General features: G+C 35.9%; 7 protein-coding genes and 1 long non-coding RNA gene across 58 annotated transcripts; 3 read left to right on the top strand and 5 right to left on the bottom strand.

The window, feature by feature from the left end:
• Window positions 1-6920: 6920 nt before the first annotated feature.
• LOC108037475 lies at window positions 6921-7854 on the bottom strand. The gene is made up of 2 exons (XR_001768888.2): window positions 7692-7854; window positions 6921-7640 (listed from the first exon to the last, which is right to left on the bottom strand). It is a non-coding gene; the product is annotated as an uncharacterized LOC108037475 (long non-coding RNA).
• A 4189-nt stretch (window positions 7855-12043) lies between these two features.
• Window positions 12044-14477, top strand: LOC108037471 (trypsin-1). The gene is made up of 2 exons (XM_017114044.2): window positions 12044-12916; window positions 13593-14477. Exons 1-2 carry the CDS (start codon window positions 12116-12118, stop codon window positions 13908-13910), a joined length of 1119 nt encoding a protein of 372 aa, XP_016969533.1. The 5' UTR covers window positions 12044-12115; the 3' UTR covers window positions 13911-14477.
• A 168-nt stretch (window positions 14478-14645) lies between these two features.
• On the top strand, window positions 14646-15740 carry LOC108037472 (trypsin-1). Its single transcript, XM_017114045.2, has one exon. The coding sequence runs from the start codon at window positions 14646-14648 to the stop codon at window positions 15738-15740; it is 1095 nt and encodes a 364-aa protein (XP_016969534.2).
• Window positions 15741-17299: 1559 nt separating this feature from the next.
• On the bottom strand, window positions 17300-18213 carry LOC108037476. Of its 2 annotated transcripts, XR_001768889.2 has the most exons (3): window positions 17955-18213; window positions 17702-17896; window positions 17300-17629 (listed from the first exon to the last, which is right to left on the bottom strand). XR_001768889.2 is itself a non-coding variant. In XM_017114047.2 (2 exons), the coding sequence occupies exons 1-2, from the start codon at window positions 18078-18080 to the stop codon at window positions 17771-17773; spliced, it is 252 nt and encodes an 83-aa protein (XP_016969536.1). In that variant the 5' UTR covers window positions 18081-18213; the 3' UTR covers window positions 17651-17770. The 2 variants fall into 2 exon arrangements, 1 of the variants encoding a protein (XP_016969536.1); XM_017114047.2 differs by lacking the exon at window positions 17300-17629 and having other exon boundaries at window positions 17651-17896.
• A 5965-nt stretch (window positions 18214-24178) lies between these two features.
• LOC108038177 (lysyl oxidase homolog 3B) lies at window positions 24179-31804 on the top strand. The gene is made up of 4 exons (XM_044460322.1): window positions 24179-24395; window positions 24771-25716; window positions 31211-31368; window positions 31424-31804. The coding sequence occupies exons 1-4, from the start codon at window positions 24215-24217 to the stop codon at window positions 31639-31641; spliced, it is 1503 nt and encodes a 500-aa protein (XP_044316257.1). The 5' UTR covers window positions 24179-24214; the 3' UTR covers window positions 31642-31804.
• Window positions 26948-28553, bottom strand: LOC108037470 (fibrinogen-like protein 1). Its single transcript, XM_044461852.1, has 3 exons — window positions 28205-28553; window positions 27132-27889; window positions 26948-27071 (listed from the first exon to the last, which is right to left on the bottom strand). The coding sequence occupies exons 1-3, from the start codon at window positions 28547-28549 to the stop codon at window positions 26948-26950; spliced, it is 1227 nt and encodes a 408-aa protein (XP_044317787.1). The 5' UTR covers window positions 28550-28553.
• A 22081-nt stretch (window positions 31805-53885) lies between the features above and the next one.
• On the bottom strand, window positions 53886-64921 carry LOC108038643. 50 transcript variants are annotated; one of them, XM_044461903.1, is made up of 61 exons: window positions 64742-64921; window positions 64562-64666; window positions 64428-64505; window positions 64226-64303; window positions 64024-64101; window positions 63825-63902; window positions 63626-63703; window positions 63425-63502; window positions 63274-63369; window positions 63085-63216; window positions 62946-63026; window positions 62782-62886; window positions 62694-62723; window positions 62528-62632; window positions 62440-62469; window positions 61366-61470; window positions 61278-61307; window positions 61114-61218; window positions 61026-61055; window positions 60862-60966; window positions 60774-60803; window positions 60610-60714; window positions 60522-60551; window positions 60358-60462; window positions 60270-60299; window positions 60104-60208; window positions 60016-60045; window positions 59850-59954; window positions 59762-59791; window positions 59596-59700; window positions 59508-59537; window positions 59344-59448; window positions 59256-59285; window positions 59092-59196; window positions 59004-59033; window positions 58840-58944; window positions 58752-58781; window positions 58588-58692; window positions 58500-58529; window positions 58336-58440; window positions 58248-58277; window positions 58082-58186; window positions 57994-58023; window positions 57830-57934; window positions 57742-57771; window positions 57578-57682; window positions 57490-57519; window positions 57326-57430; window positions 57238-57267; window positions 57074-57178; window positions 56942-57022; window positions 56778-56882; window positions 56639-56719; window positions 56476-56580; window positions 56336-56416; window positions 56172-56276; window positions 54806-54901; window positions 54676-54747; window positions 54512-54616; window positions 54374-54454; window positions 53886-54324 (listed from the first exon to the last, which is right to left on the bottom strand). In XM_044461903.1, exons 1-61 carry the CDS (start codon window positions 64883-64885, stop codon window positions 54091-54093), a joined length of 4842 nt encoding a protein of 1613 aa, XP_044317838.1. In that variant the 5' UTR covers window positions 64886-64921; the 3' UTR covers window positions 53886-54090. The 50 variants fall into 50 exon arrangements, with proteins under 50 accessions (XP_044317838.1, XP_044317839.1, XP_044317860.1 ...); XM_044461904.1 differs by having other exon boundaries at window positions 57083-57178; XM_044461925.1 differs by having other exon boundaries at window positions 63006-63026.
• A 1252-nt stretch (window positions 64922-66173) lies between these two features.
• Window positions 66174-67004, bottom strand: LOC123038138. Its single transcript, XM_044461864.1, is given in 3 exon segments — window positions 66174-66500; window positions 66502-66545; window positions 66547-67004. Coding segments are annotated over 3 exon segments (315 nt in total). The 5' UTR covers window positions 66691-67004; the 3' UTR covers window positions 66174-66373.
• Between the last annotated feature and the right edge of the window lie 306 nt (window positions 67005-67310).

Here is a 67310-nt window from a genome sequence, read left to right as displayed (position 1 = left end):
TCCCTAACAGCATTGGGCTTATATTTTATTTATTTTTTTTACGGAAACAATTGAACAATTGATTCGCGTGCATTCGAATTTGTTACAGGGATTTAAGCTGAATGATTTATGGTTACGTGGATCGTTACAGTTTTTGCAACGTTCTTTTCTAAAGGAGTTTATTTAAAAATGAAATTATTGTGTACAGGCTTATTTAAATCGTACGAAATGTAATATTATTTTAAAGTTATATTTTTAATGTTGTAATTACCATTAGCTTACTTGTTTCGCACGCTTCCATATTTTTCGGTCTCTTATCTTTTTCAACTAAAAAAAATCACGCATACGCAATGGTTTCCAACAAATTTACATTGCACTTGGCAAACGTTTAACAATTTCTGGCGCATCGCGTCTAGTTGGCACCATTTGGTCAGCGCCGAAAAGAAGCAAAGCTGAATAAAAACGAGAAGGACATGCAACAATTTATTAAACAAGGCTTTAAATACCCTTGAATATGAAATAAAATGCTCTTAAAGAAAATTAAACTGAAGAGTGTTTATGTTCCATATTTATTTGTATTTTCTTTAACTAACTTTTTATATTCCTTCACAACAATATGCTTCTTATAGACGTTTCTATCGAAAAGACCGTACCTAAAGACAAATGTAATGTACAAACCTAACTACTTTAGTAACAATTTTAATTATTAAGTCAAAAATTCGAAAGCCCAAAATAGCTTCTGCTACTCTGTAAAAGAATATAGAAAAATGTTTAAAATATATACAAATAAATTAAGCAATCACATGCAATAAAAACGGACTGAACGCAATGCGGAGTGGAATTTTGTGTGGCGCCGACCAGGGTTGCCAGGCGCCACAGCGACGGGGCCAACAACCCTGGCGCATCATCGTTTTCCATTAAATTCTTTTGCCTTTGCTCTTTTTTTTGGCGAGAGTTAGATAAATGTAAATAGGAAATGGAATGCATGACTTGCGCTAAAGAAAATGTCTACATTTTTTGGGACTTTATTTTTTTTTTCTGATGGTGACCCGGTCAGTGGTTCAGATTTATAAATAATTTTAGAAAGGAGGATTGGGAAGAGGTGCGAAAAATTGTGTTAGTTGGACAGGCAACTCCAGGGTGTCTATTTTTCGTCTTTTTAAAACGACTTTAAGGGTAATGCTGTAATGTAATGTAATTGTCACGTAAACTGTTCCAGCTTGAGTGAATGCATTTTCCTCCAGCCTTTCTTCCAGCAATAAATGCTGTTGCACCTGAGCCTTAGAACATGTAATGCATTTGGATTGCCGCTTAATTAGCCATCACGTACTTACTGACCCCAACTGGTGTCAGCTGTTGCAAATATTTGGCATGTGGCGCCAATTCCGCATTCCACTTAATTAGCATTTCCTACATAAATAGGTATTTATGCACGGAGAAAACCCAGAACGCTTTGTATTTATAAAAAAGTAGCATTCAACTGCTTATACATGATATTTTCACATTAAACAAATTCAAACCAATAATTTTTAATCCTTTTTACAGATTTGTTTTTTTAAATATTTATGAAAATTAAATTTAAAAAAAACTTCAGACATAATAAAAAATAACATTTAATTTGGTTTTAAAATCATTAATTAAAACATGTGAGACTTGCTACTATTTTGTGTTTAAACTACTATAATATTTCGGTAAACATGTATTTCTAAGCTTCCTGACTATTTAATGAAATGCAAAACAAACGCCTCTCGTATTTTTGTTCAAGCGTTTAGTTTCTAATTTATGTTGGCAAATGATAAAGTAAATGGCAAAACGATTACATGGGGTCGCATGTTCAGGATTTCATCCGGACGATAATGGCCAAATGGCGAATTCAAGTGACTGCAACTATCAACTAACTATCTATGTATTTTTTGTTAAGGCGACGATTTATTGAACCTGCCGACTTATCAACGACAACAGAACAGAGCCAAATGGAGCAACCCTCGCACTAAGTCAGTTGGTCAAGGCAACCACCCCCAAAAAGATCCAGCAGGAAGTTAAGCGTAAACGATGCTGACACTGACACAGATACAAATACCAATACAAATACAGAGACCAGGACTAAAACTAAGGGGGCGGAAGGATAAATTCTGGATGGGGTTCCGTTGACTGGTGCCAATTTTCCGTTGATTACAACACTCGACTGTCTGTGACCCCGCACCTTGGGCCAACCCCCTTTCGAGTTGCTTGACAAGGGTCAAGTGAAAGTTTCTCGGGCAACTAAAGCTAAACTTGTTGGCACCCTCGGCTCATCCTCTGTTCACCGCTCTACTTTATTTATTTTTAAGTTTAATTTGTTTAGCTGTCGTTAAAGGGAATGGAAGGCGCAAAAACAGTAGGAAGGAAATTGCTCTTAGTGGGTTAGACAAACAAACCTGATTTTTTCAGACCAATACACCGGATGGAAAACAGTGAATCGCAAGCCAAAGGAAATTGAATTACCTGTTAGTGACACTTCTGATATTAAATGTGGAGAACCAAACCCTGAATGTTAGTTGTGTTTTGTTTTTAAACCAAAAAGAATGGCTATTTAATTGTTACTGTAATGGTAAATTATTTTCAGAAATAAAATAATTCCTACTATTTTCTATTTTCCTCTGTCATTCAAATATTTTGAGCTTAATTTTTTTTTGATTATTTATTTTTGATTTCCTTTTGTTTACTTTTATTGATTGCATTCGTCTGAAACGAAAACCTTTATGCACAGCTACTACCAACTTCAATCGCTGCAACTACCATAAACTGCACTGCACAAGCAGCTTTAACACTAGTGAGAGATATATCATATCTTGCCAAAAATGTTCCACAAAACCCAAAGCTCTGCACTAAATCTTCCACACACAGCAGACTGAAATTGTGGAAATGGAGACAGACTACTGCCCCCATCAGGTTTTTGGCATCGCTGCCAAAATCATACATCAATTTGGGGACATTCGTCAGTGCCAGGCCACAAATGTGACATGGACCAGGGGCAGAGGTTTGAGTTTGCCACGCGGAATATTTCACCACATCCAAAGCCAGACGAGTAAGGGGAAAGGCAGGGAGGAGGGGCACATAGAGGTACTTAGCTGCAACATTGTCAAAACAATTAATCATTGATGAAGAAAATGCGCATGGAACCAGCAAATGGCCGCTTGACTGCCTTATTTGTACCGAAATGTCAGGGCCCAGACACCGGAGGACAGAATGTCAGGGCGGAGTCTGGCCTGCATCGTGAATTATGTAGGGGACAAGACCACAAATTAGACAAATTTTCGCATGATTATTTCAATTAGTTGTTGGACAACTAAATGAATTTCAATAGGGCCAACGCCTCGGGAGACTTGTAAACTGAATAATCAAAAACCCATAGCTGCTATGATAGAAATTCCATTTAACCCAAATAATTCAAGCAATGAAACCTTAAATATAATTGATAATTAACCAGGATTGGAATGTAAGCCATAACTTGACCTAAATGAGTAATTCGAATGAAAATGACATTGCTAATTGCAACATCATAAATTTTAACATTGGGAGCAAATTATATTTGCATAAGTTTATTTAACTGAATTATCAGAAATGAATAGCTGCTTAAAGAGAAATTCCATTTCATCCAAATAATTCGATCGATGGAGCCTGAAATATAATTGATATAATGAAGTCCATAAATTAACCCAAATGACTAATTCTAATGAAAATAACATTGCTAACTCTAACATCATAAATTTCAACATTGAGAGCAAATCCAATGTGTATAGATTTGTATAACTGAATAAACTAAGAGCAATAGCTGCTTACAGAGAAATTCTAGAAAGCACTGTAATAATTAATTGACCAGGATAATAATGTTTAATATTATTTTTTCTCAATGAATTAATATGAACGGCATTAAAATTGAAGCACAATTAAATTAAACATCATGATATTATTAAATTTGTATAGTAGGCTTTGCCAACACCATCATTGTCAAAATTCACAGGAGATAGAGACTGTTAACAATTTTTGCCAGAGCTAACAAAAAATGTATATTTATTTCAATTTCTTTAATCTTCACACTGTTGCCTTAATTATTTTAATATACAAGTTTGCAGATTTCATCTTCAATTTCGATAAACTTCTTTTGACTTAGATAGTGCTTCGGTGTTTTTATGTATGTTAATTGCTTGTTGATAATGAATTACTTCAGTTGACATGTGGTAAGGCCGCAATGAATTTGTAAATTATTAAACTCTCCGGTTAAGATAAATGCAGTCATATTTAATAACCACAAATTGGTTCGTTTGTCAGTGGTTATTATTTTTTTAAAGCTTGTTCTTTTTCCATGTAGATATAACAAATACTCTTTATAAAAAACTGAGAAAAAATATTCTTTTAAATTGCCGTAAGGAAGTGAAAACGGAGCTAAGCAATTTAATAAAGGTACTTTATCAATATAAACTTTTATTTTAAACCTTTTTATTTAATTTACTTGATTCTTATTAATTTTGTTTTTAACGTTTTTTTGGGTTTTGACCCGCTTTAACGTCGATCTCTTGGTCCCATGACTTTTCCTGCGGCAATAAAATGAACTGCAGATTTAATTAATTGCGGTTTACACTTTTGTTCTTGTTTGTTTTTTTATTTGTTTGCTTTCTTGTTTAAATATGTATGCAGATATACAGTTTTTATACGAATTATGTTGGTACCCTTTAACGCTACAAATAGTAAGTTTAAAAAGTTATTTTTATGAGTCGTAAATATACAATATTTTCGAACGGAAAATCACATTATTCTACTGAGCTAATTATAATACATATCGATACACAAGAACTCATAAACCGGTTGGAGTTCCCATTGATGTGGGGCATTTATAGATTACTGCCCATTTTGGGTCATTTTATTATTCAATTTATACGTCATTTAAATATGTCAACAAACCAGATTTTATGGTACCGATTTATTTATTTTCCTTTTTCCCCCGTCTCGTTTAATAACGGGTCAGTTTTGATGCCTTGTTTACGACTTCATTCCAATCGAATTAATGAGTCGTTATGGAAGCATAAAATATGCAATCGATTGAAATGAGGGCAAGTTCCCGATCCCGAGCCAAATATCTGAATCACCTGTCGCCAGCATACAAATTGAAATATTTTATTTTCTCAAGTTTTCTCAAGTTTTTGAATGGGAACGGTCGTTGTCTGAGGGTTACAAGAGCATTTAAAAATTCCATTTAATGTTCCCATACCTATTTCCATACTCAAGTGCTCGGACCTCCTTGAGTTTTTATGTTTGCTGTTCATGATGGTCAAACATGCTCTTAAAGTGCCTAAGCATGTAACGCCTTTGATGCCCATCTCTGCTCAAATGGAAGTCACCAAATAGATGTGGCTAATTGGTTTTATAGTGAGCAGGTGGAGCGATTTAAAAGCTCATAAAATGATTTTCGAACAAAAAATATAAGGTAAACAGATTTAAATATAAGTTAAGCCAAAAAAACGGTACCTAGTATATTTAGTTCCATATATTTGAAGTAGACCAATATTTATAGTTTATTACAAAACTTGTTCCTTAAATGGAGTTTTTAAAATATTAGTTTTAAATAGTTTTTTTTTGTAAAATATAGCTGTAAGGTCTACGTTTGGGATCGCATTACCCTGTAATTAATCCATTATAGAGCCTTGCGTGTGTAGTGCCCATTGCATGCCTCTCGAGAGTCGCATGCAAATTATTGCAACTATGTTGAGCATGCCCAAAAAATCATTACACATTTTTAAGCTGTTTTTTTCCCTTTCGGTTTTTGTATAGCTCTTTCAACAAGTACAAGTCATAATCGGCGTTTGAGCAAAAAATTCAATCGCGTGCTAAAGTTGCAATGTGAAACTTGAGACTCTGGCTGTTGCATGCCGTTAAAAGTTTTTCCTTGCGTGAGTTTTGATGCGATTCTGGTGATTTTCCAGCCAAGGTGTGGAAACTCTTGATCAGATATTCGTGTCTACTTCACCCATTCACAGTCCACTGGACAGCCAAAAAAACCCAGCGCGGTTTCGTTTTCCTTTCGCGAATCCTTTGGGTTAACCGGAAAATGAGAGGTAGCAGTCTGAATGGCCGCAATGAAAAGCGAGTGTGGCGCGCAAATGGAATAACTAATTAAATTTTCAACTGCAAATGAACAGGAGCGCCGTATTCCAGGATAGTTGAGTTCCAGCTTCCCAGCCGGCTAACTGCCGGCTTAATTAACTTGGCAGATAAAATTTTATGGCAACAGGGCAACGTGCATAGCAAAACATAATCTATTCGCTGTAATAGCCATTCATGGCCTGAATGGTTGAGTGGCTGAATGGTCGTCGTTGCCCTAATGGTTGTCTATGCAAATATGTTGCAATATCCTCTTCTATGCGCCCCCATCTCCCTTCAATTTTATTACTGCAATCAGGTTCTCAAAATTTTACAATTCTTACTTTTTTTATTTTACATTTTTTTTGTTCAGCAACACCTTACGCCACGAGTATAAATCAAAAGTGAAATTTTTTACACGCACCCAACTGTCTGTGAAAAATTTTCCATTTACATGTGCGCGCGATGTTCAGACGGAAAATCCGGGGTCAGGTTATGTCAGCCAGGCCAACAATTTTTTAATTGTTTTTTGTGGTAGGACAGTTGTAGAGCCTTAAAGCTACAAAAATTAAGAGATTCATCTCTCTCAAGTTAAATTATTTTTAAAAATCATTTTAGTAGAGAAATAGTTGATATTTAATGCGACCAACACAATATTCTATTACACATTCATTCATTATGAGCTATAATTATGCTTAAAATTCAATAAGTGAATAAATAGTTTAATCCAAAGAATAAAAATCACTTTTTTAAAAAATCATACTGCGCTAAATTATTGAGTTTTTCGTTTAATTCAACTTAATATTTCTTAAACACAATACCAATTAACTTATATTGTTTTTTATTTGGTGCCAATTCCATAATAGTGTTAATTGTAATTATGTTGTAATTGTTAATCATGTAATGTGTATTTGGGAATCCAAGTCTTCGGGAATCCAAATGTTTGGGAATCCGAGTGATTGGGAATCCAAGTGTTTCGGAATCCAAGTATTTCGGAATCCGAGTGTTTGGGATTCAGAGTCTTTGGGAATCCAAGTATTTGGAAATCAGTGTGTTTCTAAGGCCTAACAATTTGGAATCCGAGTAAGGAATACAAATATAAATATAATATTATATTGAATCCTAAAGTCCGAATGAAGGAAAATTCCAAAAATTGCGACGGTTGGGACTTCTTTCACGCGCTCAAGGAACCATGGCGATGGAAAGCCACGAGAAGTAGAGACTTCCACTCGATTCGCAAGTCCCGGTTAGCAAGGATTCCTTGAGGGACGTTTTCTTCCCTGACCATCTTTTAAATAGAAATGTGTACTTGGAAAGTTTTATGTTTTCCTCTCATTTCGCTGCCGGTTCCTCTGGCAGTTGGAGCAACCGCAATTTCTAGAACATCCATTGTAGCAGCCGCAACCCGAACAATTTCCACGCGGACAAGTGCACCTTATTCCGTCCGCAGCTCTTTCTTCAGAGGACATTTTCTTAGAGGAACTCTTTGTACCCTTCATGAATGGCAAACGACTTGTCTCGTTCGGATACATGGTAAAAGTGATCTGCAAACCAGATTTCTTAGGTACATTCTTCATTCACATATTTATACTCACCTGTCCGATTAGACCAAAATTGAAAAAACATACAATTGGAACTCTCACAATCACCTACACCAAAATCCGAAAACGGAAATGCAAGAAAAACATAAAACTATCCCATTTAGGTCTGATTTCTTGGAGGAGTGAAGGCTAACTGAGGATTTTGGGGTTCAGTAGATTATATGAGGCATTTGACAGTTGTTGAAAGGAGGTTCCCAGCCTGCTTGAAAAAACACAAAAACACATTTTCACTTTTGGAAAGATCGTCCCAATCATTCGATATAATAATGTGTAGCATATTTATTAATTAATAGCTTTACGCAGAAAAAAAAAACAAATATATATTTTGTAAAGCCTTTAATATCAATAAATTTAATATATTAATTTTTTGATAAGAAGAATTTCAATATATATGTGGGAAAAGAAAGGAAAGCAAGGAGTGATCATGTCTACAACAGTTCTGCATAAACATATTAGATTTATTTTAGTTTATTAAGGCTAAAATTATCTTTAAATTATTTTAAATCTGTTAAATGAACTTATCACTTGCAAATCTGTCGATATTAGAATATCGATACTGCACGAAAGGAATCGTGGCATGAAGTACTCGCTTTTGCTCTCTGTGTTTCCGGGTGAGAAAATGTAAAACCACAAAACCTTATGATTTCCGTTTCAAATAAAAGTCACTAAATTATATTTGGAGTCGTAATTGAACCAGTCACTGGCGATCCTAAATACATATATTTTGGAATTCGAAGACCTTTGCCATGCATTGGACCGAAAAACGCATAATTTATTGTACATTTTGAGACTTATAGTTTTTAATATTTTCTAAAATTTTTGCTTTAAAATTCAGTTGGTATATTTTGCTGCGTAAATTTGTTAAGTTTTTTTTTTATCATAATAATCTTTTTCTGATTAATTGGCTCGCCCTAATCACCTTTTATACAGCAAACATGGGGCTGGCCATCTGGTTTCATAATCGATTCATATTCCCTCAATTTATCACTTGTATCCCCCCTCCTTGGTAACTTTTTGCCATGTACCGAGCGGCAGTAATTGGCCGAGCATGAGCTTTTGCTTGTTTAATGAGCGCTTAGTAGTTGGCAACATCTAATGTGCATATTACAATGCCAATTAACATATTTTGCCATCGTGTTTAACAGAGCCAATCTGCCAGGGCCAGGTCCTCAGGTCTTCAGTACGGCAATCAGTCGCAGAGTCACTCTGTTGGTGGTCACGTTTCCCGGAGTGGGCCTTGCATAATTGCGTCGCCAACTGCAGGTCCCTTCCTCAGGCTCGTAAATAACCCCACTCCCATTTAACATAGATGTGCTCACACATGCAACTTGTTCGGGCTTTTTTCCGTATTTTTCATTCGGTTTTGTCTAGCCGGGCATTATGCAAATGGCACTTTGTTTTAACTGCGTGCACTGCGGTTGGGCGATGGATCTGACTCTGCCTTTGATGGCTGCCCACCAGTGATGCTAACGATCTATTAAAATAAAAGTGAAAAATCAACATACCAAACACGCGAGGAATTCAATTAAAAGTATGTGGGAAATCGAAATATTTTTACATTATTTTTGTTTCCATAGAAGAATGCGAGTTCAGTATTTCTGCGTTTCAAACTAAGGATCCCATATTGGCAGGAAAAATGAATAAATTATGAATAATTATCTTTTTATCTATATATGTAACAGATTATACAGTACTTATTCAGGAAATGAATTTTTTGTATTCTGTTCCTTTTTTCCCTTGAAAGTGAGTGATATCTTATAATATATCATATTTAAAGCAAATGCATAAAAACATCGTGGTTTGAGAATACAATGTTTTACAGAAAACACAAATAAGTTCCAAGAAAAACAGATGTAAATATTGAAATTTAAGGACAAAAATATACCACATTTATTTAGTTAATAAAACAATGTAAATTATGTCTTCTTAATAACTCAAACTTTTCTATGCTAAAATACATAAGATCGTGATGAATTATATGGGTATTTTACTATTAATACAAAAATGTAAGTTATATTTTCGTAATAACACGAGTTTTCCCTTTTTAGGCAAAAATACACAAGATCATGAGGAATTATATATGTGGAAAAAAAACCTTTGCATCTCTAGTGTCCAGAGACGAGCTGACATTAGTTCGTCATCATCATCATCTGCAAGCCCCATGCAAACTCGACTGCAACTCCATGCAACTCCACTCGGACTGCATCTGCCTCCAACATTACGCGGACAATTAATATGCCAAGTGTTATGTGTGCGCATACTAATGACTCTTCCAACTCCCGACTCCCCAGTGCCCTCCTCCCTCCTCCCCCCTCCCCTTTCCCTTTCCCTTTTCAGGGCAGACCCTCGACTATCCATCAATTGCCGGTCATCCGAAGGGGCGCAGGCGCAACGGCGCCGCCTCCTCAACCTTACAAGTTGTTTTTAATGATCCAGTGGGATGTGGCTACTTAAGCCCATGACCAATATGACTCACGACTGGAATGGACACGTGCGGATGCCACAAGTCCCCTGCATCGTTAATCTCTGCTCTGTGGAAAGTCCAGCCTGACAGTTTCACGTCTTTGGGGAGGCCATTTTCGCTTTTATGACGATTGCAGTTTGCTGGCTTTGTTTTCTTCGTTGAGCTAAAAGTGTGATTACGGCTGAAATTGAGTTCGTTGGGGTCTTCTACATGCTCTAAAAATACATTTCGTCTGGGAAAGCAAGTCTAAATTAGGAGCAGAAAAGTCAAAAGCGTTTGCTCTGTAAAAGAAGCCATTTTATTCATTTTGTGGCTAAACAACCGAAAAGAACAAAACCCAAATTAAAATTTTAGAAGCAAATTTAAAAATAATTTGATAAACTATTCTATCATTTATAATAAATTAAATAAATAAAAATATTGAAAAATTGTAGGCCGTAAAAATCTTACTTTTGCTGATGATTACCGATTTCAAAAGTATTTCTGTTTTATGTATCATATATGTACATATGTTTTCGTCTATAAGAAATGAAAATGCAATATTTGTTCTTGTATAAAAATGTGTTTGTTACTTTCAATAATATACATTATTATCTGTAATTAACAAGCAAGGTGTAATCCTATTATTTTAAGACAAGATTTTCGACTACTGGAGCACGACACTTAAGTGTAGTCGTTTGGAAAAAAAAAATTTCCATATTCAATAAATGCAAGATAATTAAAGCTTATTCGTATTTGAAGAACATTTTTCAAACTTTTATTGTGAACTCACCCTGTATTTCAATACCGTCCCAAAGCCTATGACTCGACCGAATTGGCAAAGCCAACCACGTAAACGGTGTAAATGTAAACAGTGCCACAGATTTATTGTTGTCGCCGGCATTGTTGCTGTTGTTATTGCCAGCTGTTATAGCTGTCGACACACAAACGACACCAATCGGCCCACAAACCGCCGAAAAAAGAGACCCAATAATATAAATCAAAAGAAAGTAAAATTACGATGCGTCGCCGAGCGATCGATTGGATAGAAACGAAGCAAAAAATTCATTTCAATAAGTATTGAAGCGAGAAAAAAACTTTCGCTACTTCAGTGGCGCAAAAAAAAGAGGCAACAAACACTCTACTTTTGTGGATGAGTGGCTCCGATTTTGTTTTGTTTTGCTTGCCAGCCAACCGAGTGAAGTATCATGGTCAAGCGGTGGATAGTGTGGATGCCCTGAGGCGCCCACGCATGCGCAGAATACAAATGCAAATTTAAGGGGAGTGCGATGGTGCACAGGGAGAAAAATCTGTTAGAAATTGTTGAGCATTCAATAAATCGTTGTTCTAAAAAAGATTTATTATAAGCATCTAACAAGCATAGAATTTACCAAACAGATATTCAAATTTTGTATTTAATTTATAACAGAAATATTTTTTTAACGTCTTTTTAGTTTTCGATTGTAAGGTTAGTCAATCAAAATTAGATTCATCATATTTTTCCAAAAATTATATAAAAAGATACTAATAGTTGCTACTTAACTAAATAAGTTATTTATGTCGAAATAAACTAATAAATATTTCCGATTTAAGGTATTCTATTGAGTCACCAAAACCAACTAGAATTTATTCAATATTTTTCCCTGCAAATTGAATAGGTTTAACAATAGACTTTCGTTTTAAAGCTAATTTTCTTTATCAAGAGATTTCAACAGACTTTTTCAATCTTATTTTTGTTAACACGAGATAGGTCAATATTCATTTGGGACCAAATATGCATAGTTGAAATAAATAAATCACTGTTTCTTTCTGTGTGGATTGGATTGGCGAAGTGGACGTGCCACCGGCCAGAACCACTTTTTTTTGGGTGAAATGCCGCTTTCAAATGCTGGCCAAGCGGCTGGCCGATCAGTTCGCCGAGAGCCACGCGAGTTGGTGGTGTCGCCGTGGAGAAAGCCGGAAAAAGTCTAGAGAAATGAGTCGAGCCTGGTTGTGTCTGCTGATCTGCCTGGCCTTAAGCTGCCTCCTTAATCAGGCTGTAGCCCAGGATCAGGCAGCCTCGCAACCGGCAGCGAATCCCCTGCTGAAACAATCCCAGAACACCTTCATCCAGTGGGTTCTGTCACTTCTGCCCCAACGTCCCGGAAGCTCTGATTCGGAAAATGCCACTCTGGCCACCTTGAGCAGTAGTTCGATGATGCCGGAGGCCTCGTCCACCACCTCGACCACCACACCTGCTCCATCGTCCAGCACCACCACAACGAGAAGGGCCACCACCCCGGCACCACCCACTCTGAATCCACCGAGGAATTGCAGTGACTGTGTCTGTGGAATTGCCAATATCCAGAAGAGAATCGTGGGTGGCCAGGAAACGGAGGTTCATCAGTATCCCTGGGTGGCCATGTTGCTCTATGGTGGAAGGTTCTACTGTGCCGCCTCCTTGCTGAACGATCAATTCCTGCTGACTGCCTCGCATTGCGTCTATGGATTCCGGAAGGAGAGAATTTCGGTGAGGCTACTCGAACACGACCGCAAGATGTCGCACATGCAAAAGATCGACCGCAAGGTGGCCGAGGTGATCACGCATCCCAAGTACAATGCCAGGAACTACGACAACGACATAGCCATCATCAAGTTGGATGAACCGGTGGAGTTCAATGAGATCCTTCATCCCGTCTGTATGCCAACGCCGGGGAGGAGTTTCAAGGGCGAGAACGGCATAGTCACTGGTTGGGGAGCACTCAAAGTTGGAGGACCAACATCTGATACACTACAGGTAAGTCCGTTCAGGTGTTACACTAGTAACCCTCGTAATTAGAAAACTTTTTATTTACCACAAAAAAAAAATACTTTTAATAATTATACATCGATGCAGATACATTTCTAATATGTAGATATTACGTTAGCCGTTTTAAATTTATTGGTTAAAGAAATTAATTACATGTGTATTTGTTAATATTATGGTTACGTAATATTTGGATAGCCCCATAGAAAAATTTATTTTATAATCAATAAATGTTTTGATATACAACTTACCCATAAGTGGTATCACTATTAATAATCAGCCTCAAGTCGATACAAGCTTAGGTATTAACTTTGAAGTCAATTTATGGGAATACGCTTTCTTTAAGTTAAATTAAAATTTAAATCATATTAGTTAGGGTTGTAGTCAGATCTGATATATAAGTTTCCATCAGGACTACTTAAAACATTCTGTTCTCTTTATTGAAATTTTTATATTTAGATCAGGTCTGATTGTCAAACAATTTAAATGCCAACCTAATTGCTTGCAAAATCAGAAATGTGTTTACAAATATTAAATGAGAAATTAAAATGTGTAAAGAGGCCTTAAAATAAAATTTAGGTTTAAGTCAGCTTAACATGGAATTTTACAGTTTCAAGCCGAAGAAATTCTTATTAAAATCGTTTCTCCAAATATTATTCTTTTGCAGGAGGTTCAAGTGCCCATTTTATCGCAAGATGAATGCCGGAAGAGTCGCTATGGTAACAAGATCACGGATAACATGTTGTGTGGAGGATACGACGAGGGTGGCAAGGACTCGTGTCAAGGCGACAGCGGAGGTCCTTTGCACATCGTGGCAAGTGGAACGCGAGAGCATCAGATCGCCGGCGTGGTTTCGTGGGGCGAGGGCTGCGCCAAGGCCGGTTATCCTGGTGTCTATGCCAGAGTCAATCGCTATGGAACCTGGATCAAGAACCTCACCAAACAGGCTTGCCTTTGCCAGCAGGAAACCAAGAAGATCAAGTAGCGACCATCTAGCTATTTCTGTATCTTTTAATAGTTAAATACTCTTGCTGCGTTGGTAACGAATATGGGAGAATAAGTGCAAATTTTAGGGGAACTATAGAAACGCTCTTTAATTAATAATGAAAAATTTGTTATATCAGGATTTCATATCTTGCATACAATGTGATATTTCTCAAGATATTGGTGTAGGAAAAAATATTACAAAAATGAATTTGGCTTGGGCATTTATGACATTTTTAAATATAGCTAACACAATGAGTTCCCATAAGATTTTCTCTTTAATCTCCTCAATTTAACAATATACAAATTCTTAAAATGCAATAGTATCCATTGAAAGATAAGTTTTCATTACAAAAAGCTTATTATTTCCTGAATTATTAAAACATTGTCCCAAGAATCAATCTATTTTCGCCGAAAATAGTTTTGTACTTTCTAGGGATATATGATTCAGAACTTTTTTAAAATATCAGATCAGTGTATACCCAACCTTTGCAAGAGTATTCCAGCTTCGGCCACGTCGAAGATCCTATTCTCAAGCTGTTTTGTATTTATTGATTAAAAGAAAAGTTTCCACAAAGTGCGCTAACCTTTCTCGGGAGCCGGTTTCCTCTGGGGATTCTGGTCTAGCCAGTTCTTCGGCTGGCCGGGAGTTCTGGTTAACATCAGTCTTCTTGCTCGTTGTGGCCAGGATTCGTTTGGTTAGTTGCCAATTGCCAGTTGGCCAGGTTAGTTCACCATGTGCACTTTTTATCTTCTGCTGATTGCTGCAATAGCGATGGGTGATTTGGCCTGGGCCACGCCCTCCTTGCGTACCGCCTCCGAGCCAGAGAAGATTTTGAACTCCCTAGCTCAGCTGAGGCAGAGTAGCTTTCTGGACTGGATCCAGTCGATCCTGGGTCCCGATGTTCCTTCCGAATGGAGTTCTCCTGCCAAAAGGGAGTGTGCCGAATGTTCCTGTGGTAATATTAACACCCGTCATCGCATCGTCGGCGGTCAGGAGACGGAGGTCCATGAGTATCCCTGGATGATAATGCTCATGTGGTTCGGTAACTTCTACTGTGGCGCCTCTCTGGTTAATGATCAATATGCCCTGACCGCTGCCCATTGTGTGAATGGTTTCTACCACCGTTTGATCACCGTTCGCTTGCTGGAGCACAATCGCCAGGATAGCAATGTGAAGATCGTGGATCGCCGGGTGTCCAAGGTGATCATCCATCCGAGTTACAGTACCAGGAACTTCGATAGTGATATTGCCTTGATTCGTTTCAACGAACCAGTTCGTCTTGGCATAGATATGCATCCCGTGTGCTTACCCATTCCAAGCGAGAGTTATGCGGGTCAAACAGCAGTGGTCACCGGATGGGGAGCTCTGAGTGAGGGAGGACCCATTTCGGATACGCTCCAAGAAGTGGAGGTACCCATCCTCAGCCAGGAGGAGTGTCGCAACAGCAACTATGGCGAATCCAAGATCACCGACAACATGATCTGTGCTGGTTATGTGGAGCAGGGAGGCAAGGATTCGTGCCAGGGTGACAGCGGTGGCCCAATGCATGTCCATGGAGCCGGAGAGGCTTACCATCTGGCGGGTATTGTGTCCTGGGGCGAAGGATGTGCCAAACCAAATGCCCCGGGTGTATACACACGAGTGAGCAACTTCAACGATTGGATTGCGGAGAACACCAGGGATTCCTGTTCCTGTTCTCAGCCAGAAGGTCCCGGGGAATCAGTTTCCCCCATGAACACCACCGAACAGGGAGAACAGCAGAACACCACTGCCGATGGGTCAGCAGAAGAAGATCCCGAGGTTGTGGAGGCCAACAAGTTGGTTTAAATTGATGACGTACTGTCCGAAATTAATACATTGCTTATAAAGGCCATTGGCCACTTTAAATAAAACTGTCAAATAATAATAAAAGTGTTTTAATTTATGGTTTTTATATCCCTCGTCAGATACAGATCATTCCACTTTTATGCGGATCAACGCATAAAACCATAGAGACGGCAGATTTCACCACAAATGTCTAATTTCATAGTAAATTTGTTATCATTGGTATTTAAACACGTAAATTGCAATAGAAAAGAAATGGTTCTTTATAAGTGATTTTGTAAATTCGAAAATGTAAATTTATCATTTTTACTTTCAAGCTAAAATAATAACCTATTAAATGGCTTATATGAATAAGAAGTCAAAAGGTCTATATAGAGGCATAAACAAAGAAATTTGCCAAAGCCTAAGTAAAGACTTTACTTCTTAAAATTTTGATGAAAAACCCAAGTATTAAAATATTATAATTTTACTCTTTCTCATGTAGCTGGAAGAATGCATTTTCGACTCTAACAAATAAGTACTTTATATTCTTGATTGGCATAAATAGTCCAAGCATATTAGCAGATAATTCTCAGTTAAGAGCACTTAAGTTTTTACTGCTGCTTAAGGAAAACGTAAAATTATTTTGAAGAGGTTTTAAGTTAATTTCATTAAATAGAAAAGATTTTTATCTAATCCTTTTATATAATTTTGATTTGATGATGCTTGGCATCATTTCGATTTTATAACAAATACACATTTCGATTACAAATAGGAGACCTTAAATCCATTTAAACGTTGTGATGTGTTACTATTTTTAAATGAATGTAATAAGTTTTAACCACATTTATAAATTGAGAGGTGTGACTATTGGCACAACTATACACGATTTCAATTGTCTGGCCCAGAAGTGAAAGATATATCTGACTAAGGACAGCTATTGTGTAATCTGCATACCCCTTTGGCATGGCCTTTTGGTAAAGGATAATGAATAATCTGGTCCCAGCGATCGCCACTTAAATGCCGATTTCTCTGAGGTGTTTTACTGCATATCTCGCCAGCATATTGTTCCAGTTTTCAGCTTGTTAGCTCCTCCACTCACTCTTGCCACAATTTCCGCCTGTAATCTGCTTGTTTTCAAGTCCACCCTCGGGGCACTCTGCAATTTTTGCTACACGAAATTGCCACTAAATCAAAAAAATGCTCATGCAAACAGCAACAACCGCAGACACCTACACTCGATTTTCGACGAGTCTGGTTAGGGGCTTTTGGTCTGCGGTGCGTGCCTCTCCCATTGGGATTATACCCAACCCAGACCAGGGCCAGAACATTGATAAATAACTAAATAATAGAATAAGCCACTTTCAAAAGGTGCGAAAACTTTAAAGGCGGCTGAAAGTTATGGAAGACAAAAAATGTGGGAAACCATTCGAAGGTGAAGTAATAAATACTCTATCCAGGTTGTTGAGTTATCACATATATTTATTTATTAACCTCTATATTTTTGAATAATAGATTTATCCATACATTTATTACGTTTAAGGTTTTTTGCCCTCTCTCATTTCATTAACATTATAATTTTCCTCTGGGTTGAAGCACCCTATTGAAGTGTATTAAAAAGGCTCCAAAAATTATATTCATCCTCGAGCGCAGTTTAAATTTGTACGGCCAAATTGGCTTTTGTGGTAAAAATATTTATTTTTCTCGTTGCGCGTCTCATTCCACAATTTCGTTTTGGCCAGGCACAAATTTGCTGCAATTGAGCAGAGTTCTGCTTTACTTTATTTTTGTATTTTTCGCTCTTGTTTTGACCAGCCGCAGGTTAGAAAAGTTTATTGGGGCGTAAAATTGTTTGATTGAATATTAGTGAGCGGTGCCGCGTTTGAGTTTGCCATCGACCCCCGCCCAAAAAACTGAAAGTTGGTGGACAGTAATGGCATATTAAAATGGAAGGCGAATAATATATTGAGAATTTTGGGGCATACAACAGTCCAACATTGATCAGAAAACCGAAGTTAGTGGAGGTGAACTAAAGCATCCAAGGAGAGCGATTTTTAGGCGATTCCAGCCGCTTGAAGGGCATTTCCCACCACATTGGTCAGACCCAAAACACAGAGCAGAGAAGACACCAGCACTTTCTCGGTCAACATCAGTGCCATATTGGCTATATTCGCTGCGGGCTATTATAATTTCCAAATGGAAAATTTGAGAGATAAAAATGGAAATTTAAAGGCTTACCTCCAGAAATGTTATTGTTATACTGAGGGTTTTTTGAGCCAGGATCACACTTAGACCAATGCAGGTGATCAGACCCATAATGGTGATTAGGGTCAAAGCCTCCACAAGACGCACTGCCACTGGCATCTTTCCAATGGAACTTTGGGTTCCACTCTCACTGACAATGGATAGAAAGGTTTCGGTTGCCGATTTGGAGTTACTTTTTGAAAACTATTTTTGGGTATTTTGTATGTAAGTCAAACCAAATTTACATAATGAAACTAAAGTCATAGGGGATTTTCGGATAAGTGTTTTTATTTTCTTTGGCAACAAATGATATAAAATCATTTTCAATTAATCATTATTATCGACTAAGCGTATTTTAAAATATTATAGTTCCAATAACTTGAAATATGGATGGGAATAATGCTCTTGAAATAAAGAAATTATGCTTATTTAAATTCACAAGAAAATATTTTGTAAGCTTTAGAAGAATATGTAAATTAATTCATTATGGTCACATTTTAGATAGGTTCTTAATTTACTTTACATTTTACTTGTACTATGGGAATTTTAAGATACTTTGTTGTAGTTTTATTATTTACTTTTTTTTCCACTATAAATTGTTGATTTTCCAATAGTATCAAAACTCATACAGTACATAAAAATATGGAAAAATCCCATCCCATTTAGATATGTCTTTTATTCCGGCTTTCATAAGCCACCATACAAATTATAGTTTTTCAATTATTTCTTTCGTACGCGACATTTTCCAATTACGCTATGCAAATGCAATTTGTCTGGACTGCGTGCAATTTAGGCTCTGCCATAAAACCCTGCCACGCCCCCTTTTATTGGAGGAGACCCAGTGATGGGCGCTGTGTTGTCTGGGCTGGCATAGATTGCTTTGAATTATGGCACTAAATGGCTAGACATGTTACATAATTCATTTAGTCGGCACGGGGACAAATTCCATGATATGGAACATCTGTCTCGCTCCATTTTTTTTGTACTACGTCACTCCCCGAACAATAGAGTACTGGATTTATTTATTATTTCACTAGTCTATATTGCGATATGGCCAATTCAATTAGCGGCAACTGGGACAAAAAATTAATTGATTTTCGCATGCACATTTTAAACTCAATTGTGTTGACTCTCGACGTAAGTTGGTTTATATGAAAATATTTTCTTGCTGTCTAGCGGATTTTTTTGTTCGTATATTCAGCTTCACAAGAATCCAAGAATAAATATTTGTACACGTTGTCTGGGTAGACAGACAGCAGAATAAGCGAAAAGTTTTGTCGCAAATCCTTGGCGAAGACAGTGCCTCAGGGTGAGCCTTCGCAAAGGAAAAGACGAAATTAAAATAAAATAAAATAAAATATAGCTACTTGCGTTGAGGCTCGACTCAGGATTTATGACTTACAGGATATGCATACAACAGATTTTATTTGCTTTTTATTGTAATGACAGATGTCAGAAATCTGGTATTGAAATAGCATAAATAAATGTCTGTGGAAATTTCACTAACAACTTAACAACAAATTATTTATTAAAACTAGTAGGGCATTCTTTTTAAAAACCACTTTATTTATTTTCCCGAAACCCTTAAGCCAAAAGCAAAAACAGGAACGATAAGAAATTCTTTGAAATTTCACATAAAAATATAAAGCCAGTGATGCAAAAAATAAGAAGGGAAATCAAAATTGAAGACCGGAAAGGCCACCTGTTATTTAAATACAATATATCAAAACACGCTCGCTGTGATATTCAGTGCTGCCAATGCCATTCAATGGAAATAAACTGTCGACAGCTTGCCAGGAAGTTCCATCGAATTTGAACGCTTCAATAAATCATTTTTACAATGCAAGGAACGTTTAAAAATGAGTGAAAAATTTCTGCTGGTCAAGGCTTTAGCTTTGATATGTTTAAAGTAGATTTACTTTTCTACTTTAAAGGTTAAATAATATTATTTTAAATATTCAGCACCATTCTCTTTTGTGGGTTCCAGACAGCAATGAAATAATTTCTAATTCAGCTAACGAAAATTGTTCGGAAAGCTCATTATGATTCGCAGCGAGAACTGACGAACAATTTTCCCAATGTCCTTCGACTTAAATTTTACCAGCAGCCCTTCCTATTAGCCCATTCATCGTGTCTGGCCCCATTGTAAGTCTTTGTAACTGTCTCTGTTGTTTTTATTCCTTTGATTTCATTATTATTTTTATTGCTTCGGACTTTTTTGTGTCCAACTGACTGAGTTCGAGGCATCGAGCCAAAGCAAAAGGCGCATTTTAATTTTATTATTTCTGTTTGGTTTCGTTTCGTGCCCGAACCAAAAAGAATTCTATGGCATTCCCATAAAAAAGGGTATTCAAGCCAGGGCATTCACTGATTGTGAACGTTTTTTTTTTCTTTGGCTTGTTTTCGTTTTTTTTTTCGGCATTTTTGGCACATTTTCAAGGCAGCGATAGACACACGCCCCACTTGCCACATTTTTATACAATTTCTGTTTTTGTTTCCATTTTTTGGTGCCCTCTTTGCATTCTTCGCCATCTTATTAAGAATTAATAATCTTTTTTTTTGCCATAAGCTAGCTACAAATTTGGCATTATATATTTTTTACGATTTCTTTTCGCTGGCAGGAGGCAAAGGGTGGGGCACTTGAGGTCTCGCCGCTCATGAATCATGGTTATGCCAGCTATAATTTAGTTTTAATAGCATTTTCGGTGACATTTATGCTGTCAGCGCGTCATCCAATTTTATTAATGTCCAAATGAGCCTCGCTATATGTGTTACGACTGTATGATATCATTATGAAAAGATTTAATGTCTTGGCTTGTCTTTGCTCTAAATTAAGTTATGGCCTTCTGATTGTAGTTAAGGGAACATGAGATTTTTGAGCTGCCTAGCTCAACTAATTAAGATTTTATTCCTATAAAATACAAACCCAAAATGGAAAAAAAATATTTATAGCTATTATATAAGTAATGTTAACCTTTTAAATAAAAAAAAAAATTTTTTAAATAAAACACTGCCGATTAGTATGTTATACTGATTTATTAGTATTCTGAGAAAAATGGCTTCATGCTTTGAAATTAGAAATTCACTTTAAACCACAACTAATATTTATAGCTTTTATATTAGTAATGTTAAACTTATCTTAAAACCTATTAAATAAAAACAAAATATTTTAATAATAAAAAAACTGTGAATTAGTAAGTTTTTTTGATTTTTTAGTGTTCCTATTTATGTTATTTATGCGAAAATGATTTTAAAGAGCTAATATAAAATTTAACCAGCCAACTAACTACCAAATCCTGCTATGTTACCATATTATTACAAGTTAAGTCTTGTTTACACCCACTTAAAGCCCTGCTTTTTATTATTACCCATTTTCCTTTCTCATTTTCCATTTCCCAGGTCCGGTGCAGGAACTCCGTTTTAATGAGTCGCCGCAAGGCAAACTGCAGCAACTGCGGCCAGCGCGAACCTAATCATCTCTGGCTCACTTAAGTAATAAAGCAATTTACCGCCTTTCAATATCCCTTAACCATTTTTTCATCTTTTTATCCGTTCTGGGCCGGGTGCCTCTTGCCAAGGAAATCATGCCCCTGGGGTGGGTAACTCCCACACAAATTATTTTCCCGCTGGTATCCACTTTGTCGTTACTTCTTGTTCATCTCCGCCCCTCCTTGACTCTCACATTTTATTGTTGGCCAAAGGAGGCTCCTCGGAGCTTTGGACTTGTCGCCTCACGTTGCCGCTTTTTATATCCCCGGAGGAGCCGAGGTGGATTGGAGCCCAAGGATCAGGAGTCGGGGGTGCAGCAGATTGGTCAGATGCCTGCGGTGTTGCCGGACTCGTTTGATTTTAGTGCCGGATTGGCAAAGAGTGCCAGCCAGAAACAGAGGGCTGACTTTGTCCTGCTTCTGGTTCTTGTGTGTAATGATTTTATTACACGATTTTCTATCGAATTTTATTACCTTGGTGCATGACGTTGCGCCAGGATTGCGCTATGTCCTTTATGCCCTTTTAGCCCTTGCGGCCATCCAAATGGAATTTACGCACTCATAAAATTTCGCCCCCTTTGAATTGTGTGGGAATTTTCCGAATGGCCAAGTAGCGAGATGCTCCCTTTCTTTCTAGCCATCATAATTCAATATCATAAAACGTTTATCCAATTAATTTCTCTGGCCAATATTTATGATCGTTTCGTGCAGGCAGTCCCATGAATATTTACATAGATATAGTATGCATGTTGGACCTTATAAATTGCTTACATTTTTGGTCTGACATAGTTATGCGTTCTAGTTGGTTATAAAATTGTTCATAGATCAGCATGTGTGAATATTGAAAGAAATAGGTTTTTATTGGTAGTTAGACAATTAATGGGCGACAAAGTTATGGGCCATCGTGACTGGTAGAAATATGATATATCCAATTGTATAGATTAAATGCCTAATAAGTTTTTATAGCTACGAATTATTTTGAACTCAGTAATAATAATATTTTTAAATTCATGTGATTTTATATTTCTATAAAAAAAGTCTTAAAAAAGTTTTAAAGTTTTAATCATTATTAAGTGTAGATTTAAAATACATAATAATATTTGCAAAACAGAGTATTTTTGTGTATACAAAATCGTTAATTGGCTAATTTTTCTCATGGAATTTACACTGTTAATTCCATAACAACAAGCTGTCATTCATCCATCGGATTCAGTAGACAATTGCCGGTTTGTGATCTACATTGATCTTGAAAATCTATCCAACAAATGTATGGATGCACGCTTGAATGGTTCTCATTTCCCTCTCCCTTTATTCAATCCACACATAAAGCTGACCTAATCGAGTTTGATTTTCAATTACGATTATGCTGCTGGCACTTTTGCTAATGAGCCACCCATATCCACCGATTTTACTGCCCCGAAATTAAACTAGGTAAACGTCATTGCCGCTTAGCTTTTAGTTTTCCTTTTGTACGGTGGCTTTAGTTTGTTTTTCCGTTGCGATGGTTTCAGTGTCAATGTCATGTTGGCCTTGATGTTGCATGCAATGTTTCAAATGGCTGTATGCCAAAACTAATGGGCTTCCCCACGATGACGATGATTTTGCCGGTTTGCTCACCCAAAGCCGGATACCATACGTAGTTAAATTCCGAACAACAGATTCGTATTCATATGTGGGTCGTGCTCACTCAGAGTCGAAATTATGGCTTCGTTTTCCATATTTTCATTCCCATTTTTGGATTTTGCAATGCATTATTTTATGGCTGGGAGAAGAAGGAGGAGGGGGAGAAGAGTTCAGGGTTCAAACAAAGCTCTCATTAAATGTTTGTAATGGGTGTGAGAAATATTTTATAATGGTTTATTGTTGTGTGTTAAACTAGATGGGTTAGTGCTTCCTTTTCGCATTTGTTTATAGAGCAACATTTATTTGGCCTTCGACTTGCACTGCGAGAATTTTCCTGATAATATTTTTTTATGTAGTAAAACATTAGACTACTTCCTATAGTACAAATTTGGGTTGTATGTTACATATGGGAGGATTCTTTAATTGAGCATATGATTAAACCTTCAATATTTTAAGATTCCGGAATTCAAAGTTCTTCTTTTTTTAAAAACTAAAACTTGTGGGATGTATTTAAGATAAAGTTATTTTATTAAATATTTATATATAATACTTAAAAACAGCTGACATGTTTCTAATTTCATCCATTATACAAAAAAAAGTATCAATTCTTTTAAGATCTTCTTTTATCAATGTGCCAAAAAGGTGGCAAAATTGTAGTTTTGGTTATGGTTATTTAATTTTCACAGTGCACCATTTGCCAATTCGCTTAAACAGCGGCAATGTCAGTGTTGGCTCAAAATGAAAAACTCATTAAGTGACATGCATACGTGCGGGAAATAGATTCAGCTTTGGATTTGGAATCGCTAGTGGATATAGCCGAGATCGGTGCTCGGTGCTCCGTGCTCTTCGCTCTGCACTCTCGGCTTTGGGATCTCTGATTTTAACTCTCGATCTCCGCCCTCGCCGGGCGCCCAATGACGTCAGTTGAGCGAGCTTCTGAACCGCATCAGATATCTGAATATGTACCTAACAAGCCACCTACCTACGTACCCATCTATCCGTCTATCTATGTATCTTTGTATCTGGCCAGTTCATAGTTAAATGATTCTGTTTGCTATTCAGATATTTGCGCTGAGCTTCAGTTCTCGTGCGAACGCCGAGGCGGGCAAATGTGTGCAAGTCTAAGATCGAAAGGACCTTAAGATGGCGCTTAGACTTTTGTGCCTGACTGTACTCGTCTTCCGCGTGGCAGATGCTGTGGTACAGCACAGATCCTTGGAGGACGCTCGCCTGGACCGCCAGAGATTGGTGCACAGGTACATAAAGGTCCTCAACAAGGAGGAGGGAGCCATTCGACTGGTGGGCGGAGATAATGAATACGAAGGTGAGAATATGTGAAAATTAATTCTTATTAGACGTTGGACATGATAAAAATATCTGTAGCTATCATACTTTTATTTGACATCCGATGGTAAATCCTTTCTTATGAATGTCTTTTATTTCATCAAATTTGGAATTATATTTAACTTATTTTTTTATTGATTCTTAAAAATACCACCAGTTATCATGTCAATCAAAGAGTTGCAACAAAAAATAAATTATAAATACGAATATCTTTAAGCCCCTTTATGTATATATAATTTAGATTTTTGTTGATTTTTTTTGAATTGTTACTATCTAAATTGTTTTCAAATAATTTTCCTTTTTTTCTTATTAATGAACATTCTTAATTAATTTGTATTTTATAATATCCTTTCAGGCAACATTGAGGTCCTGCACAATGGCAAATGGGGAGCTGTTTGCGACGACGAGTGGGATGCCGTCGAAGGTGACATTGTGTGCCGGCAGCTTGGCTTCCCCGGAATGAGGAGGTACACCAGAAGTGGCTTTTTTGGACCCGCTCGTCGTCGCTTCTGGATGGATAACCTCTTTTGCGAAGGTCACGAACAGGAGTTGGTCGACTGCCATTTCGAGGGATGGGGTGAGAACGATTGTGAGCCTGGCGAGGCGGCTGGCGTGGTGTGTTATCCCCCGGAAAATGCCCAGCTCCTTGGGCCAGCGCCCATCCTTCGTGATGAGGATCTGCCCAAGTACCCAATTCGCTCCCGTTCCCGTTTGTATGTGCGATTGCGAGGCGGGAGATCTAGAATCGAGGGGCGAGTGGAGGTCAGTTTGGATGGCGGTCGATGGGGCAGTGTGTGCGCCGATGGCTGGTCACTTTTGGAGGCCAATGTAGTGTGTCGACAGCTTGGATTGGGCTACGCCAGTGAGGCCTTCCAAACGGATTTCTTCGGCGGCTCCAATGTGTCAAGACCCGTGCTGAGTGGCAGCGAATGCTATGGCAACGAAACGGAACTGGCCGACTGCCTTCATCACGATGCCAGTCAGGGAATAGTCAGCTGTCACGGCAACCGGCAACACGTGGCCGCCGTGATCTGTGACTTCATTGCCCCCGATCTGGTGGTGGATTACCTAGAAATCGAACAGACGGCCCATCTGGAGGATCGACCCATGCTGCTGATGCAGTGCGCCATGGAGGAGAACTGTGTGGCCAACGAGGCCTATCAAATTCAGCGGGATGATCCCCACTGGCGGTATCGATCTCGGCGATTGCTCAAGTTTACAGCAGCGGCCATCAACGCGGGCAACGCCGATTTCCGGCCATTTAAGGAGAAGAGCCAATGGGAGTGGCACATGTGCCATATGTAAGTACACAGAAAAAAAATTCAATTCATTTTGGTATCCAAAATATATTAAAATTATAGATATTCTGATTGACTATTAATACAATAATTATTATATTTATTGTTAAATAACTTAACTGATAAAAAACAAACTATTACGTTTTTTGTAAGTAAGTAATATGTATATTTATTACCCTCAAAAAACTCTTTGTTAAATTTCTGCAATAAGTTTCTTAAAAAAACAATATATTTTTTAGCCTCAGGAAAAAATTTAAAATTTAAAAACGATTCCAGTATTTTAACTTTTATCAAATATCCCTCTTATATTGCAATATTTTATCTTTCACCAACTGCATGAACAAAGTTTTTATACCCTTGCAGAGGGTATTATAATTTTGGTCAAAAGTGTGCAACGCAGTGAAGGAGACATCTCCGACCCTATAAAGTATATATATTCTTGATGAGGATCCCCTCCTGAGTTGATATAAGCATGTCCGTCTGTCCGTCTGTCTGTCTGTTTCTACGCAAACTAGTCTCTCAGTTTTAAAGATATCGAATTGAAACTTTGCACACACCCTTTTTTCTTTTGCACACAGTATATAAGTCGGAACGGCCATAACTTTGGTGTTTGTAAAGTTAGGAAGTTGGGATTTTCTATGGGTTTTATATTTGGCCAATTAATCCGACCTACCAAGTTTCATAAGGATCGGCCGACTATATTCTATAGCTGCCTTATAAGAACACCAGAGCCTTGAATTTGCCCCTTGGGGCAACCACCTCTAATGTGCGGACCCTAGAATAATAGTATAAGTATGGAAAGTACCCTTATCCAGATCATTTCCCCAAACTCCCTTACGTACCCATCATAATGACTTAACAAAAACTTATAAATATGTATGTAAATTAATAACAATGGCAAACGGCATCCGTTTTTTTTCTCGGGATCTGGATTCAAGATTCCGTATTTAGGATTCCGAATTCTGGGAAATTGGAAGTCCCCAAAAACGCACTTACAGTTTCCTGTAAACCCAAATTAAGCAAAACCGACAAAAAGCTTACCAACCCTCTCCACTTATCCGTATTTATATTCCTAAAATACGCACATCAGTTGTAAAATAATCTCAATCACTTTATCAAATCTCCCATTTCATCAAATAAAATCAACTTAATACCAGACAGCATTAGGAGTACAATATACATTTAGTATTTTTTATTTATGTTCAAATATTTCATACTTAAACAGTGCGACTCATTAGAACTTGGGCCTTATCATCAATTCAACAAAGGTAAGTGATTCATCCCAATCTCCATGCCATGAGTACCAATTAATTCCTCCAATACCTCTGCCATCTTTGAAGTATTCTCCATTGAGCGAACTGTAAATTTAAGTGATTATAGTAAGGAGATTTAATAAGAGCATAAATAAACAGGTATACCAGTATGAACACTTGTTGTGCCACCATGCACCATCTACATAGGCACAATTCATATGTATATAATTGTCATTATCCCGATCAATTGTGGAGAACTTTTGGTTCCTACTGTATGTAAGGGAGTCTCCGGCTTCACCAGAATAATTCCCTAGATTCTTCAACTCGTACAATTCCTCCTCACTCCCAATCTTAAAGTCATCATAATGAGCGTAGCCGGTGGATCCATTAACATTCCCAAGTTTAATGTAGAGTTCGTGGGGTCGTGCCTCAGTCATCCGATGCAATTTTTCCAGCCCGATGAAGAATTCTCCACTGACATTCCCAAATCCAGACTTGTATTCCTCCCAGTTTTGATGGAAGTTCTCGGATCCATCAATGCGTCTATGAATCACAGTATAACCAGGTGGAGACGTCGCACATGGCGCTTCAAAGGGTTCAAGACCCCGAAGCTTTATTTGGTAAATACCATTGGGACTGCCACTGGGACAAGAGTCAGGTAAAATGTCATAATATTTATGCAAGTCGGAAAGCTGAGTAGATAGTTCTGATTTTGTTTTCTCAATCAATTTAATTTGATTCCTAAGGTCAGAGATTTGTTCATCCCTATTATTAAGGTGCTCCTCTTTCACATTTAAAAGATCCTCTTTGCTTTTGGTTTGACCTTCGGATATTTCTAACTGACTCTGCAATTTTTGTATGGTGTCTTTCAAAGTACTTCCTTGGCTTTTGAGATCATCGTAGGCATCGGCTGTTATTTTTATCTGTACAAAATCATTTAGAACAGGCGATAATATAATAATCATTGTTTTTGTTTTTAATATTTCAATTAATAAATCTTAATTTAGCTTACAAAAGAAAGTATTGATAACATTGACAGCGTCGATTTAAAACAAACTAAAAAAATTTGTAATGAACTTTCGTTGCAGTATTATACTAATTTACTAAAAAAAACTGTTATAATTGTGTACATTAAATTTACCTATAAACTGAGATAATCAATTTCGATGGGATTTCTAAGATTTCTATTTGTCTGTCAGTCTGAATGTCTGTCTGTAAGTCTGCTATCAGTAACTCACCGTCCTAACTTCCTCCATTCTGTCAAATCTCGCATCCAGCTTGGCCTGCAGAGCATTAATTGAATTCGCGAAGTCTTCTTTTGTGATGAGTTCCTGCTTGAGTCTCGAATCGAATACGGCCTTCAGTCCTGCCTCGATTTCATCCAACCTTTTTCGGATATTTCGAGAATGGTCGAAAAGCGGGCTGAGTGCGGCCAGGCAAAAGGAACCGCACTGTCTTGGTTCATCTTGGAGAACACACGACGACTGATCCTTTGAATTGAACCCAATTGCTCCTTGTACACTTGGAAAAATTAAAAAGCCAAGCATATAGGATAATAGCATCAGCATTTTAAGATGTTCCATCTACTCAAATCAAATTTAAAAAGTGTACTGAAACGTAGCTATAAGTTGAAGAAACAACGAAGCCTAAAATATTAGAAAATATAATATATTCTTATCTATAATACGTGGCCGTCCAAGTCTCTCATCCGTCGGCCAACAATTGGAAAAACCCAAATCACCAAATATGTATATGTATGGACTAGACTATAAATAGAAATGAGCTAATGTTCTTATCGCTTATTTGCGCTTTATTTTGTTTTTCAAATTATTTGGAAACCAAATAAAAGCGGGATAATCGCATAGTTTGTATTTTGAAGGTTTTTATACCCTTGCAGAGGGTATTATAATTTCCGTCAAAAGTTTGCAACGTAATGAAGGAGACATTTCCGACCCTATAAAGTATATATATGTATGTCCGTCTGTCCGTCCGTCCTTCCGTTCGTTTCTACGCAAACTAGTCCCTTAGTTTTAAAGCTATCTGCTTGAAACTTTCCCAAAAGATGTATATCTATTTATAAAATATACTTTGTTGTTTTTATTTTAATTTTTTTGGGATTTGAAAATATTTAAATATTATGGAATTACAGTTTTAATTAAATTAAAATCGGACATCCATATCATATAGCTCCCATAGGAAAATCGAAAAATTAAATATAAAAAAATTTTTAATTTGCTGTTTTGCTGTTTTTCTGTTATTGGAATATTTTTTTAAGATATAGTAATTATTTACTATATCAGAATTACGCTTTTAGCTTGTCAAGATCGGATAACAATTTTATATACAGTGACAAACTTAATTATTGGCACAGCAAGCATGTTAAACTTTGAGGCTATTTTTCTTCTTATAATATGCTGATATTAAAATAAAACAAAATATTTTTAGATAGAATCATTAATTTTTTGTTAAATTCAAGTGACTTCATTAATTTATCTTTTATAAATAATTTATTAAAAATAAAAAACCAAAGAATGGACCAAATTTGCCTGAACAAAATTATTGGCACACTTGGGTTTTAATTAACTATTTTATTAAAACTTTATCGATTTGCCCACTTTTTTTTAATTATCACATTTGCCTCTATAATCTTAATGGTATAATGATTAATTTTATAGCAAAAATTGTTTTAGTGCCTTAAAATAAAGGAAAAGTTGTTTGACTTTACAAGGTAAAAATAAAATCAACCGCATGTGTCCAAAAATTAAAATTTAATAAGCAGGATCAATGCAAATCGAAAGTAAACATTGGGGAAAGGATGCCCAGAAGCCATTTTTCCCATTCGGAGTCCTTTGCCGCATTTAAAGGACCCACGCAGTTGCAAAATGCAGGGCACACTGGCTAATCCATGGCTTTGAGAGGCCAGGAAAGCGTAAGGATCGTATAAAAGGACAATGTCAACCCCCAGATCTCCTCAACACGTATCGAAGTTGATGATAAGAAGGACTTTGGTAAGGATATTCACCCAACAGCCTTTTTCAAGGCCCTGCATGATGGTTTCTACAAATGAATTGCTCCTAGAAAAAATCCATCGGCTTGAAAAGGGTTCTAACATAAGCTCTTTGCTTGGGGAAAGGATTATTAAATCATACGAGAAGGTTGAAAGGACCCAAAAGTCGATTGGCATACTCAGATATAAATTTCCCTGCACTAAAAGGTTGTTTTTGACTTTTAAAATCTATTGATTTTTTCTAGGTTCAATTCGTTTGTAGAAACCATCATGCAGGGCCTGAAAAAAGGCTGTTGGGTGAATATCATTACCAAAGTCCTTCTTATCATCAACTTCGATACGTGTTGAGGAGATCTGGGGGTTGACATTGTCCTTTTATACGATCCTTACGCTTTCCTGGCCTCTCAAAGCCATGGATTAGCCAGTGTGCCCTGCATTTTGCAACTGCGTGGGTCCTTTAAATGCGGCAAAGGACTCCGAATGGGAAAAATGGCTTCTGGGCATCCTTTCCCCAATGTTTACTTTCGATTTGCATTGATCCTGCTTATTAAATTTTAATTTTTGGACACATGCGGTTGATTTTATTTTTACCTTGTAAAGTCAAACAACTTTTCCTTTATTTTAAGGCACTAAAACCATTTTTGCTATAAAATTAATCATTATACCATTAAGATTATAGAGGCAAATGTGATAATTAAAAAAAAAGTGGGCAAATCGATAAAGTTTTAATAAAATAGTTAATTAAAACCCAAGTGTGCCAATAATTTTGTTCAGGCAAATTTGGTCCATTCTTTGGTTTTTTATTTTTAATAAATTATTTATAAAAGATAAATTAATGAAGTCACTTGTATTTAACAAAAAATTAATGATTCTATCTAAAAATATTTTGTTTTATTTTAATATCAGCATATTATAAGAAGAAAAATAGCCTCAAAGTTTAACATGCTTGCTGTGCCAATAATTAAGTTTGTCACTGTAGCTGCAATAAAAACGATGGCAAAATTCAGCGCATAATCGACATAGCTTCATTGTTTTTAGTAATATAGGCATAGAAATCGAAATTTAGTCGTTTTGTAATAACTGCAAGGGTATATAAACTTCGGCTTGCCGAAGTTTTCTTCTTTCTTGTTGCCTTTTCAATTTTTCCAATATTCTTTTTACTTTCCTTTTAAAAAATAGCATTGCAAGTTTATTTTAATGAATAACGTTTAAAACCTTGTTAATAATTTCTTCTCAGGCACTTCCACAGCATGGAGGTTTTTGCCACCTTTGACATCTTCGATTTGAGAGGACACAAAGTGGCCCAAGGACACAAGGCCTCCTTTTGCTTGGAGGACAGCAATTGCTTGCCCGGAGTTTCAAAGAAATACAATTGTGCCAATTATGGAGATCAAGGTTAAATCAACGACACTTTACCTTTGCGAGTTTCTTGTAATATCCATAATTGCAGGCATATCAATTAACTGCTCGGATGTGTATCTGTACAATCTGGACTGCCAATGGGTGGATGTAACGGACTTGAGTCCCGGCTCTTATGTCCTTAAAATAGCCATTAATCCGGAGTTCAAGGTGGCCGAGATGAACTATGACAACAACGCTGCCATCTGCGATCTGATATACACTGAAAACTTTGCCAGGGTACAAAACTGCCAGCTGGGAAGACCTTGAAGGGTGGAAGGTTAGGATTAAGTGGGCGGTGGACTGGAACCAAATCAAAAAGTGCCAAATACTACGATTAACCAAAGCGAGCTTGTATATTTTCTACATATCTATCTTTTTATCTTTTTAACCCTAACTCGTATGCGAATTAATTAAAAGTGCACATCCTAAAGGTCTTGGGCTGAACTTGAAAGGCAGTGGGGTGTGAATATGTCACTGACATTGAGACACCGAGATTTTCGGAACCAACCAAGCATTTATCAAGTGTCTATGGCAGGGGACTTGTGGAGGTGTTGAAGTGGAACTACATGTGATATAAGTCAAAGCTAGCTAAAGAAATTTGACCTGGATAAGGCATAAAAAAAAGGTGAGTGCTGAATTTTATTTATTTTATAGAAATAATTTTATAAGGTTTGAAATTTAAATGGTATCATGATTATTTCCAATTTTTTTTACTTTTTTGGTACATAAAAACTATCAATCGATAGTGACATAACTAACGTGTAACAACATTTTATATATAGGCAGCTCACAATTTGTGCGTTTGATATTATAGAACTTATATAAAATATATGTAGGTTGGCAAACTCTTAAATTAAAATGTTACAAAAATTCAGAAAGATAAAAATATGTTTATTTCCTACTATTTCAAAGTAGACACTCTTTTACCATTAAGCTCTTAAAAGTCTCTACTTACCCTTTGATACATTTTCAGCAATCTTAGGAGGCATTCGGTTATTGATTACTCAGCTCTTATTTCAGGAAGCCTTGACAAGCAACTAACCCCACTCATCAATATAGTAGGATGCCGACCTCCCAATGACTTAACCCTTTCTGTTCTGAGTTAAAAATGTAAATACATTTTCCGTTAAACTAAGTTGCGAAAGCATAAGAACAACAAACAACCAAGAGGACTTCTCCTTAAGACTGTTCTTCGGATTGATTGATTGCGGGAAGAGCTCTTAACTTTGTACATTGAATAACCCCAAAAATTTAATTAACATAAGCGGTTTATGCCCGTCTTGGAGTGGAGCAAAACAAAAAGCTTTTAATTTGTATTTCGTTTGGAGATTAACAAATCAATCAAAGTGTGAAGAAGGAAGATTTCCATCTCCAATTCGGAGAGGTGTTAGTCTGTTGGATTGGAACTGGGCAATAACTTTCTGGAACGCACTCAACTATCATCAAATCAGTCAAAGTCCGGCCAAGGGAAGCAAAAAATAAATGATAACCGGGAGAAGGCAGTCAAGTGTTAGAGTTCTTCGTGCTATCAGACACGTGCACACACACGAACCCCCCGTATTACCCATCTAAACACCCAACCTCCCACGCAGATCAAAAAAAGAGAGAGGGAGACAAACAAGCATATAAATAATTGAAATGTTCACTCACTGACCCCGCTCCAGCACACTGAGAAAAATTTAAATAATATAATAACCAAATAATAATTAATAAAAATCACATGTCCTGTATAATTTTAAATTTTAAGCACATTATTACATCTCTGGTGTAAAATAGTAGCATTCAATTTTATTCGTAAATATATAAGTTAGGCTCATCTTTTAAATCATCATTTCCAAAACTAAGATTATTTGGTTTTTTGGGGTATATGTATACTATTTTTCTTACAGCGAAAACATTTAGGTATTACAACAACTAACTAATGAATAATTTATGGTTAAATATAAATTAATTATCTAATTTCGATAATATTATAATTAATTAATAATATCTATAATTATTATTCATTGATATTTTCAATTATTTAAGGTGAAGTGTTCGAAACATTTTAAAAATATTTTGTTTGCAGTGAGAATTTTTTAAATAGGAAATTTAATGCGTGAAAAAAATGTAAGCAAATCAAATTTTTGTCAGTGCACTCTCCTCTGTTGGCATTCTCCAGAGAGTTGTACTTTGGCGAAATTGCAGCACTTCTGTGGGTGGGTGGTGCCAGCCGGTGGAGTGGGTGGTGCGGATGACCCTAAGTCCCAGGCATTAAGCAATCAAACGTTTGATTTTCATTTATCGTGTAATCAAGCGTAAAAATAGCTTCGTGACCGAAGTGACTCATCATCATCATCCTGTCATGTGTGCACGTGTGCGAATGCGAGGTCCCTCGATCCTGCTGACCACTTATGGCTGGTGTTGATGACATTACGACCGTTTGATTGCCTCACATGCAAGCGACCATCCATCATTGCGGACGAAAAATCTTGTGACTGGCCTGAAAAATCACTCATGATAAGAGTCGCCACACTAAGCCATCTCTATGGCACATTAATTGGGATATCAACTGTGGGATTCTCACTCCGATGTGTGAAGCAATCCCAGTGCCGGCAATTAAACCATTAGCACACACCCATTATATTACCTTTTTGGCTTTTAACCCTTTCCGCTTCATTGGAATATTCAAAAAGCTGCGCATCGAATTAATTGTAATTAAAAATTAAAACGAATTTAACATTTTTAATTATGCAATTTGCTTTTCATAATAATTAAAACAAATGTAACCCCCCTTTTCAAACAAATGCCAATGAATGCGCACACAAATGAGCCAACAAGCTACCCGTCTCTTTTCTCCGCCATCTCCCCATCTCTTTCGCGCCATCAATGTGTCGCACCAACCATGAAAATGATAACAAGCCAAATGTGCGCTGAAATTTGCCGTGGAAACGTTAGGAAATGGATGGAAATGGGAGTGGGTGGTGCTATCATCAGCTCGGCACAAGGACGCTCTATTCTCGTGTGTGCGATGAAAGGTGGTTTGAAACGAGAGTTGCCTGGCGTCTAATGAGTTTATTCCCAATTAGCCGCATTTAAAATTCAAAATCTTTGCCAAAATGCCGGTGAAAACACAAACAACAAGCACATGACCAAAAATGGTACTTTAAAACCTGATGAAAGTTGAACTTTTAAAGAGGAAAGTTTATACCTTTAAAAACGAAATTGGTTGCAAAGGATTTCTCTGACCGCCAATTATAAAAATTTGAAGCGCATTACAGATTTTTCAGATTTTACCACTTTATCATTTCTCTGATAGTAATTTCATATATATTTAACAAATAAAATAATTCCGATTTGTTTTGTATTGTATTACTAATCTTAAATAATTAACAATTTAATTTACCTTAAAAAAAAAATAAAAATTATTTTACAAAATTGTTCAATCCTAAATTAGTTTTTTTTTGTTATTGATCATTGGCAATTTAATTTACCTAATCGGTCCTAAAAATCAAATCAAACCTCAAGTGAATTCCTGCAATCTAAATATCTTACCAATAATACAACTTTTTTAATAAACCACTCCAATCAAGGTCCATTTCCCTCAGATAATTTTCCACACCTCTGCTCCGAGACCACAAAACTTGTACTATTAAATGTGGTTCAAGACCCCATAACAAAATAAGTGTAAAATCCTGTCGCCAAGGACCAACTTAAACAAATTTACACTCATAGAAAATTGCTTTAAAAACTGTCATAAAACTGCAAATGGCAAAGGACGATTGCTGGCTCCAAATGCAATATACAAATGCAATATGGAAGCGAATGTGTGTTCCTTAAACGCTTTGCCAACAACAATTTCATTTGTCGCCAGTTGCGGAGGTCTGAATTCCTAAGGTCCGAGGACATCGATTCTCGATTGTTGTCGGTCCTGCAGCAAGGACTTGGCCATATATGTGTCACTTTGACCCACTGCACAATCTAACCACCCCCCCGGCGCACCAGGGCCATGTCGTTTTAGTGAAATTGCACAAAATTGTTTTCCGTTTCGTTTCATTGGGTTCGGTTCGCTTCTTTCATTGGAAATGTGCATTTAAAATTTATTGCAGTCACAAGCACAAAATTAACTGCATATAGGGAGGAGTGCTGACAATTGAAATAACAATTTGCTGGGAATGAAGTCGCCCTGGATTTCGAATGAATTTGCAAGCTGACCAACATTTTGTAAACATTTGCCTGCCGTCCAGAGAATTCCGAGTGCAAATGGGTAAAATCTCCTTCGTTGACGCATGCAATTATCGTGTTTCGAAAATCAAGTGAAAGTAAAGCCATTTCTGGGTATCCCTTGTCACCATCATTAGCATCTAATTCATCTGGCTCAGTGAAAATGTGAAAAATGTGAAAATTCCTTCGCCTGACATGCCGTTATCAAATCCTTTATCTGGGAAGACTTTCCGCCTTTGATTCCTTGCCGTTGGCAAGTTTCCTGTTCTGACTCTTGATTACACAGCAGAAAACCCCTGACATCCGCACCACTTGACGTATACGTATTTAAGCTCACACCAAAGTCAAACGCATTGAAATGTGACTACCAGTCACATTCGCAGTCACAGTTCACTCCCACACACTCGAAGGCAAACAACACCGCAGGGACCCATATATCAAAAATCAACAGCTGCAGAGATGAGGAGAAAAGTAAAAAATAAAAAATACGTGGAGGCGCCCCACTCACATGTGACAAAAGATAAACACAAGAAGATACATTCTAAAATCAACAAAAAAATACAAAATTCTGTGGAATGAGTGCAAAAAACTTTCATGCTGGCGACATTTAAACATGGCAGAGAAGCCGATAAGAATGCAAATGAAACGACAAAGCAGCGCAGTCAGCAGAGGTAGGGGATGGGGAAAATAGGGAGGAAAAAGGCCGGAAAATGGGGCGAAAAAACGGGCTGGCTTACAACCCCCTAAGGCAACAGCAGCTGGCATATGAGCGGAGCAATCTTAATTGCAGTTCAAAGGGCAAGCGAGCTGCAAAAAATACAGGAAATAAAAATCTGAAGGCGAAAAATGGAAATTGAGATACGAAATGGCAAACAAAAAAAAACGGTGGAGATTGCATATGCTTGGCAAACAAATTTAAAGCTTAAAATCTTTCTCATTTAAAAGTATATTCCCTACCAGATTTCTGATATTGAATAACTATAGAGTAAATAATTTATTAGGTATTTAAATAACGAAATTCTTGTACCAGGAGCCCTTAAAATATATATGCCTTATGTACTTTTTCATATTTACAATAATAAGTAATAGTATTCCAGTTTGATTCTTATAGGTCTAAGAGTAACCCATAACTTCAAAATATAATATAGATGTTTCAGTATTATGACATAAAAAGGGAAATATAGTTCAGCGATCAAGAGCTGACAAAATGTTAACACACTTTTATTCGTATACCTGCGTTTTAATTGTAATACATATACACAAAAGTAAGCAACAAACCAATTCACACCAAATGTCCAGATCAAAAGTACACAAATAGGCTTTCTAGATATATAGGCCATTATAGAACCCCTAATTCAGTTCAGATATCTCCATAATCAACCACAATTCTCAAAACCAACCAGCATAAAAAAGACAAAAAAAGTCAACCGCTAAACGGATAGGAGATACAAATCCATCCGTATACAAGTTACACCCGCTTAAGATACAATTTTCGCATTGTTAGAGAAACAGGACTGTCAAAAAAGAAGGAAAAAATGCGGGTAAAATGTGACCAAAATGTCAAAAAAGGGCGCTGAAAAGCCGGGGAAAAGGGGCAAGGACAGCCAAGAAGGAAGAGTCAAACAAGCGAAATGACAAACTCTGTTGGGGAGCCACCTTAACCCATGAAATCACCACCCTCCCCCTTTCACCTTGTGGAACCCTTGCCGTTGACAAAAAGTTTTTAACACGCATACGCCGTGATGCCAGCAACGCCAAGTTTGCGGCATTTCATTGCATACTTTCTGGCGTTCTGGCACTGCGGTTGTGTGGGTGCGGAGGTGCTGCTTGTTATTTTTGCGCTCTTATGAATTATTCGAATTTTATGCGACAAATCACCTGCGAAATATAAATTCCTAGCACCGTCTCCAGTGCCCCGGGGTTTAAATTGCGTTTTCACTGGATCTTTCCACTTCAAAATCCCCGAGCACGTTCTGGTTGCCAAGTGCCACGTTACACCGTTAATCGTTCGTTAATCTGTCGTAAAATTTTCGAAACGACTTCAGGTTAAGTGGATGTAACTGGCAATTGCCTTGCGACTGACAAACTTTTTAATCGAAAAAAGATGTGACCCCCTCGGAAAAAACCACCCACGTTGTTTTGTAATTAAGTGCGGGGCGTGCTGTGCTTTGAGTGACACTTTGGTGGGGTGGATATCTTTAAATAGCAGACAATGTTCGCCAGAAAAAGCAAAAGCAGAACTCTTTGTAACCGGATACCGCAGATATTCCTGAAAGCCAGTCCTCTTCCCAGAATCCAAAACTGTGATTCTTTCAGCTGCCTTCCGCTTTTCTTTGTCGATTGTCAAAGGCTTTGCCCCGAAAAAATTAATTGCAGACAACAAATGTTGTGTGTAAGTCAACGATAAACGTACTCCTCTTATGCAACACCTTTTTCGGGGGGTGAGGAATCACAAACAATTGTACAAGCTCAACATTTGTCACGCAGAAAATTCAGCATGAGCACACAAAAAAGTATTTTTAGGTATCTAATTTTATGAAAATTTGATACCACATTTTTCTTGTTTCTTTCTTATGACAGATTTTTGTGTAAATCACATTTATTTTCTCACATTAATAAGTATTTTATTATATACTCAATTTTTGGTTTTTGATTTGTTAAGGTTTTAAATAATCAATTTTTTTCGGTGCACTGAAATTAACAAAGAAACATCAACATCATGCAGCTTCTTCTTGGGTCTTTAGTTCGTCTGGCATGTGTGGATATAGTTGTCGTCGTTTTAAGCAACTCAAAACAGAAAGAACGGGGAATGGGCAAAGACTCCAAGTAAATGCAACTTGAACGGAAAAAATGTTCAACTGTCTCGTCATCATCCTCTGAGCATACCTTCTACGATATTCCATTTGAATTTTGATTGTCTGCGTAAGCCATGCAGCATATATATAGTGCGAGAGTACAAAGTATGTCTATGTCTATGGCTCTGACTTCATGCCAAGCTGTCACATTTGATACGCCCCTGAGAAAACTCTGGAGTTGGAGGGGAAACAAGTCTGAGGCCCTGGCGATGAAGTTGATGATGAAGGCGATGGCAACTAGCAGAAATTATTCCTTTGGTCTTGCCAGCAAAATTTGATGGGGCCACTGAGAAAATTAAAATATTTAGGTACATATATAAAAAAGTGCAGAGCAGAGTGATTGTTTTTGTGTGTTAAACTGATTCAAAAAAGTGATTTAACAAAAAGCTTTGTTCCACCGATTTAAAAAAAATGGTCACATATTAATTTTTTTTCTGACTACTATCTTTTAAAAAGCGGTATACGAATTTTTTTTAATTTAAAATCAATCCATATCAAACCACAAACACCAATTTTATATTTTCAATCATTTTTTGAATAACCTGTATGAGAAATGGGTTAATCAGACGTTTCTTTTAAAAGATATATTGAAAAATCTATTAGAAAAGTTTACCTTCCTCATTGTGGTTTTTGTGATCAGTATACAGAAACATTAAAATGAAAACTGTTAATTTATTTAGGTCATTAGAAATTACTTAAACAATTAACTTATTTAGGTCATTAGAAATTACTTACATTTTACTCCTACTTCCTCGTTAATAACCTTTTTTTTCAGTGCATGCCAAACACGGAAAAGAATTAATGTTCTCTTGAATACAAAACGCAAACATAATTAAACTTGCCATGACCATTTTGCTATGTGTCTGCGTTTGCATACGAGAATCGGAATATCTGTATCTGTATCGCAGGTCTCGTGTCTGTGGCAGTACGAAAATAAAACCAAATTTGTCACATCGCCCAGACAGGGAAATAAAAGAAGTGGTGGAAAAGGGGGCGGGTCATAGGCAGATCGTCATAATTCGCGACTAATGAAACACGCGAGACTTCATTGCCAGTTCCCTGTGAATTCCCCCGCATAACCCACACCATCTGACCTGCTGTCTTTGACATTTATGGCCGACAAACAGAACTTTTATAGCGCTGAAATTAGTGGCGAATTGTGGCCGAGTGGCAAGTTTGTCTGCGGACTACTGTAGTGCCCGAATATTGAGTCATAAAAACGAGGCTTGATTGGAAGGCGACGTGGGCGCAAAAGTTGCAAGGAGCTTGTGGGATAAGTGCAACTAATTTGAGATACAGTCGCAACTGGAGTTTATCTCTTGGCCTGTTTTAATGCCCAACTAATTGCATCCATCTGTGGGAGTGGCCGTGGATAAAGAAGGTGATGGAGATGGATATTGGTTGATGTTGGTGCGGAGGTTGAGGTCACCAGAGACTCCACTCCAACCTGTGGCCAATTTTCGCACTTAATTATGAGCAACTCCAACTGCCAAGCGATACAAAACAAACAAGAACAAACAATATCAAAACCCTGCACAGAGAAAAAATTGAATAATAATTATCTGAAGGACATTTTAAATGTTTTAAAAAGAAATGTAAAAATTTTCTGAGAGGGAATAAAATCGGAATTACAGATAATATGTTGCAAATATTTTAAGCTGAGATTTATGGCCCTTACAGAGTAAAAATAAAAGCAAAATCAGTCTTATAAATATATGTATTAGTAAGTCAAATTATTCTGGGAAATAGGATATTATTTGTAAATAATTAAAAATTTTAAAAATAAGATTCATAAAAACAAACACTTTTTCACATTTTCCAAGGGAAATCCTTTGACAATTTGAAAATCAAATGTTTTGTTTAAAATCGATAGGCTGGAAATATTAAAAATACAACAATGCTTTCTGTGTAAGCGAATAAAATCCCCTTCCCAAAATGTCTGGCCAAACAATAAACGTAAATAAACTTGGCATATATGAAATAATTTCTAGCCCGCGGCAACGTCGGCGTCTGCTTTAAAATGCATTTTCAATTTGGTTCGAAAAGACGGGAGGACTGAGAACAGTGGGTGGACAGCCTGGGTTTGTCGTCCTTTGTAAACTAATTTGCTTGGAAAATGGCAAACTCTCGCATATATTGTGTACAACCCATCTCATATTGGCGGAAAAGTGGGAAAAAAAAGGGGAGCGCTTTGAGGCCTCTTTGCATAACAAATACACGGACACCAGCCCGAACACTGAGTGCAAAATGTATGCAAACAATGTGAAAAATTCAAAAACAAGTAAGGAAACGTGGGGAGCGAACGAATAAGAGGCGAAAAAAAACTGGGAGCCGCAGCAATCAACAAGCAAACAACGAAAAAAACACTGAAAAATGGAAAATGAAAAACAATTGCTCATTGTCTGAGCAATTATACACGCATTGCTGCGCTGTAGCAGTGGCAGCTCCAAATAAAAGGGACTCCAACCACCGGCAAAGGACTTGAAAAGGATATTGCACAGATACAGAGGGACGCTTTTCGGAGCGACTTCCTTCCTTCCGTTTTGGCACATATGCGCCACAGCTGAAAAGGATCTGACCAAACAAGTATTTTAATGAAAATGAACCAAATGGGTTGGGACAAAAGCAATACTTATGGGCCGTAAAGAAGTCCAGCAGACGGGTCCCTTAAACACTTTTTTCAACGCCGTAATTATAAATTATAAATTACCTTAGAAAGTTAATTAAATTTAAAAGTATTTAAATATTAAGAAATATATGCTATTCTATTAAGAATGAATAAAAACAGACAATTTTACTAACGTATCTCGTGAAATGCATATAAGTTTTTATCATGTCATGAACCAGTACTCTTTAATAATATTAATGTGTTTTAAGAGCTTTCTATAATCTAGCGCAAAAAGGTTTCCCCATCCTATTTCATATCTCAAATAGCCCCGTAAAAAATTCCCATTCAGCTATCAAATAACATTTCAAAAGACAAAGGAAGACAAACGGAATCAAGTCAAAAAGGGAAAAATAAATATTTACCAGAAAGCAACAAAAAATTAACATTTCTTTGTCAATTTGGGGCCACTTCCCGTTTGGCAATATCTCCTGGCCTCCTTTCATAACTGGGCCAGCAATTTTTACTGACTCATTAAAATGTGGCAGTCAATTTGACAAAAAGAACCCCGAGTAATATCAGCATCCCCATTGGGCTGGAATCTGTAGGGAGCACGGAGAGATCCATTTGAAAAGGGAATAAAAAGTATTATGGGCGCTAAACTCATTTATAATTATAATGGACCTTTTACGAACGGTTCCTTTTGGCAACAGCTTTTTTTTTCGCCACACAGAGCCAACATCATAAAAGACAAATGAGCCGCAACCAAAAAGCAGCACAAAAAAAAAATGAACAAAAGGGCATTGTGGAAAGAGGAGCCACTGTCATTGTCTTGTGTGGTCAAAATCAGCTTGTATTGTATTCCTTTTCAAGTCATCTAATATTTTATGTATTTTCTGCATTGCAATGGCCGGGCAAATCGGGGGCAGTGTTGGAACGGCGAGGAAATGGCTACTTTTCTAAGCTTTTAATAATATCCTTTTTATGTCCACTAAATGAAGGATATAAAGTCAACACTTTGTACAATAAGGCCAGCGAAGAGGGGAGACCGAAAGCTTTGCACATCTTCAACGCCTTTTTATGCACTTCGCGAAAACTAAATTTTTTCTCGATTTTAAAGTAAAGTTTATATATAATAAAAATTATAAATTATTAATATATAAAACGTTCATCAGGATATCCATTAAATTAGTGCCTTATAAAAAAGGGGTATCCACTACTCATTTAAATTTATAGGCATGTTTTCAAAATCATTTTTGTGGTATCTATATTTAAAATAAGCACTTCCGTGTTGACCTCTAAGCAATTTGTATCATTATTTAAAATGGAAAAATATTCAACTTCTTTGCAGACATGTTAAATATATTTTTCCAGTGTAGCACCTCTTTCTGATGGTTTTTTTGTCCCAGCCGTCGGCATAAAAACTTCGGACATCGTCTTGGTCCAGCCAGGATTGCTTCTTAGTCGCCTTCCATTCTTTGGCCAAGTTTTGTTCGCTTAGTTTGCATAAGTTTGCCTGCCAGGCGCTTCCGGTTAATGTGGTCGACAAAAGCAACATCCACAACAACAACGGCAACTTCACCGCGACGAACAGCAAATAAGGAAATGGATCTGGCCAAAGCCAAAGTAGACATTTATATGGGCAAATCTTTGTGTGATTTCCGCTTCATTGGCGAAAGCTTTCTGGCGCCAAAGGGCCGTGTCACCCTCCTCATCCGCATCCCTATATCCTGCCCCCCACTTAATGTGTCCATCAATCTTTCGCTTAGTCCAACTTTAACTTGTTATTTGGCTACTTTAAGACGGGCCAAAGCCAAATAAAATCAATCAATTGAAAGTAACAACAGAAATGGATTCAATAAAGTGAAGAGCTTCCATTTCCATTATCCCTTTTTTTCCGGGCAAGGGAAAAGCGATCGATTTGGTCATGAGTCAGCAGTTTTTTGTAATCGAAAGTTAGGCCAACGATAAGGCGTGAACCTTAAGGAAAAAACCAAGAAATTTAGAAAATATCATATGGGTCTTTTGTCGTTTTGAAGACTTTTATCAATTACAAATACCTCCTTTAGCTATTTCTCAAAATTATTTTATCAAAGGTCTTACAAAACGTTCAGTATATAATCATTAACTTATCTTAAGCTTTTCTTAAAACTTTCTTAAATTTGTTACTTTCAATCTATGCTTTTGGCAAACTTCGATTTCTCTTTAATCATCTCCCATCACTTTCAATTCATGTTAAAACATTCTATGACTTTTTTCGCCCTCATCTTGGCGAATATCCAGTAGCCACGGCCACTAGAGGAAAAAATTTCAATAAGCAATTAGATGGCAATTACTTGCAACAACTTTGGCTTGACTTTTGTTGAAGGGCGAAAGCAATTACTTGAAATTTATATGTGACTGCGGTGGCGGTCCCTGAAGAGAACTCGAACTCCCTCAGCCAGAAAGCTCGAGTAACATAATTGAAACGCTCAAGAGAACCCGATTGGCATCGAGTGGGGGTTTGGATACCCCCAACTTTCGGATGGATGGACAACTTGGTTGCCGGGCTAGCCGGCCACAAGAACCGCAGGAACAACAACATTGTATTACACATAAAGTTTTCGCCAGAGCAATAGCCAGTACACAGGGAAAAAATATAACCAAAATAGGTCTTACACTTCGAGCATTGTCAAATAAATAAAATAAATTGTGTCAGAAAGAAATAACCATTTTAAATTAAACAATTCAAAAAGTTATTTAAGGCCAAGCAAATATTAATTGGTTGAAAATCCCTAAAAACATATTTCGAAAAAAAACATAAACGGTTATTAATATGATTATACTTTTTTTCAGATATTCTTAAATTTAATTTTTAGAATTTATAAAAATAAATATTGTAGAATATCCACATTACGTGGGAGTAGAAAATATTTTTAAATGCTATGAAATTTATTAAAACTCAACAGTTTTTAAAATTTTTCTCTGTGTATTATGAATGAGTTGGATAAGGGGCGGAAAAACTAATTGAGTTACATATTTGGTGCTGACATGCGGAGCAAAGTTTCTTTCTGTTTGGTTTGGTGGCACAACCAAAACTTTACATTGTTTAATTTCGACAAATGTAGGAACACTCGAAAGCGATTGCAACCCTAGACACTAATCTTTTGTTTGTCGCCGCCCCAGCTTTCCTTTCTTTTGTCGCAATACCAATCCCAAGTAGTTTGCCTGTGTCTTAACATCTCTTAATCTCTGCTGCTTGTTTCAGAAAAACTTTCATTTGCACTACATACTTATACCCATATCCCATATCCCATAACCGGGAAAATGGGGAAAAGCGAGGGTAAGTTCTGCTCTTTTCTCGTTTTCCTTCCGGCGGCGCCATCTTTAACTTTCATTAGTAACGAGTATGTGTAAATCTGTTTTTCGAGTCTCGGCACTGGGTTGTTTTATTTCTTTCTGGCAGCACAAAGTTATAAGTTTTTGTAATTGAGCTGAAGTCTGTTGGAGAACGGGGCGTATTCGTAATATATGATGACATTACATTATCATTTGTCAGCTTAAGAAAAACTTACGAACCAGCAAGAGATGGATGGTGAGGCAATGCCTGCAAGTTAATGTCCTCTAAATGGCACAACTTTAATTATAACGAGCAATTTTAGTGGGGAATTACATACCCGAAGTTTGTTATCATGTTACCGCTTACATAACGATTATCAAGTGTACCACATTAAAATACGACCATTATTAAATGTTTAATTTAATGAAAAGAAATATTACAGAAACAATTTTGAGGGGCTTACTAATCAACTTAAAAATTCTAAAAATGAGATGACACTTTTACTTTATTATTGTAAGTTTATTATTGTATAAAAACCATAACAAACTTTTATAAATATTGAATTGTTGTACTCCATGTTCGGTAATTTATTTCTTGGGGTGTTTGCAACTTGATTGCCATTATAAATGTTAAGTAAGTAAGTTTCTCAAGATATTTCAAAACAATTCCGGCACGTTTTTTAAAATTTAAAATTAAATATTCCAAAACCCAATCAAAAGTCAAGCCACTAAATTAGTGCCCCACCAGATTGAAACCGACATCGTTCTGCACATCTTTATTACCATCATCCTCTAGACTCTTTGTAGTCGTCCTCCCAACTCATTAGTATGCAACATTGTGTCCGCTTACATTAATTGGGCGTTGCATCTGATTTGAATACGGGTAATCCAGGCAGTAAGATTGGAAAAAAAAAGGAAAGCCCCTGAAGGCGATGGAAGGGATAGGAGTGGAAAATATTTAGCCAGGCTAACCAAACTAACCGCAAGCAGCTGTCCGCCTGATGAACAGCGCTTTTAATTGCTGACTTCGTTTTATTTCCCCCTGTTGACTTATGGAAATTGGCAGAGCCGACTACTTATATTGGTTAATGCCAAACACGCTCGCTGCATAATAACGAGCGGCTCATCAAGGATGCGGGTTGGAATGTGGGGAAATGGGCGAGTGGAGCATGTGTCTATTTATTTTAATTAAGCACAGGTAAACCGTGTTCAACGTGGGCTCTCAGGTGTGTGCGTTCTGTTTTGCTTTTGCGACACTTTGTTGCCATTTTTTTGAATATTTTTCCTTGTTACTGGATTGCGAGTTGGGTGTTGTTGTGTGCAAAGAAAACAACAAAGTGCGTAACACTAACGAATCACTAATTAATAAATTAGGACTACGACTACAGGAATTCGCTGTTGCTAGCCCAATTATGCTGATTAATTAAGTAAAGCTTTTGGGTTCCTCGGAACTAATTCTTTTGCTGAATAAAAACACTACAATCCTTGTGTGGATTTCGATAACCGAATTGGACTCTTAAAGAATCTTTGATATTTTTTTTAATATTGCCTTAGTAACATACAACAAATTTGGTGGCGATTGTGTAATTTAATAATCAAATCATACCTATTAATCTTTTTTAATAACTTTAGTAGTTGGTATCTCCCTGATTATTTATATAGTTCATTTTTTTCCACTGGTAACTTATTAGATTACTGAAATCGTCTTAAGTTCCAGTTAATATATGTAGGGATTAAGACTTTTTTTAAGCGTGATCACGTCAATCTGAAGTAGAAGTCACGGGAACGATCTGATCGAATTAAATAATACATTTTTTCTGTGCATAAGTTTAAGAACGCTGACTTGTTGAGTTCAGCTTACTGTTCCCATTATTTCTTAAGACTTTATTGGGGCTTTCTCAACTTAAATTTACTTTTAATTCAACGAAGCCTGAAAACGATGCCCAAATTTAAATAAAATTTCTTGGGCCCCATTTGAATTTGCATTTTCATCTTTTTAAATGCAATAATATAGCAATAAAACCATCAACTCTTGACACTTGGCAGCCATTTTCATTTCTGCAGGCAAATGATGTCATTAAAGGCACATGCTTATGGCATTTTGAAAGGCATTACGCATACGCCATGTAGAACGCAACAGCTGCGTTATGACAACGCAAACGCGTGTCTCATTCTCTGTCTCAGTGTGTGTGTGTGTGTATTTGAGTGTGTGCGTATCCGTTGAGATTTTCCGCCAAACATTTTACGTGCAAATATTTTAAGCCTTTGCTGGAAACATGGGAAATCCAGGGAGAGAAACAGACAAATCTCCACCCTCCGGCATTATTAGGCGCATATTTGTTGAGCAAGTGTAAGCACACCATATAATCATATATCTCAGGCACATTCCCATATATTTGTATATGTATTTGTTGCCACATATGTGGGCCGTCAGCTGGGGCAGCAACATCCTTAGGCCCAAAAACTCATCCCCATTTTGGCTTTTCCCTCCTGAACCAAAAAAACGTGACTGCGTCATCTTCGGTGACTTATTAAATATTTTCTTTGGCCATTCTGCCTTCTCTGTTCCATATTTTTTGTATATCCCGGCATTTTAGCGACTTTAACTCGCATTTAATTGCCGCAACTTTTCAGTTAGACTTTTCCTAATTAATTAAAAAACTTTGGGAAAACAAAATGCCAACTCACCTAGCACAGCAACCTCACCTCGGCCTGCTTTTCATCCCAAAACCCATTTTCGAGAATTGTTGCTCTGTTTTGGTGGCAAAAACTGTCCCAAAGTAAAAGTCATGCCACGTTGGAGTTGCCCGAAGTCAAATAAAAGATTTGCGGTTGCCAATGAATAAGTGAGGGGCTTTCCCTGCCCAAAAGCAGCCGCAAAAGGTGGCTTTGATTGGACGGTCGTGGGGGGCAGTAATGGGTTAAGGGGCGAGTGAATTTCATGTCTCATTTGCGGGACAGTCGAAAATGCGGCTAACCAAACCGCAGAGCCAGAAATGAAAGACGTACGAAGAATGAGTCCTGAACGATGAGGAGTTAGAGATGCATTCATACGCTTTTTGGTCGGCTTTGAGTCGGGTTTTTGAATGTTTCAATACGAGTTGCTTATCATTATTCTATGAAAACTTGAAAAGGATTTATGTACACATTTTTCAAGGAATTTAGGTAAGGTTCTAAAAATGCTTTATCCTTTATTTACGCTGTTATGGGCAGCATCAATATATTATATTTATGTACCACTTACTTCATTTTAAATTTTTCTTAAAGCAATTGAAATTAAAATTTTGTATATATTTTTTAAGAAATTTGATAAGGTTCTGAACGTTCTTTGTCCCTTATTTACGCCGCTATGGGCGTACTTTTCAACTTCATTTTAAATTCTTCTTAAAGCACTATGGAATGTTTACAACAATGCACCTTTAAATTATTAGGTATATATTTATTCTTCCATGCCAAAAATAAACTGACACATTTTTACTTTAATCTTTTCCCAGCAAACCTGTATTTTCCTTTTACTAAACCTACCATTTTAACCTCACAACGGTAGTAAACTTTTCACAAAAATATGTATCTTTTGTGGCCAGGACAAAAGAGGGAATTAGTTAACATGCAAAAATAATCACAGACACACGAAAAGCTTTAGAAACATATCCCTTTTTGCTTGCCAAAGTTTATCTCGTCTATACATATGCAGTTTTTAAACTTTTGATTGTCTGGAGATGTGAATGTATCATTTGTTTTGCTATCTTTTTATTTTCTGTCCTTCCTTGCCTAGCAAATATTACTTAACAGACACATGAAAGCTGATGGGATTTCGTACTTTTTTGCATTTAGTTCTTTGTTTTTAATGTGAAGTTGCTAAGCGGCAGCAGCAGATCAAATTTATAAGGCTTGCTGAGCTGTTTGTTTTGTTTAAGCGCTGGCTGTGATTGTTGTCATAGCTGCAAGTACACAGGGAAAAAAAAATAAAGTTTTTTCAAAAAAAAAAGTTCCTAAAAATTTGAAGTTAATAAATTATTTTAATCTTAAGAAAACTTATTTTTGCAGACCGCAGTAATCACAAAAATCTAAGTATAAAAACAGGAGAACTACAAAAATAATTATATATAACTTTTTAGAAGCCATTTGTTTCTTAAAGTGTTTAGGCCGTGATATTATTTTAAAAGGATGTTTAAACATAGCAGTGTAATAACTGCGGCAATAAGACGATATTTTAAATACAAAAATGTTTTGCTGCTTAATATTTATATACCCTAAACAAGTCCTCACAAACTTGAATAACAGATAGTGTGTAAATTTGTTGGAGAGTGTAAGAGTAGATGGATGGAGTATATGTGTTTATCTTGTCGCCATCTGCTTTGCTAGTGCTTTGTTCTGTTTAATTTTCTGCTTGCTTTTGCTTCCTGCAGCTGTTTGTCCTTTTCTCTGCCCACCACCCACCTTCCCACCATCCACCCACCACCCCCTCTCCTTGTCTGTCCTTGCATTGTTTTCATTAATGTTATTATTCAACATTTCTGTGTTTACGTCATCCCATACGACCGTAGTTTCTAATTTGTATGCATAATTTACAGCCACACTGAGTTCGAGTGGAAGGATATATGTGTCCTGGCCTGTGAGGAAAATGGAGTGGGAAACAATTTCCAATTGTCAACAGGCTTGTGTGTGAGCCGGAAAATGTATCTGGGAGTCTATCTGAGAATTGATGAGTTGATGCCTAAGTAAGTCGCTGACAAGTCAGAATTTCTAATCAAAGGAGCGAGGAATATCGATTAATTGGAGCTTAAACACTAAGCGCCACTTGCATTAAGTGTTTACAAAAAGATTAAGACGCTCAATAAGGATGTTTAAAGTTTTAAATCAGGGTTTCCTACGATAATATTATTAGACAAATAATTTAGGGCCTCAAAAAGTGTAAGGATATTAAATAGTTTTGAATTAGATTAAAATAAATAAATGCCATTAAATATTGAACTTTTTATTCTTTTGGGAAATAAAAAACCCTTGTAACCGATAAATTAATAAATAATATGCAATTAGATTTGAAGACATTTAAATAATTTACTGAAAAACTTGAAATAGTGCCATTTAATAAACAACTTTTTATTCTTTTAGGAAATACAAACCCTTGTAACCGATAAATTATTAAAACTATTTGGCTTTGCCTGGAAACGTCATGTTCAAGAACGACTTTCAATAGTGATTGATAAGTAAAAGATTCTACACTTAAGGGGAAAAGTCTCTAAAACTCATTAAGTTTATTCCATATTTTCCTTTTAGTTTCTTGGGTAAGCATACCTTTATAAAAACAACTTTTGCATAAGGTTAAACCTTCGCCTTCGGTGTTTCCAAATTGAAATAGTTTTGCACCATTGCCTGTCAGAATATAAAGAAGCAAACAGAACAAAAAGAGGAGTAAAGAGAGAGTAACCAAAAAGTAAAGAAAATTGCATACCAAGATATCCTTAACATTCTCCAATGCTTTTCTTTGCCAAAGTAAACAATATTTGGCCAAACTTTTAATTAAAGAAAATAGAAAAGAGAGCAAAATAGGGGGAAATTGCACCACGTATTGTTATCGTTTGGAATTGCGCAACTGCAACTGCAATCAATCTAAATGTCGAGCTGTCAATAAAATTGTCAGCCGAGCTGCTGCAGAGGGTCCAGCATCCTGTCAGCCATCTGCAGGATCCAAGGAAAACACGTTTGCATACCTCCATTCAGCTGACTGAACTCGCAACCTCTTCCTGCTGGTAGAATGGGTTGCGGGGCAGGAGGAATGGGTTAAGGCCACGTTGGTTAGCCAATATTCAAACGAGAGCAAGTCGTGTGAAACAAAAGCGGGGCCATGCGACCTGGACCGTGATTTGGTAACACATATTTGACACATGTCACGGCAAACAGTGCTTTAGAAAAAGGTCAAACTGAAGCTTTAAATTTGTAATTTATAAAGATATAGATATACAAAATGTAGTCTGATAAGACTAAAATCATAAAATTGCTCGGTATAACATAAAAACCTTAGTCTTGAATAGTTACAAGAATTAGTAAGCTTTTTGAAAAAAAATTGAAACTTTATTCAAGAAAAACGGACACAAAACAAATATATTTAAAATTTTATTTATTTTACTTTTATCTCTGAATCTATAAAATTGATCATACATTTTATGTACTAGAAATAAAATTTAAAACAATTATGTTAAAGTATTCAATTTTTTTATGACTGCCCATTACACTAAAAGATTGAAATTAAGAGGTATTTAAATAAAAGTGAAAATATAATAATTATCGCTTGACCCATTTTTCTACTTACTATTTTGAAAAACTATTTAAAATAGTCAACAATATTTTCAGCCATTTTTATTGCAATTGTGTCTGTAGAATTTTATTGCGAATAAGCCTTTCTTTATTTGCTAATAAAGCATATAATAATAAATTTTTATATACATATATTGTTACTGATCCCTTCTTTATTTGCTAATAACGCGGAAATTTATAAATGTATATTTGAGTTCCGCCGACCTTTCTTTGCTGGTGTAACAGTCACATTTGGCTGCCTTGAATGCCGCTTCCCTCAATGCACTTCAATGCGCCTGACATTTTTATTAAAAGCTTTAAGTTGTTACTGCAGCGAATGTACACGCACACATGCTCGCACATAAATGTCAGGCAGCCAGAAAGGATATTTGCTGCAATGGCAACGGCTGCTGGCAACTTATTGGCTGCAGGACACACAAACGCATTTCTCTCTTCCTGTCTTATGCAACAATGTAATAATGCCAGGGAGCAGTCTATATCATGGCAACTTTAACTTTTCCCCCGTCAGTTCTAAGTCATTTTTCTATCCCGCTGGGATTTACTTATGACACTAAAACTGGAATGCAAGCTGGCATCATTTATTTCACAGGATCCCTAGAAGCAGCAGAAATTGCATTGCGTGACATTTTATGAAAACTCATTTGATAAATGATTGCGAGCAATTGAATCGTCTATGGGGGGGGATAGGGCTATGCACTTAAAGCGATCCGCGAATTGGGCTAATGACAATGCACAGCACGGTCGTCGCTCCTTCAATAACTCGGCATGTGCCCCATTTAAATATGCCAAACACATGTCGTATGCGCAATATTCGCAATGCCAGTTTGTCTGCGGGAATTTTCGCTTTTGCACACATAATTTTCGTGCATAATTTGGAAGGATTTCAACTGGGTCGGATCCTGCGGCAAACAGATTTGCAATGCACAAAACGTTTATGTGATGGGTATGTGAATGCCTGGCACCCCTTTTCGATCCACCCACCCACACTTTCCCAAATACACCCATGTCTCTAATATATACCATGTCATACACTGAGAGAAAATTTCGAATGATTACTTTAAAAATGAAGTTCAACGATAAGCACGGGTGATCTCTTAAAAAAATTCTATAAAATGTTTTTAAAACAAACATTTTAATTGAGCATAAACTTTTTTTCACCTTGACATTAATTTAGTTTTTGAATGTTTTAATTTTTTAGCTTTATAATTTCTTAGAATTTTTTATTTTAATGCGTAAATAAATTTTTATTCAAAACTTTTGAAGATAAGGAAATATCTGACATAGCTAGAAAAAAAGATAAAACTTACATAAAATTTGTAATATTTATTAATTTTAAATAAAATCGCTTTATTTCTCTCAGTGCACACACACAACCGATGCTTGTTCATAATGGGCATAAACATTCTCGCATCCGTTGCCGTTGATTTGGTCGCCTTTGCTTTGTCTTCCAGCTGTTGTACGTTAGATATTTTGACTATGCCGCTGCGAATTGCTGTTCTACTATAGTCGATGTTGTTGTCGTCGCTTCCCGCATTGCATTTGTCGGATGTGGCAGGACCTGCTGCTATTCCTGCCGCTGCTGCCAGGTCCTGATAATGACGGCCCGGGTCTGTGGCTTAATTTAAGTTTGTATTAATAATGGAATTGAATTTTAGACTCCACTGTGGAACTTCTAGACCCACTCGATTGTGGTGCAGTTGATCAGGGCCTTCCTGTTACAGTTTCCCTTGTTTTAAATGGCAATTAATAATGTATGTGAAATTAATTAGGTGCCTTAGGCGATTGATTTTGTTTGTCAAGATAATTTGTTAAGTTTCCATAATAAATACCTCTATTATGGTGAAATTCCATCTAAATTAGTTTAAATTGCTTGGGATTTGAAGAAAACCATTTAATATTTTAAATTGCTTTAAGGCATCTTCGCATTGGGTTTTAAGTTGTATCACTCATACGAAATTGAGTCTTTGATCAAATAACTCTGTGCTACAGCAAAAATTAAAATATTTTCATAAAGATTTTGGCGTATTCAAATGGGGTGTCCAGAACATCGGCGTTTTAAGCAAATGAAACTCACAAACATAATAAACAAGTGTTACTCCTTGACTTTCAAATATTACTTTCCACGCAATTTAAAGAATTTTTAGCGGATTTTCTATAAGAAAAGTAAGACTACAGTATATTTGGTAATCGTGTTCTTTTGCCAAAAACTTTGTTAAAAAACCAATAACGTTTACTTTCCATGTTGTTAAAGATCTTTAAAAACATGAATTCGTTCTCCTGTTATGAGTATCAGAGTATCTTTTATTAATGTAAGAAAAATAAAAGTAAAATTTTGTAACAAAGTAAATTGTTTGACATTATGTGTCGTCTAAGTATTTTTTTCAAGCCAGACCTTTGCTCAACTCTTATAGCTTAGAATTCGCTTTTTTGGTTGTCGATATCCATTTTTGCATATCAAAATTAATTTTATAAATTGCAATTTTAATAACCAAAAAAACTTTACTTTAACTTTGCAAAAATAAATAATTTAACACACGAAATAAGCGTTAACAACTATAAACTATAAATAAATATATATATATACATATTATTGTTCAACAAAATATTGACTTCCAGTAAATAGTTTGTCCGCGATGTCCATAAACTATTGCCTTACAGATTGAAAACCGTCTCTATCCTCCAATTAAATCAGATTATTATATAAAAGGAAACTTTAGTAGCATTTAAGCAAGTTGCCATTATTACCCCGCAAATTCGTTTGCCAAACACATTATTAACCAAAACCAATCAATTCAATGGACTTGTGGCAACTGGGGTAACGAGGAGTTTTGGAAGGGTGGTGGGAGGACATACCAATCACAATAGCAACTGTTTTGCAAACAACAAATGGTCAACATGCAATCGGGCAAACATTTTCATGCCAAAGGCGAACGAACAACAATTACCATATAAAATTTGAAATGATTAAGCAACAACCACAGCGACAACAACAAAGGCGACCAGGAAAATTAAAACGGAATAAGGTTTTATTGTATATGTTCATGTAGATACATAATAAAATGTGCGGAACCTCTAGTGATGCTGACAGCATAATCAGCGTGTAATTTGCATAAATTTAAAATATGAATTTGCATTGCCCAACCACATCAGAGGAAAGCACGCGATGATTATATCCGCAGGTTGTGGCAAATGTCCAAGTAAAACAGTTAAACTATATTTATATATTTTTTTACTCTTCAATGCCAACCTAAACAGTTTTTTACACTATTTGATAATACTAAAAACTTTCAATTATATAGGATAGCCTTGGCGAATTGGATATTCCAAAGATAGGGAGAAATCTGGATTTCAGGACAATAAAGTTTGCAAAAGAATGGGCAATGCAGATCCAGATAGCTAATTAGAAACTATAAGGATTTACAGATAATATTCTTTGGGATAAAGGCTGTTGATATCAATTTCTTTGGGATAAAGGCTGTCAATATCAAAGTCTTTGGAATAAAAGTCTTCGGGATCGCTAAGTTTAGGCATTTGGGGCTTCTTTGTAATAGCTATTTTTAGACCACCAACTAAAGCACTTCCCGGAACTCCGCTTACAACTTTACCCGCTCCTGGTCTTGTAGGATTTTTGTTAGGTTTGTCAGAAATGGGCTAAAAAAAATATTAAAGGTGCATCTTAAAAAAGAGGTTAAATACTTACTGATATTAAAGTTTCTGGTTTAATCTGAATTTTGCTGTTTGCTGCCGGCTTATTAATCACAGGATTAATTGGTCCAACAGGCTATCATCAAATTAAATGACATAAGTTTTAAATTTGTATTAAAAATTATTTCCTTACCGGTGTTAAATTAATGCCTATACTTGGTTTATTTCCCATGGATGATCCACCAACCATTCCTGCCCCTGAAATTGTAGGGTTTACGAACACGTTTCCAGAAATAGGCTGTAATAGTATTAAAGGACATAAGCTTCAAAAACATGCTAACAACTTTATTTTCTTACTGGCATTAAAATTTCGAGATTATTTGGAATTTCGCTGGGTTCATCCGGCTTAGTAATTACGGGATTAACTGGCTATAAGCGAATTAAATGACTTAAGTTTTAAATATGTATTAAAAATTAATTTCTTTACCGCTATTAAACTGTTGACTATACTTGGTGCATTTCCCGGAGTTTCGCCTACTGCTCCTGGAATATTAGAAATAATGGACTGACTTCCAGGAATGGGCTAGGAAAATATGGAATTATTAACGTTAATTTCTTAATTAAGTAAAATTTGGCTTAGTATATCAAGCTTAAAAATGTTGAGATAAGTTGGTTCAACAGGCTATAGCAAAATTACATTTTAAAACAAGAGAGAACGCTATAGTCGAGTGCCTCGACTATTAGATACCCGTTACTCAGCTAAACAACTCAATATAAATATGCCTTCTCTTGTTTTTTTTTTTTACATAATGTGAATTATAGTGACCACAGGAAAAAAGGACAAAAAGTTCAAATTAACAATTTGAATTCGTGCTGAAAGCACCAGCGCTGCTTTAGCGCAGGCAGCTTTTGTCCTGCACCAGCAGCTGTGTTTATGTTTATGTTTTTGAGTGCAATAAATTGACTAGAAATATTAAACATACATACTTATATTGGCTAAACACATACATTCTTAAATAGTATTATGTATATTAAAGTCTAAATGTTTGCACAACACAAGTAACGGGTATAACGAATAGCTTTCTTTGAAAGGAGTTATCTTTGCCGGGCAATTGCAACTGTGTACAATGTAAATACATACAAATGTATATGCTTACATACATACACACATACGCCATTGTTTGACTCAGACCTCCAATTTGGCTAACTAGATTTGATTTGCATAGTTCTTGGGATATAGTTCGGTATTGACAAATGAAAACCATCGCAATTTCTTTTAATAGAAATCCTTATCGAGAATTAACGTTGACTCTGTTAAGCACCTTGGCCAGCTGTTTCAAAGTCATCCGTTAGATGGCGCCATAAAAGGCGGAAATGTAGGCGCTAGCTAGGCTTAAGCGTTTAATGGGTTTTGCGTGGCAAACTTTTTTTAGGCCAATCGATAGGTATTGGCAAAACAAATACATATCAATTAAAATGTTCATAATAGCATCAAAACTGTGGCCACAGCTTGTGTCTTGTGGGCTTCAGAGGGGGCGTGGCACCATTTTGAAACAAACTTGCGCTGCGTAGGAACTCCTAAAATCTACATGCCAATCTTCTAGCTTTTATAGTTTCCGAGATCTCAGCGTTCATACGGACGGACAGACGAACATGGCTAGATCGACTCGGCTAGTGATCCTGAACAAGAATATATATACTTTATAGGGTCGGAAACGCTTCCTTCTACCTGTTACATACTTTTGCACGAATACAATATACCCTTTTACTCTACGAGTAATATGTTACAAATTATTTTATTAGCCAATGAATAACAAAAGTTTTAATAATAAACTAGGACCTAATTTCCTTACAGGTGATAAATTGCTGTTAATTCTGGGTGCATTCCCTAAGGATTCTCCACCAACTTTTCCTGCTTCTGAAATTGAAGGACTTATAGACGCTGTTCCAGAAAAAGCCTTTAAAAATATTAAAGGGCATGAGCTTGAAAAAAATGTTAAAAACTGAATATTCTTACTGGTATTACAGTTCCCTGATTATTTGGAATTTCACTGGGTTCTTCCGGGCTTGCAATTAATGGATTAATTGACTCAACAGCCTTAAAGCGAATTAAATGGCATTATTTTTTAAATAAAAGTTAAAAATAAACTTTCTTACCGGTATTAAATTTTTGTCTATACCAGGTAAGTTTCCTGGAGTTAAGCCCCCAACTGTTTCTGCTCCTGATGTTGTAGGGATAACAGACTCACTTCCAGAAATAGGCTATAAAATATAAATGGACATAAGCTTGCAAGAGACACTTAAAACTTGGTTTTCTTACTGGCATTAATGTTTCTGGATTGATAAGAATTTTGCTGGGTGCTTCCGGCCAAGTAAATTTGGGATCAATTGGTTTAAAATTCTATTAGTGAATTAAATGACATAAGTTTTAAATAAAGACTAACAAAAAAAATCCTTACCGGAGTTACATTATTGTCTTTATCAGGAACATTTCCTGGTGTATCACGACCAACTGCTCCTCCTCCTGAATTTGTAGGGATAACATACTCGTTTCCAGAAAGAGGCTATGGAAATATAAATGAACATTATGTAGTAAAATATAGTAAATACTTATTTTTCTTACTGGCATTAATATTTCTGGATTGATAGGAATTTTGCTGGGTGCTTCCGGCCAAGTAAATTTGGGATCAATTGGTTTAACAATCTATAAGTGAATTAAATGTTTTAAATAAAGACTAACAAAAAATATGCTTACCGGAGTTACATTATTGTCTTTATCAGGTACATTTCCAGGTGCTTCACCCCCAACTGCTCCTGCTCCTGAATTTGTAGAGATAACATTCTCATTTCCAGAAATAGCCTATGGAAATATAAATTAACATTATGTAGTAAAATATAGTAAATACTTATTGTTCTTACTGGCATTAATGTTTCTGGATTGATAACAATCTATAAGTGAATTAAATGACATAAGTTTTGAATATAGACTAACAAAAAAGATCCTTACTGGAGTTATATTATTGTCTTTATCAGGTACATTTCCTGGTGCTTCACCCCCAACTGCTCCTGCTCCTGAATTTGTAGGGATAACATACTCATTTCCAGAAATAGCCTATGGAAATATAAATTAACATTATGTACTAAAATATAGTAAATACTTATTGTTCTTACTGGCATTAATGTTGCTGGATTGATAACAATCTATAAGTGAATTAAATGACATAAGTTTGAAATAAAGACTAACAAAAAATATCCTTACCGGAGTTACATTATTGTCTTTATCAGGTACATTTCCTGGTGTTTCACCCCCAACTGCTCCTGCTCCTGAATTTGTAGGGATAACAATCTCATTTCCAGAAATAGCCTATGGAAATATAAATTAACATTATGTAGTAAAATATAGTAAATACTTATTGTTCTTACTGGCATTAATGTTTCTGGATTGATAACAATCTATGAGTGAATTAAATGACATAAGTTTTAAATAAAGACTAACAAAAAAGATCCTTACGGGAGTTATATTATTGTCTTTATCAGGTACATTTCCTGGTGCTTCACCCCCAACTGCTCCTGCTCCTGAATTTGTAGGGATAACATACTCATTTCCAGAAATAGCCTATGGAAATATAAATTAACATTATGTACTAAAATATAGTAAATACTTATTGTTCTTACTGGCATTAATGTTGCTGGATTGATAACAATCTATAAGTGAATTAAATGACATAAGTTTGAAATAAAGACTAACAAAAAATATCCTTACCGGAGTTACATTATTGTCTTTATCAGGTACTTTTCCTGGTGTTTCACCCCCAACTGCTCCTGCTCCTGAATTTGTAGGGATAACATACTCATTTCCAGAAATAGCCTATGGAAATATAAATTAACATTATGTAGTAAAATATATAGTAAATACTTATTGTTCTTACTGGCATTAATGTTTCTGGATTGATAACAATCTATAAGTGAATTAAATGACATAAGTTTTGAATATAGACTAACAAAAAAGATCCTTACGGGAGTTATATTATTGTCTTTATCAGGTACTTTTCCTGGTGTTTCACCTCCAACTGCTCCTGCTCCTGAATTTGTAGGGATAACATACTCATTTCCAGAAATAGCCTATGGAAATATAAATTAACATTATGTAGTAAAATATAGTAAATACTTATTGTTCTTACTGGCATTAATGTTTCTGGATTGATAACAATCTATAAGTGAATTAAATGACATAAGTTTTGAATATAGACTAACAAAAAAGATCCTTACGGGAGTTATATTATTGTCTTTATCAGGTACTTTTCCTGGTGTTTCACCCCCAACTGCTCCTGCTCCTGAATTTGTAGGGATAACATTCTCATTTCCAGAAATAGCCTATGGAAATATAAATTAACATTATGTAGTAAAATATAGTAAATACTTATTGTTCTTACTGGAATTAATGTTTCTGGATTGATAACAATCTATAAGTGAATTAAATGACATAAGTTTTGAACATAGACTAACAAAAAATGTCCTTACCGGAGTTATATTTTTGTCTTTATCAGGTACTTTTCCTGGTGTTTCACCTCCAACTGCTCCAGCTCCTGAATTTGTAGGGATAACATACTCATTTCCAGAAATAGCCTATGGAAATATAAATTAACATTATGTAGTAAAATATAGTAAATACTTATTGTTCTTACTGGCATTAATGTTGCTGGATTGATAACAATCTATGAGTGAATTAAATGACATAAGTTTTAAATAAAGACTAACAAAAAAGATCCTTACGGGAGTTATATTATTGTCTTTATCAGGTACATTTCCTGGTGCTTCACCTCCAACTGCTCCTGCTCCTGAATTTGTTGGGATAACATACTCATTTCCAGAAATAGCCTTTGGAAATATAAATTAACATTATGTAGTAAAATATAGTAAATACTTATTGTTCTTACTGGCATTAATGTTGCTGGATTGATAACAATCTATAAGTGAATTAAATGACATAAGTTTTAAATAAAGACTAACAAAAAATATCCTTACCGGAGTTAGATTATTGTCTTTATCAGGTACATTTCCTGGTGCTTCGCCCCCAACTGCTCCTGCTCCTGAATTTGTAGGGATAACATACTCATTTCCAGAAATAGCCTATGGAAATATAAATTAACATTATGTAGTAAAATATAGTAAATACTTAATTTTCTTACTGGCATTAATGTTTCTGGATTGATAAAAATCTATAAGTGAAATAAATGACATAAGTTTTGAATATAGACTAACAAAAAAGATCCTTACGGGAGTTATATTATTGTCTTTATCAGGTACATTTCCTGGTGCTTCACCTCCAACTGCTCCTGCTCCTGAATTTGTAGGGATAACATTCTCATTTCCAGAAATAGCCTATGGAAATATAAATTAACATTATGTAGTAAAATATATAGTAAATACTTATTGTTCTTACTGGCATTAATGTTTCTGGATTGATAACAATCTATAAGTGAATTAAATGACATAAGTTTTGAATATAGACTAACAAAAAAGATCCTTACCGGAGTTATATTATTGTCTTTATCAGGTACATTTCCTGGTGCTTCACCTCCAACTGCTCCTGCTCCTGAATTTGTAGGGATAACATTCTCATTTCCAGAAATAGCCTATGGAAATATAAATTAACATTATGTAGTAAAATATATAGTAAATACTTATTGTTCTTACTGGCATTAATGTTTCTGGATTGATAACAATCTATAAGTGAATTAAATGACATAAATTTTGAATATAGACTAACAAAAAAGATCCTTACCGGAGTTATATTATTGTCTTTATCAGGTACATTTCCTGGTGCTTCGCCCCCAACTGCTCCTGCTCCTGAATTTGTAGGGATAACATACTCATTTCCAGAAATAGCCTATGGAAATATAAATTAACATTATTTAGTAAAATATATAGTAAATACTTATTGTTCTTACTGGCATTAATGTTTCTGGATTGATAACAATCTATAAGTGAATTAAATGACATAAGTTTTAAATAAAGACTAACAAAAAAGATCCTTACCGGAGTTACATTATTGTCTTTATCAGGTACATTTCCTGGTGCTTCGCCCCCAACTGCTCCTGCTCCTGAATTTGTAGGGATAACATACTCATTTCCAGAAATAGCCTATGGAAATATAAATTATTATTATGTAGTAAAATATAGTAAATACTTAATTTTCTTACTGGCATTAATGTTTCTGGATTGATAACAATCTATAAGTAAATTAAATGACATAAGTTTTGAACATAGACTAACAAAAAATGTCCTTACCGGAGTTACATTATTGTCTTTATCAGGTACATTTCCTGGTGCTTCGCCCCCAACTGCTCCTGCTCCTGAATTTGTAGGGATAACATTCTCATTTCCAGAAATAGCCTATGGAAATATAAATTAACATTATGTACTAAAATATAGTAAAAACTTATTGTTCTTACTGGCATTAATGTTTCTGGATTGATAACAATCTATAAGTGAATTAAATGACATAAGTTTTAAATAAAGACTAACAAAAAAGATCCTTACCGGAGTTAGATTATTGTCTTTATCAGGTACATTTCCTGGTGCTTCACCCCCAACTGCTCCTGCTCCTGAATTTGTAGGGATAACATTCTCATTTCCAGAAATAGCCTATGGAAATATAAATAAACATTATGTAGTAAAATATAGTAAATACTTATTGTTCTTACTGGCATTAATGTTTCTGGATTGATAAAAATCTATAAGTGAAATAAATGACATAAGTTTTGAATATAGACTAACAAAAAATATCCTTACCGGAGTTACATTATTGTCTTTATCAGGTACATTTCCTGGTGTTTCACCCCCAACTGCTCCTGCTCCTGAATTTGTAGGGATAACATACTCATTTCCAGAAATAGCCTATGGAAATATAAATTAACATTATGTAGTAAAATATAGTAAATACTTATTGTTCTTACTGGCATTAATGTTGCTGGATTGATAACAATCTATGAGTGAATTAAATGACATAAGTTTTAAATAAAGACTAACAAAAAATATCCTTACCGGAGTTAGATTATTGTCTTTATCAGGTACATTTCCAGGTGCTTCACCCCCAACTGCTCCTGCTCCTGAATTTGTAGGGATAACATTCTCATTTCCAGAAATAGCCTATGGAAATATAAATTAACATTATGTAGTAAACAAGAAAGGAAAGCTAACTTCGGGCGGAGCCGAAGTTGATATACCCTTGCAGAATACTCTGTAAATTATATTCTCCAAAATTATTCTTATGATGCATTCTAAATACTCATATAAAATCCCAACTTCCTAACTTTAAAAACACCAAAGTTATGGCATTTCCAATCGTTCAGTTATATGGCAGCTATAAAATATAGTCGGCCGATCCTTATGAAGTTTGGTAGGTCGGATTGATTGGCCAAAAATAAAACCCATAGAAAATCCCAACTTCCTAACTTTACAAACACCAAAGTTATGTCATTTCCGATCAATCAGTTATATGGCAGCTATAGGATATAGTCGGCCGATCCTTATAAAATTTGGTACGTCAAATTGATTGGCCAAATGTAAAACCCATAGAAAATCCCAACTTTCTAACTTTACAAACACCAAAGTTGCGGCATTTCCGATCGTTCAGTTATATGGCAGCTATAGGATATAGTCGGCCGATCCTTATAAAATTTGGTACGTAAAATTTATTGGCCAAATGTAAAACCCATAGAAAATCCCAACTTCCTAACTTTAAAAACACCAAAGTTATGGCATTTCCGATCGTTCAGTTATATGGCAGCTATAGGATATAGTCGGCCGATCCCGGCCGTTCCGACTTATATACTGCGTGCAAAGGAAAGAAGGGTGTGTGCAAAGTTTCAATTCGATATCTTTAAAACTGAGAGACTAGTTCGCGTAGAAACAGACAGACGGACAGACAGACGGACAGACGGACAGACGGACAGACGGACATGGCTATATCAACTCAGGAGGTGATCCTGATCAAGAATATATATACTTTATATGGTCGGAGATGTCTCCTTCACTGCGTTGCACACTTTTGACCAAAATTATAATACCCTCTGCAAGGGTATAATAAAATATATAGTAAATACTTATTGTTCTTACTGGCATTAATGTTTCTGGATTGATAACAATCTATAAGTGAATTAAATGACATAAGATTTAAATAAAGACTAACAAAAAATATCCTTACCGGAGTTACATTATTGTCTTTATCAGGTACATTTCCTGGTGTTTCACCTCCAACTGCTCCTGCTCCTGAATTTGTAGGGATAACATTCTCATTTCCAGAAATAGCCTATGGAAATATAAATTAACATTATGTAGTAAAATATATAGTAAATACTTATTGTTCTTACTGGCATTAATGTTTCTGGATTGATAACAATCTATAAGTGAATTAAATGACATAAGTTTTGAATATAGATTAACAAAAAAGATCCTTACCGGAGTTACATTATTGTCTTTATCAGGTACATTTCCTGGTGCTTCACCCCCAACTGCTCCTGCTCCTGAATTTGTAGGGATAACATTCTCATTTCCAGAAATAGCCTTTGGAAATATAAATTAACATTATGTAGTAAAATATAGTAAATACTTAATTTTCTTACTGGCATTAATGTTTCTGGATTGATTAAAATTTGGCTGGGTGCTTCCGGCCTAGTACTTACTGGATTAATTGGCACAAAAGGCTTTAAGTAAATTAAATGACATTAGTTTTAAATATATGTTTAAATTTATCTTTGTTACCGGTGTTAAATGGTTGTCTTTACCAGGTTCATTTCCCGGAGTTTCTCCCACTGGCAATAATGTTTCTGGATTAATTGGAATTTTACTGGGTGTTTCCGGCTTAGGAATTATATAACTAACTGGTCCAACAGGCTATAACAGAAAGAAGGGCATAAGTTGAAAATATATGCGTAAAATTAATTTCCTTACCGGTGTTAAATTGTTGTCTATACTTGGTTCAGTTTCGCCCCCAACAATTCCTGCTCCTGAATTTGGAGGATTTATGGATGGATTTCCAGAAATAGGCTATAGCAATATGTACATAAGCTTTAAAGAGATGTTAAAAACCTAATTTTCTTACTGGTATTAAAGTGTCTGGATTAATTTGATTTCTGGGTGGTACCGGCTTTATAATGATGGGATTAATTGGTCCAATATTCTATAACAGAATTAAAATTCATAGTTTTTAAAAAATATAAAACTAAATTTATGGATTTCTAGAAATAGGCTATAGCAATAAGTCCATAAGCTTGAAAGAGATGTTAAAACCTAATTTTCTTACCGTTATTAAAGTGTCTGGATTAATTTGATTTCGGGGTGGTACCGGCTTTATAATGATGGGATTAAATGGTCCAATATTCTATAACAGAATTAAAATGCATAGTTTTTGAAAAATATAAAACTAAATTTATGGATTTCCAGAAAACTATTGCAATAGGTATATAAGCTTTAAAGAGATGTTAAAAACCTAATTTTCTTACTGGTATTAAAGTGTCTGGATTAATTTGATTTCCTGGTGGTACCGGCTTTATAATGATGGGATTAAATGGTCCAATATTCTATAACAGAATTAAAATGCATAGTTTTTGAAAAATATAAAACTAAATTTATGGATTTCCAGAAAACTATTGCAATAGGTATATAAGCTTTAAAGAGATGTTAAAAACCTAATTTTCTTACTGGTATTAAAGTGTCTGGATTAATTTGATTTCTGGGTGGTACCGGCTTTATAATGATGGGATTAGTTGGTCCATTGATCTATAACAGAATTAAAATTCATAGTTTTTAGAAAATATAAAACTAAATTTATGGATTTCTAGAAATAGGATATAGCAATAAGTCCATAAGCTTGAAAGAGATGTTAAAAACCTTATTTTCTTACTGGTATTAAAGTGTCTGGATTAATTTGATTTCTGGGTGGTACCGGCTTTATAATGATGGGATTAGTTGGTCCATTAATCTATAACAGAATTAAAATTCATAATTTTTAAAAAATATAAAACTAAATTTATGGATTTCCAGAAATAGGCTAAAGCAATAAGTTCATAAGCTTTAAAGAGATTTTAAAAACCTTATTTTCTTACTGGTATTAAACTGTCTGGATTAATTTGATTTTTTGGTGGTACCGGCTTTATAATGATATGATTAGTTGGTCCATTAATCTATAACAGAATTAAAATTCATAGTTTTTAAAAAATATAAAACTAAATTTCCTTACCGTTGGTGAAATTTTGTCAATGCTCGAAATGGCGTTCCCCAGAATTGTACCATTTTCTCGGTCGATGTCAGGAAATGATACATTCGGATTGTCACCGCTCGACCCCTGTGAATGAATTTGAAAAAAGGGTGAATAAAATAATATACCTTAACTACTGATAAAATATTTATGGATTAATACCTCTGTTGGGGTTTCACCAATAGAAATAATGAGGCAACTACCATTGATGGCAACGTATGGAGGCAGGCATAGAAATTTCGGCATATACCGAGCATCCGCAAGTTGCCACAGAAGACTGGCAGCTACAATACACCCAATCCACATCCTGGTTGATTGAAATTTGACCAAAATCTTATAGAATTATTGATTTTGAGACTCTTATAATCGGAAAGTACGCCCTTTAGCTTTTTCACGGATTCAACAAATCATTTTTATAAAGCGAGAAAACTCAATTGGATTTGCTGTATCCCTTCTACTTAGGTTAACAATATACATACAGTTTTAAGAAACAAGAAATTTTCATGAAGTAAAACCAAATTTAAGTTTGATATTTATTAAAAATTATGTTTTTATTTAATCTGAAGACATCATTATAGCTTATAAGTTTATTAAAGTGCGGTTTTTTTTTAGTTTTAAAAATCTCTTAAAAGGTATTTTTTTATCGAGTATGAAAAATGCGATTATTCTGCAGAACCTTAACTAATAAGATTTCCTTTCTTTTTTTTACACCTATTTTGGAAATAAGAGTTATAAAAACGCTCAGTTATAAGCATAAGTTAAAATATTTTAGTGTGCATCAGGAAGCTAGTTATTTGCAATGAATAAATAAGATTTCGAATAAAAGCTTGGAAATGGGCGAATAAATGCAAAGTGACGAAAGAGGGGTGAACACAGGGAAATTGGCACCCATCAGACGTGTCAAAGTGACAATTCTTTATTTACATATCGCCCCTTCTCGCTCCCAGTGATGAATGACAAAAACAACAATGCTGGCTCTCATGACTCTGGTCACATTTGCGTGCGAGAGCGACGTGAGGTGCATGCAAAAATTCCGAGGGGTGTGATGAAAAAGTGTGGCCATGACACAGGTAAAAATGCTTTGACATTTGTCAACGACAGCAGCTTTACACAGGAAACAATAGTTTCTTTTTATGGTAATGATTTTTATTTCGATTTTTAAAAAATGTATAAAGATATTTAAGTTTATTGATGTGAGTAATAAAATCAAAAATACTTTAAAATAATTTAAAATGGGAGGAAATTATGTTATATATGTATATATTGTATTATATTATATAGAAACAAATTTGTTTTGCCTTGCAGATAACAGAAAAAAAAGAGCATACCCATTGGTTTCATATCATTATATTTAACATATATATAATTTGTTGGGCCTTGCACATAATAGAAAAAAATAAAGCGTACACATTTGTTTCATATCTTAATATTTAACAGATATGTATATTAGTAATGTTTAGTAAAATTATATAAAGTTAACGGTGGGAAAATAGGAAACGAAGCCCATTTCCTTATATGCAATTTGGATTGGTTAACAATAATTTTCAAGAGAGATTACTTTTTTTTTCTGTGTACCTTTTGTTGATATGAAGCCATCAAGTTGTGCACTATGTTTATTTATCAACAGATTAGCAGGCAGTTTCGGTGGCACTCGCTGTCTCCCTCTCGCCTTAGTTCCCTCTCGTTTTCGCTGCTGGGTGTAATGGCACATGAAATCGCAATAAATATGACACAGAGCGTAGCAACTTTTGCGGCATGTAGTTAAGTATAACTTACGCCCAGAGCGCTCATAATTCAAAAATTCTTCTGCGAATGGGAGGGGGGGTGATTGAGGGGCGGGCATGGTGGGGTTAAGGGGGTGGACAAGGGGGCGTTGGGCCTTGTGGGATTCTGCAAGTAACAGTCACGCTTTTGAGTGTGGGCGTGTGGCGACAGTGGGGCTTTCCCTGGGGTCTGTTTTGTCCTTTTTCCATCGCCATCTGCCTCGAACTGTGAAATATGTTGCATACTTTTGTGGGCACTCTATCTCTCTCCATCTTTATAGCCCCCACCCGGTCGCTCCTTTGACTTTTGCGGTTTATTGTAGGCGTGGCGCGTGCCAAACTTAACATACACAATCATTTTTGTGCCACACCATTTTCGCTTTCCACTCACGTCCCACAAAATGGGGTGGTGTGGGCGGTAGTGCGAGTTCCTGTTGGCAAGGTCCTTCGGGTCTGGCGCGTATAAGTTCATAATTCATTCTTTCATTATTATTTTCATTTTCACATTTTCGGTTTCCTCTCTTTTTCCTTTTTGAACTTCTCTACCCAGTCCTTCGGACTTACAGTGTCGCTGACAAATTGTTTTAAATTGCATTTTCATAATAGTTTTCCTTTTTTGATCGCCTAAGAATCAAGTTGAAGTTATAAGTGTAAATGGCTTTACTCAGCGTAATATTAGCTATAAATAAATCATTAAGCTGAAAGAAGTCTCATAATAGTTGTTCTTTAAAATTCTGAAGATTCGATTTACAGTCTTACATAATAAATTTTTAAAATTGCCGTGGTAATTGGCATTTTAAACGGTACAAAAATTTTTAATTTATCCTTTTGTGTTGTTTTCCTGTTTTAGTCTTCTTGTCTACGGATAATTCTTTACTTTGGTCCAAGCCCCGTGATTCTATTTACTCGTGCCCAATGAGCCCTGCAGCCCAGCAATTCCCTGCTTCCAAATCCCACCCGATCCCTAT

Source organism: Drosophila rhopaloa, unplaced genomic scaffold, assembly GCF_018152115.1.
Source record: "Drosophila rhopaloa isolate 14029-0021.01 unplaced genomic scaffold, ASM1815211v1 contig_115, whole genome shotgun sequence".
Lineage (NCBI taxonomy): Eukaryota > Metazoa > Arthropoda > Insecta > Diptera > Drosophilidae > Drosophila > Drosophila rhopaloa.
Note: the sequence above shows the minus strand (reverse complement) of the source record. Positions and strands in the feature narration are given on the sequence as shown.

Excerpts from the sequence above, each read along its gene's own strand:
- LOC108037476 (XM_017114047.2), bottom strand. The coding sequence starts at position 18,080 with ATGCCAGTGGCAGTGCGTCTTGTGGAGGCTTTGACCCTAATCACCATT. Across the intron at positions 17,897-17,954 it reads TAACAATAACATTTCTGGAG|CCCGCAGCGAATATAGCCAA; the intron begins GTAAGCCTTTAA and ends AAATTATAATAG.
- LOC108037471 (XM_017114044.2), top strand. The coding sequence starts at position 12,116 with ATGAGTCGAGCCTGGTTGTGTCTGCTGATCTGCCTGGCCTTAAGCTGC. Across the intron at positions 12,917-13,592 it reads CAACATCTGATACACTACAG|GAGGTTCAAGTGCCCATTTT; the intron begins GTAAGTCCGTTC and ends ATTCTTTTGCAG.
- LOC108037470 (XM_044461852.1), bottom strand. The coding sequence starts at position 28,549 with ATGGAACATCTTAAAATGCTGATGCTATTATCCTATATGCTTGGCTTT. Across the intron at positions 27,890-28,204 it reads GAATGGAGGAAGTTAGGACG|ATAAAAATAACAGCCGATGC; the intron begins GTGAGTTACTGA and ends GATTTTGTACAG. Across the intron at positions 27,072-27,131 it reads CACAACAAGTGTTCATACTG|TTCGCTCAATGGAGAATACT; the intron begins GTATACCTGTTT and ends TTAAATTTACAG.
- LOC108037472 (XM_017114045.2), top strand. The coding sequence starts at position 14,646 with ATGTGCACTTTTTATCTTCTGCTGATTGCTGCAATAGCGATGGGTGAT.
- LOC108038177 (XM_044460322.1), top strand. The coding sequence starts at position 24,215 with ATGGCGCTTAGACTTTTGTGCCTGACTGTACTCGTCTTCCGCGTGGCA. Across the intron at positions 25,717-31,210 it reads GAGTGGCACATGTGCCATAT|GCACTTCCACAGCATGGAGG; the intron begins GTAAGTACACAG and ends ATTTCTTCTCAG. Across the intron at positions 31,369-31,423 it reads TGCCAATTATGGAGATCAAG|GCATATCAATTAACTGCTCG; the intron begins GTTAAATCAACG and ends CCATAATTGCAG.
- LOC108038643 (XM_044461903.1), bottom strand. The coding sequence starts at position 64,885 with ATGTGGATTGGGTGTATTGTAGCTGCCAGTCTTCTGTGGCAACTTGCG. Across the intron at positions 60,463-60,521 it reads ATCCAGAAACATTAATGCCA|GCTATTTCTGGAAATGAGTA; the intron begins GTAAGAAAATTA and ends ATATTTCCATAG. Across the intron at positions 58,782-58,839 it reads AAGACAAAAATATAACTCCG|ATTGTTATCAATCCAGAAAC; the intron begins GTAAGGACATTT and ends ATTCACTTATAG.